Source organism: Labeo rohita, chromosome 17 (assembly GCF_022985175.1).
Source record: "Labeo rohita strain BAU-BD-2019 chromosome 17, IGBB_LRoh.1.0, whole genome shotgun sequence".
Classification (NCBI taxonomy): Eukaryota; Metazoa; Chordata; class Actinopteri; order Cypriniformes; family Cyprinidae; genus Labeo; species Labeo rohita.
This window is the reverse complement of record NC_066885.1, coordinates 29,925,910-29,988,286: the sequence shown is the minus strand read 5'-3', so window position 1 is coordinate 29,988,286 and position 62,377 is coordinate 29,925,910. Positions and strand designations below refer to the sequence as shown.

Here is a 62,377-nt window from a genome sequence, read left to right as displayed (position 1 = left end):
TGAAGTTAGCTACAATATAGCCTATAAATTGTCATCTGGAACAAAGACTATTTAAGGGGATAGTTCAGCCCAAAATTAAAATGTTGTCATTGTTTACTCACCCTAATGTTGTTCTAAACCTGTATGATTTTTTCTTTCTTTCTTTCTTTCTTTCAAAAGAAGATATTTTGAAGAAATATATCTGGTAGCCATTGACTTTCATAACCAACATTTCTCAGAATCTCTTTTTTTGGTGTGTGATAAACAGAAAAAAGAAACTACTACAGGTGTGGAGGGTGAGTAAATGATGGCACAATGTTCTTTTTTTTTTTTTTTTGGGTGAACTACCTCTTCAACCATTTTTTAAATCTGGTTCTGAGGTAAAAAAATTGACACCTTTTGTCTCCACTCCATACATCACCGAGCAACCGATGCCAAGGTTACACAGGAAGTAGCACCCCAAACACATCCGTGCCTTTATTAACCCAGACATAGATTAGTCACTGGAACACTTCTGATTGTATTGCTTCCGCTCTCCATGTCTCCTAGTTCTGACCTTGTATAAGCATTACTTCTCTTAAAGAAAGTCTTGAAGACGTACAAATCATTTACATGCAGTTCACTGAAGTGTGTAATAAACTCTTTTAATTTCATACAGTACGTCATTAATACTGATGGTACGGAATAACTGCTTTAAGTACCAAGCTAACAAAGAATAAGCTAAAATTTTCTGTCCTAGGAGTTAAATACAAACGTGAGCTACTGGGATGTTACTGCACAAGTGTGTTAGTGGTGCTTGTTAATGCACTCATATCATGTCAGGGATATGAGATGTAACAGATGTAAATGATAGCTCATATCATGCAGCTTGCTGTAAAGTGCTGTGCTGCTTGAAAAAGCAATTGGACCTGTGATTTTCACCAGATGGATAATAAAAAGAACAAGAGTATCCACAAGAACGCTGCATAACTGATGTGTCTCTATAAGCCAAAACTTGGAAATGAGTTTTTAACACTGGTTTCATCATCCTAAAAATCAATGAGTTTTTAATTAAATGTCTGAAATAAGGTCTGTGGTTAACACAAGAGTTATTCTAACATGACTTTCGGGATTTTTTATTTTATTTTTTAAATCAAGGCTGAAAGAGTTATTGGAAGCTTAAAACTGATGATGTTGAAGTCACCGTACATGGCAAAAGATCTTTTACCATACCACTTATCTACAACTTAAACTATCTACTCTTGATAATGGCTTAATATTGGTTAAATAATACAGCATATAATATTCAATCACTATGTAAGACTATTTGTGCTTTAAGTTCTTTGGAACTATCCAAGTTTTGTACTGAATCATTCTAGAACTTGCTCTGAATCATTTTATTAGAAGGACAATTTAATGTCATCCAAAAAAATATCTCCAATTTCCCAACAGTTTCTCTTTGGCTAAACAGGACTCTATTATGTGGCACGCACATAGACATCACAGTTGCACATAATTTTTAACCACTTAAGCTGACTTTGCTTTACTCGAAACAAGCAGTATGCTGATATGCACACCCACACGTTCTCCAAGAGGATATGGTCATTTCCTGTCACCAGCAATGTCATCACACTTTACCAAAATTTAACAGAAGTCATATAACTATGTATATCACATCATGGCAACATCTGCATGTGCAAGTCATGATTTGTGCTATAAATATCACTGACATTTGATTTTGGTGTTAAAATGGAAAAAGTTACCTAATGTTTTGCTGTCTTTGAATCACATGCCATTCCATATGACAGTGTGTTTAAAGTTAATGGATCAGCGGCTTTTTTTTTTTCTTACATCAACAGGAACAATGTTGCCAAAAATATCTTTTTTTAAAGTGACTCATGTCTGCTTTAAATTCACACATTTGCATGTGTTTTGAAAAGAAACATAGATAGGTGCTATGAAGTACTTGTATGATAGAGATTTGCTTCCTTTGTTCTCTAAAGATCTCTCCTGGACTGGCATTTTTAGCAGTGGTAGTTTTATGTAAGTATGTCCTTTTTTAGAGTGCTTGGGGAAGAAAATAGCCATCTGGCATTCTAAAAGCGGACTCATGGACGCACAGTGCCCACGCTTTCCGCCAGTGGGTCAGTGGGTGAGAGAGGGAGGCAGACCACAGGGGAGGAAGAGATGGGCTGAACTGGTCCAGCGAGCGGTGGGCGGTGTGGGCTGTGTGCACCTGGAAAGTCAACGCCGTTCAGGACAAGTAGGCTGAGAGCGTTTGTGTACTGCAACTAGGGTGTGAAGGTCACAACGCTCCACATGTCATCAGTTTTTTTTAGTTATGTTTGGCACAAAGGGAGCCCAAAGAAAAACACTGACGTGGAATGCAACAGATTTGTTTGATGTTGTTGCCATTTATTGGGCATGATGACTAATAAGCAGGCTAAAAGTGAAATGTTCTTATCAAATGGGAAATTAGTAATGCAATGTTTTTTTTTCCTTAAAATAAATATTACTTACTAAACTATTACTAAACTTACTAATAAATGTTACTTGAAATTATATATATATATACACACACATACATATATATATATATATACACACACACACAAACAACAGATGTTTACTGACTCTATATACAATACATACATACTATATACAACATGTATACAAATATACACCTACTGTTATTCATGCTGGAGCGTTTCATCAGTGGTCGCTCATAAGGCGCCCTCTATTGTTGACAAACTGCGGAACTGAGATCATCAAAGAAAATTTCTTTTATGACATTTTTATAAAGGAGTTTACTTCTTTCCGAGTTTCTCAGTTCATTTGGAGAAATTTTAACACCATTTTTATGCAAGTAAAAAAGAGTAGCTACAGTTCATGCCAAGTGACCACATGGATCACTTGGTGTTTTCACTGAATAGACCCTAAAATGTTTAGGGTCTAGGTTTATTAGAATTCTTCCTCACTTAAGAAAATAATAATCTCTAATACTAAAATGGAACATGTTCCAACATCTAAAACCCAGGTCTGCACACATGAAAAGTGACAAATGCAAATACTGTACGGTCATTCTAACTCAAAACAAGTTTTTCCAATACATATCTAATTTCAAAAAGAACTAATTTCTGTTTCAAACTGCTTCATAGGATTCATCAATAGTTCTTTTGACTAACAACATGACAACAAGCCACGTGCAACGCATTCATTTTTAATAAAACAGTGCTCTCTAGTGGTCATATTGTGACTTTCTTCTTCATGTGGCACTGACACAGTAGCACTGAGTATAGAAGCCTTATAACGTAACATTAACATGGCATTGCATGGAATGAATGAATGAATTAATGAATTAATAAATGCAAACCAATTAAAAAGCATAAGAAGTGATTAAAAATTGTTAAAAAATTCGAAATAAAAATTATTATTATTATGATTATTATTATCATCTTTACTTTATTTACATTTAAATATCATTTCCAAAAGCACTGTAGCTTATTATACCTTTTTAATGGGTATGAATTTACTTTTAATGACTTTCACCTTACATTTCATCTCAACCACTTCAGTCTTCAGGGTGTCATCTTCTTACTGTACCTAGATTTTGTCTATCTTCAATGCCTGGCGGGTCATTTCTGTCATGGCTTCTTAGCTAAGGAACTCTTTACCCCTGGCACTTTTTTGAAATAAGTACAACTTAAAGCCTACTTGTTTACCCAATACTACCAGTCATAATTATGCTTCTTTAGACACTTTCCAACTCCTGTACTAACAGCTGAAATGCTTTCTCCAAGTATTGTTGTTATGTGTATCTGTTTGTTTGTTTGTTTGTTTGTTTATACTATCCATTTTCTATGTTGTATACTCAATTCTATGTTATGTTTCTCTGTTTTTGTACTCACTTGTATCATGTAATGCAACTGCAATCACTTGTTTCTGGTTCACTTATTTGACTATCTGAACTGACTGTGATTATGTGAAAAGACACACACATTTCCCATTGTGTTACTGCTTTTGTAAAGCGCCCTTGAGCCTGGGAAAGGCACTATATAAATTAAACATTATTATTATTATTATTATTATTAAATTAAAACTAAATAATAAAACAAATACGTATTTTAGTACCACCTTTGTTGCCTCAAAACTGTATATCATTAACATGTATTTATTTCTTGGTTTTTTTTTTTTCCTGGAAAAATCCACCAATGCCAATACAAATTCCTTGTAAGAGTAACTTGGCCAATGAACACGAATTTAGATTTAGATCTGAATTTTGATTCTCATTTGTCTTATTAATTCATATCTGTGTGTGTTGTAGGTGGAGTAAAAGCAGCTGTCAATTAATTACGAAAGGTGATGCAATGTGAAATTGCAAGTTTTATACGGGCAATACCGTCAATGACGTTTGTGTGTGTGTGTAACAACTGATAACAATATAAATGACACTAAATCTTCGTGCACTTTAGAGATAATTTTGCTTCTAACAACACATTAGAATTGCTTCACATTAAGAAAATTATTCTTAAAAACTTTGTAAAATACGATATATGTATGATTTGACAACAGACCCTGAAAACTCGTCATACGCCTTTAAGATGTTACTGTCCCACCTCCTTTTAGAACGCAATGACATCATCCGTTTAAGCAACCAATGGAAGACCACGACGAGCATGAGCTAGAGAGAGTAGTATGTGTAGTGCGCATACGTATGTGTGTATGTGTGAGTGTGTGCGTGTATGAGTGCGATTGAGATTCTATAGAGACTTTTTTTTTTTTTTTAAATTATACACACTTCAGCTTCATCGTCCATCTGTCGCTTGGAGTAAGATTAAGATTGATTTTACCCATCTGGATTTTAACAACGTTTTTGAGGAAGAATGTGACTGTCGCTGATCAATTCAACACAATACAGGAATTAAATAGTTACATTTAATTAAATTACCTTCATCAGAGTAATGGATGTTTAGACCAAGTTATGAGACTTTTCTTATTTTAACTTTAAACAGATCTGTTCCCTTCTGCACGGGGATCTGCTGTTGTTTTGGCACTGGGAACTCATGATCGTTGTTTATTTGTGTTTCAGCATGAGTTTGTTTGCATGGAGCTGAACATCTCTGAATAGACTCATTGACTGTTCTTAGAAAGAGCTGATCAATCCAGAGTTTATATGTCAGATATGTATCTGTAATTTAAAGAAGTGATCTTAAACAAAGCTGAGAACAATCAAGGAGAGACAGAATGCTGAAGACCCTTACTAAAAAACTCAGAAGACACTCTCTAAACGAGATCCATCCTTTTCAACTAAAGGTAAGTCAGTATATAACTATACTACATAAAACATGCATGTATTAAAAGATATATAACTTGCCTTTACGAACAGTAATACTAAATACTTCTAGGCCCAGATGCATTTAGTATGCAGAACAATGTAGCATTCAAATAAAAGTACATTACATATATAAAAAAATTACAATGTTATACCTTACAGTGTTAATGTTACATAAAGAAGTACTGAATACTAATGAAATAATGAACTGTTTGTAATCACACGTTGATCTTACGTTTGTCCTAATTTATAATAACATACAGTATTTTACAGTATGTGACAATATCTACACTGTAATGTGATGAAAGTGTTACCATGAAGCACTTAGTCTTGTGACTGCCTTATTGTCCCACATTGGAATACAGAAGCTTTCTATTTACCATGTTCATGTCTCAGTGTATTACAATATGTTTGTTTAAGCTCAAGGTGGATTTGTTACATGGAATAGTTTTAAAACCTACCCGCTCATTCAGATTCCTGTGTATATTTACTCAAATGATCACACACACATACACTTGAAACTGGAAGTGCACAAACAACATGAAAAGATGCTCTCAGAGACTACCCAAAAACTATATGTGAATGAAACACCTTTTTTTCGAAGAAATAAACTAAAGAACCAGATGACCTTGTGAGTTAAAAGTATTAGCAGAAGAAAACATGATGGCATCTGGCTTACGCCATCTTGAAGAACTGTCTTAAAGTAATACAACACCTTTCTGGAATCCATAAATACTTGACATACTGAACCCAGCGCTGGTTCTCTGTTAATGCCACAAAGTTATGAAGTCATAAATTGCTCATAAATGCACCATCTAAACCTTTCGTAGAGGCATTTGTGAGTATGCGGTTTGTTTAAGCACATGGTGTGATGTTCCACAAAGATGTAGCCTAAAGCTTGTATGAACTTAAGCTTATTTAATCAAGGAAGAGTCCACTTCTTGGTCCATTCCATGGGTCACCACATGGTAGTTTTCACATTTTCTCTATTACACTTTTAGTTGATTGATCTGTCCAATTTGTTCCAGTTTCATTATTTGTCATTAGAGGTTTACTCTACATACATGTTTGAGCTATTTCCTGGTGGATGAGTTGTTATCTCTTCAAAGGGAGGTAATGTACTGTAGCAATAGCAGGATGGAAATCTACTGTAAAATGAGTAATGAATAAAATCGGAGAGGCCACCATTTAGGACAAAAGAAAAAGTGGGGATTTATGTTTAATGTAGTAGACATGTTGTTACAAATCTGTATTATCTTTTTAGTTAAATGATCCCAGAATTTTCATTTTTGTGTGAGCTATCCCTTTAACAGAAACTGCTAATGTTATTGTGCAAGATTCGTTAGTCCAGCTTATTCCAGAGACAAAAATAGCTATAGTTATGCCTCTGAAATGTCTTTCCTTTTGGCTGATGTAAAATAGGCCACATGGGCTTGTTATTGAGAAATACCTGTTTAGGTTTAGTTTTAGTCTTCTAAATTATATTAGCAAAATCTCACAGAGATAATACCAGAAGACTAGCCATAATAAATTTCTCACATCATTTTTCTAGCTTTATCATTAGCAAAATATTCCACCATTCACTGGTGCGTTCAGGTCACACTCAAAATCGCCATTCCATGTATGGCGTCATACAAAATTTTTTGACAAAATACAGCAGTTGCGAGTACATTTTCTGTCATATTTCTCTGAATGTAACATGAAGATTGTATAAAGAGAGTGTCAAAATGTCACCATGTGAGTACAATCATAGATATCTGTAAGTAAGGTACGCATCACATGACTAAACACATCTGTTTTCAAAAATGGCCTTTTCAAATGTATCCACTTGGGTGAGTGCCTTCAGAGAGCTCAGGACAAAAAAAATGCCATCTCAGTGTGGAGGGAAGACCAAAAAGTAAAGAAAAAGATGCATTTTCAAATGTAGTAATGTAATCCTTAATTGACTGCGCTCTGGTATATAATTCCCACCTTTCATGATCTAATCCGTTTCTAATAGATAAAACAAGTCCCGTCATGCATCTCATCTCATTTCTTGTTTAATATATTTTTTTCACTTGGAAATGACATATTATGGAAGTAAAACTGGTTGTGAATTGCATTTCATGTTGATTTTAAGTTTGTTTGTGTTAAGGATTTGTAGGTGAAAGACAGTGTATGAACGGCAAAGTCTTTGTTTGTTGTACCACTCTGTGACCAGCTTTGAAACCAAGCATTTAAATACTGGTTGATTCTCAAGCTCTAGCCCCAGTTGGGATAAAAGAAAAAAACATTTTTACAAGGCCTCAACATGTTAAAAGATGATGGGAAGATGCTTTGAGTAGACGTTTTGACTAGTCCGTGCCAAAGACTGTTATTCCTGTACCAATGGACACATGTCCTGATCTCAGCTTGACCCTGTGGCTTACACAAATAAATACAATTACAGTGGTTGGAGTGTGGCCTTCTGCCAGAAACGTCTTTGGCACTGCTGGGTTGCTGACAGAAGCTGTGTGTATAAGTGTCTGTATTGGTCATGTTTGAGTAGATCTTGTAGACCACTGAGAAGATTTGGAATAAAATTGGAGGATCTTCATGGCAGTGTTCCCGGATACAAGCCAGAAGAAAAAAATTATAAGCAAAGGCCTTTTCACAAGAATTGTCCTCTGAATGTCACATTATGTTTTCAGTATTTGAAATTTGAGCATTGTGTTGCAACTTTTGACCTGCGCACAACTCGCTGTCCGCTGTAACACTTTAGTACGATTCTCTGATCAGTTTGAACTGTTTATCAGATTGGGGAATGCTAATACAAGTTAAATGGAAGGGCCTTATGAAATGAAAAATCCAGAAGCAGAATTCAAATGTAAGTTAGGGCACATTAACAATAAACCAACACTGTACAAGGAGGACATGAACAGATCTCTACTAACCCAGAAGCTAGAGTCGCCCAGAAGTCTCCTTCATGCATGAACAAACGCACACAGAGCTGCAGTCATGGCCCCCGAGGGCTGGTGTTTTTGTTTGAGTCTTGAAACACTGTTTATTGTGTGTCTTCCTGTGTTTGAGTGTGTCCTGTGTCATAGCCTTTCACTTGATCCCCTTTTGATTGGTTTGTTCTTGTACACTTGTGTAAAAATTGAAAAAGGCAGCTGTGAGTGTGGCTGCGTGTGTGTGTGTGTGTTTTTTTTTTTTTTTTTACTCATGTGATTTTAAATTGACCACAGAGGACTTGGCCTAAACACTCCCATGGTTTTCAGACTGCTTCATGTTACAAAAGTGCCTTTGCAAGTCTTGCAAGACTCTGTTGGAAAGTACAGCACTTTATCAGATTCATGTAGTCATTCATTTGCAATCTACAAAACGTTAGAGTGCCAACCTACATAAACTTTGTTTTATGTTTACACACAAGCCAAAAGGTCACTTACTTTGTCAGTTTTGGAGGCCTAAGGTAAGATGTCATGAAATATATAAGGACAGTTGGCTGGATTCACTTACTCACCTACATCCTACTGCCAAACCATGCACAGTTTGTCAAATGTTTGCATTTCTAGAAGCCAGGAGGGAAAAGACTGGAAATTCTAGCATAATGTAATTTACATGTTGGCCAAGCACTTAATCTAGCAGCCAAACTAAAGAAAGTTGGATACTTGTAATGGTTTTAGTCAGCATGAGAGAGAAAAAAAAAGAAGTATTTGGCAATACTAAGAAGTAAATGTGACGTTATGGATATATGCTGTAATAGCATTTTTAGCTTCCTGCTGGAGTAATTTCCATTTACTCAGTATGTAGTATGGTTAGCCAAAGGCAGAAATGCGAATGTACTTTGGCTTCTTGGGCTGCAGTAGATTTTATAGGCCTTTGACATAATTGGCAGCTTATGTCTGCTATTGAAGCACGCATGTCACTGCAATTAAAAAAAACATTATCAGACATTTCTTCGAGCAATTGTGTTATTGCCTCACCATTGATTCCTGCTGTTATTTGTCTAATTGCAGCAAAACTTATTTCAACATTGATAGTTCTGCTATTGCACTGGGTGAAAATGTGAAACATGCAGGGTTGTGGCTGGTAGTGATTAGACACTTTCTGCTGGACATTGTTAGCAAGTTGGTCAGAATTCAGCTGTGGTTGGTCATAAATACTGAGAATGCTGAGACTTGTGAAACCCTCAATGTTATAGCAGAAAGCACATGAAACATACACAAAAAGCTGTTTGTTATATATTTTTTTAAGGTTGTGGTTGAAAATTAAACATGAAAAGATCTTATTAATGTGCTCACCCAAAAATGAAAATTCTGTCATTGTATACTTACCCTCATGTCATTCAAATGAAAGTTTATGGCTTTCTTTCTTCTGTGGAACATATAAGATATATTGAGAAGTGTCTCAGTGTATTTTAGTAGTACACTGGAAGTATATTGGAAGCCTCCAATATTGTTTGGTTCCCAGCATTCTTCAAAATATTTTTTCATAAAAAAAATAATTTATACAGGTTTGAAATGACATGGAGGTGAGCTTATTTTTTTCTGTTGAGAAATTTTTTACTGTTATAAAAGAAGTCAAAAACAGATATTAGCATAATACTTCAAATGTATATCAAAGGTGCATGGGTTTGATTTATTTATTTATTTTTGCATATATCACCCTTCAACTCCTTGCAAAATTAAAAAGTACAAGTTTGTGACAGCGCTTTTACTTTTTATGAAGGATGGTCATAAAGTTATGTTAATGTACTGAAATAATATGTATCTGATTCTATGTTGCTTTACAAGACTTGTATGTCTGTATGCATATAAGTGTTTAATTTTAAAGAATGCGGAAGGAGCAGGGTGGTATGTTATAGTGGTTACACTTAGTCATTTGCTGTCTGTGGAACACACATGATGTACACACGCAGATGTGTGCACAAACACACAGACTGGCCTTGATTACAGGACCAATCACCATCTTAAACTGTTTAGCAGATGGCATAGCTAGAACTCATGGCTGTGACACGCATGTTGACGCCCAGTATGCAACTCTCACCTACCGCCCACTACATAGCATACTGCTTTGACATCACAGACATCATTTAAACTCTCAAAAGGGACTCTCTCTGAGGACTGTGAAGGAAGGCATGCCAAGACTTTTTTGTTCTATTCATTCAGCCATCAACTTTAAGAGGTTTTTATAGTTTTAACTTTTGTGGTATATAGTGAGAGAATTGGGCCCTGTTCCAAGTGGCGCATTTGATATAACCTTGTGAAGCCCAAGCAGCCGTAGGGTGTCTGATTTGTCATTTGGTTATTCAGAAGGGTGATCAGAAGTGCCGTCTTTTATGCTGCACTGCATTCTTTTCTAATGCATGCACGGTTGCGGACTTCATGGTGGACCACCTACTAGTCCGCAAGTGCAATTTAGGGTAAGTTCTGGTCTCCATGGGTTGTGGACTCTACTTATAGTCCTTCTTATGTTATGATGTTATTCAGTGTAACACTTGCATATTCTGGATGAAATCTAATTTAGTTATTTGGAGCAATTTCTGGTTATGCATTAATATTTTGTCACATCACTTCATGGTGTCCTTGCCAGGATATCAGTAAAGAGTAAACACCCCCCTTTCCTGCCATTGGTTAACAAATAGATAGTCCTACCCCTGATTCATTTCATTGCTTGAGTTAATATTGCTGTGTTAAACTAGTCCAACCCGATCTCACAGGTAAGCTATTTTACGAGGTGACAATTTCATATCAGTTTGTACAATTTCGTGAAAATAACCATAACCCTAAACATTTTAACAAAAAGTAAGCATGAAGGTCCAACCCCAATCCCACATCTAAATATAACTGTCAATGGGGAATGTACAAATATGAATTCATAAAGATTAACCAACAAGTTGACAAAACTTAAAACAGGCCACTGCAAAATCAGGACCTGTTGATGTGTTCCAGGACACATGATGGATGGAAATTGCAGCTTTATTACATTATTGCACTGGTATGTGTATTGTTTTTTCTGTTTTAGGAAATATGCCCAGGTGCCCTTATAATGGCGTTAAGACTTTTTTATGTGATTGACCTTTGAGCATTATCACACTAACAACTCATTTGTGTGCCAACAGCTTTCTGAGCTGATACCATATTCACACACACCCTCTCTAAATCTTGTAATCCATGACTGTCATCACTGACCCTAATCTACCCCACACATTCAAATGAGAATAGCCAATGCTAATCCAGAAGGCCATGACAGCAGTGGCACCTCCCTGCCTCTCTCATTCCCAGAGTGCTTTGCAGGATGGTACTGTAGACCCTGAGGCTACAGGGCAGCTGATTATGTTACACACAATATACAAACACATTGACAACCCTACAATTTATGAGCTCAAACAGGGCTGGAGGATACAGAGAGTAAACCATAAACTATGCAAACAGCTCTGCCTGCAAGAGCAGTGCATTGTGGTCAGCATCAAACCCTCATGCAAATGCTGTTTTGTTGCATATGTTAATCCAAATGGGTTGTGCTAGTTTATGCTGTAAGAAACGTCTGGGAACAGTTTAAAGGGGTCATATGATTTCATGTTTCCCTGTGTCTTTGGAATGTTACAAGCTGTTTGTGCATATATAAAATCTGTAAAGTTGCAAAGATTAAAGTCTCAAACCCAAAGAGATATTCTTTATAAAAGTTGATGAAAGATGAAATGAAACATGCTGTTGAAATCATTTTAGCGCCACTATTAAAGGCTCCAACTGACCAGCAGAGCATTAATGCTAAAACAGAGATTTCGCTTTCCTTGGACATGACAACCTATTTTCACAAATACAGTACATGACTTGGCCGGAAGGACAGACGCAAGTAATGGCATGTGCTCAGTAGAGCTCTCTCATTGGCTGTCTGTTTAGGCTTGTTAAGTGCAAACCTACTGAACCTTTGTACAAATCAGCATGATACACATTATGTTATGTATTTAATACACATGCACGAAATGTAAAACGAGAAGGGCATTACCTTACGAAAAAGAAAACACGCAAATATTGCGGTTGCTGTGGTTGGTGCATTCCTGCGGTATTGCGATATTGCGGTTATCGCGACAGCCCTAACTTCATAATGAGGAGAATGATGTATTCCCGGAGGTGAAGGAAAGGTATAATCCATGTGTAAGCAAATCAGTTCAGGTCCACTGCTTAAGACATGCAAATGCAGAGGGAACGGCCTGGGCTGTAAACCACCAACTGTGTGATTCACACATGGGTACAGCTCCCCTGCAGAAAGGCATTCATTTTGTTAATAAACAGTGCTGTCTATGTTGGTTTGATTTAACATTATACTTACGTCTTAACATGTACATTAGAAAGAACTGCTACAAATGGGTGCTTTCTGACCTCATGTCACCCCAAACAAAGATGTGGGCCTGCACTGTAGTGCTCTTATCATATACAGTTACAAAGAAAATCATTCAAGCACTGTCACATTCCTGTGTTTTTCACCTGCCCTAAATTTGTATGTCAGTTATTCAGATAAATAACCAGTCACTGGATGAATGTGCTGCCTGTTGAATTTTTAAGCTATGCCACTGAAGCAAAGTTAAATAGTGACAGTGATGGAGAACTGAATAGTCTCTCTTTTTCAACTTTATACTTTCAGCATGCTGTACTTGCATATATTTAGATACTAGTATAGTACTTAATTGATAGTTATAGCTCTAAAATCATATTACAGCTAATAACACAGCTGCTGGTATTACTTGCAACTTCTTTTAAATGTGTAAATATACATGACCAAAAATCAGTTGAACGGTAACACTTTATTTTAAGGACAAATTTTCACTGTTAACTAGTTACTTATTAGAATGCCTATTACTAGCATAGTACTGTATGTATGTACTAGTATGCCTTATTCTGCATTATTATATTTTAGATCTCTTAACCCCGTACCTAAACTTAACAGCTAATTTACTAACCAATTATAAGCAACAAATAAGGATTGTGTTCTGTAAAAACTGAGTAAAAAGATAATATGTGTTCACTATTTTGAAGTGTTACCAGTTGAACTCTAATTTTAATGCACCAAGTTAAATTGCTTAACTACCATAAACATCAAACTGTACTCTTATCCTACTGTTAGAACATTAGTGGATACTTGGTGGTAGTCATGTAATGAATGAGAGACATTCATTGAAACCTACTTCCTTTGTAACTGAATTTCAAAAGCACACTGGAAAAGCTTTTAAAGGTATTTAAAAACATACTGTGGCAGTGTGAGGCAGTATGGTGGCTATCTCATGTATCTTCAGTCTTCAAAGCCAGTGGTATGTGAGCACTGGCCTTCTTTGAACTACATTTTTTTAAACTAAGAGAAGATACTGCCTAAACAACTATTTGAGAAAAACAGGCTGTACTTTCATTTCAGTCCAAAACCATAGTGAATAGCTTGATGGGTAATTTGACCCTGATGCTGATGATTTTGACAATAGCTCTGTTAACATATCTTTACTTAAACATCTGCATCCCATAATCTCCTGTGAAGATGTTGTCAACCCGTCTGGGGGCAGTTCCCTAGGAAACAGGCCTCATGCAGTGCTGCAGTTTTTAGTTCAGTCACTCAGCTGTGTGTATGCATGTAGGGTTTGTATGTTTGTATGTAGGGTTCCATTACTAGCAAAAATAATATGTCAGATCACCATTTACCTTAAAAGACACTATCTGTTAGACCTTAATCTGCCTCAGCCTGAGTATACACAGAGCCTGTTTTTCCTGTTGTGTACTACTGGAACTGCTTTTTCCTTTTTGAGCAGTGTTTTGTGTCTGTACCCATGAGATCCTATCAGAGCTTTTCAGTATAGGCAAAGAACCAGAAGTCAACATAGTATCAGTAGTGTTTTCTCTCTCTAAATCAAAGCAAGGTGAAACAAGGCTGAATGTATAAGAACACTCCCAGGATCTATTGATTGGCTGTCATCATTAAGCCAAGGTCACTTGCCAGCATCTTGTAGCAGTGGTATTGTGTCACCCTCTGCCTACTTGAGAGAGCTACGACACAAGGAGACAAGTGTGTACAGTAGGCGGTTCCTAGTCATATTTGCTTTATTGGCATGGTACAATGGCTTACATAACCGAACCATTAATAAACGCTTGGTCATTATCATAACGTAAACTCATACAGAGTCATTTTATGTCATAGCATTTATGATTTTTCATTTTTCTAGTTGGCATTTTTGTTCCAGTTGTTGTTCTTTTGTTGTGGCAATACAACCTTGCAGTAGGAGGAGGAATCTGCAGGGATATGGAGATATTATACTGATTTGTTTGTCATGATACAATAATATTACCCTTTTTAAATGTATTATTATTCAAAACTTTGATACTGTATATTGCGATCCTTTACTCACTTGTTTCTCATTTCGCTTCTGCTTTCATTGTAGAGCCATAAGAATAGTTTTAGTTTTGACAATAGGCACCTCGGTGTTAGCAAGAAATGCTTAAGGGAATAGTGTACGTTGGTTCAGCTCTTTTATCATGGCATGCTGTATGGGTTGTGAACTGTACAGGTGACGCAAGTTGTAGACTCACAATGTGTCCTAACCAGTTTATTTGTGGTAGAATAGAAATCATTGGTGTACAATGAGTAACCTATGTTTTGCCTTTTCATAGACTTGTTGTGAGAATGATGGTCAAGAAAGAAAAAATCAAGAAAGAATGAAATACTGAACCTTACCTTTAGACACAGTATCTTGAGGGGGGAAAAAACACATATATGCTGGGGTTTCACCTGAAAGTATAGGTGGTTATCTTTTTTGGCTTCCATTACCAAAAAAATTACAAATTCACTAACTTCAGTGATAGATTTCAAAATGATAACTGACATTATCATTTGCCTTAGTAAATGACTGCGCTTCAGTAACCGTATATCGCAAAGAAACATGTCTGAGCAGTTGTCTTTGCAGTACACCAGCCATGGGTTTCCTGAACTAATTCACCAACTAAGCAATTTTGAAAATACATTGTTTACTGCAGATGAATATTGTTGTATCTTCTCTCATCTCAGTGTGTAATGCTGCTCTGTACATACAGAATTTGGTTCTGTACAAACAGAATTTTCAGGCATGATATTTATACCACCAAACTTGTTCCAGGAAAGTTCTGGTTGTCACAAAACCTTTCTGCTAGTGGAATTGACTTGTGTATTCTGTACACACATGGAACAATAAGGGCATTCACTCTGTATTTATTTGTACAGTTATCACCCATAAAACTTGTGTAACACTCTCGAATACAGTGTGTAATGGGCAGTAGTTTCTACGTATGTAATACTAAATGAAAACCTTGAGTATAGCTTCTTACAGCTGAAGACGCTGTCTGGCAGGGGTTTTAGTGGTGAGGAATGGTAATTTGTGGTGACTTTGAGATTCGAGACAGACTGGATTTCAGTGAGTGGAAATGGCTCTTCTGGGGGCTCTGAGCTGCTGTGAGATCCTAGTGCATGTGAGAAAGAGTGACACATTTGAGTCATTCAGTTTCTCACTGTTTGCTTAGTGAAAGGCGAAAGAGATGAGAAGAGAAGTGGGGTGTGTGTGTGTGTACTTGAGAACAGATGGCAGCTGGTTAGCTGGGCTTGGACAAGGTAATTACCGTGCACTGTGTTACTTAACTCTTTACTGGTGCAATCTGTTGGGTTTTCTCTCTGTTCCATTCTCTTATTCGTTGATAATCTTGTCTAAATTAACTTGTAGTGGGAGTCAGCTAAGCTGTCATAGCATTTGGTGTTGTGATATTGGGTGTGCCTCTTGTTTTTACTTCTCTTAACCTCATGCTCCGTTTCTTCTTTTCACACTTTCGGATCTTTATTCAGACAAGGCAAATAAACAAGGAAATGTACACGCTGAAGTTAAATTGAAATACGTTTAATTTGGCAAGTGAGCACATCTTTTCCATTTTATCACACATTCTAATCTAATCACACCATCTCAGTTGAGGTGTAGATCTGTGAATTGTTAGTGCTGTTTTTTAAGGCAGGAAACACTGTAACTATTGCTCATAATGGGTATTAAACTTTGATGTATCACACATTGTTTGCGCAATGTGTGGGATGATTTATGTAGATTATTGAGGTGTTCTATTACTTTTTTTTAACAATTAGACTTCAGGGTTTCAGCAGGCGGTGTCAAAATGAGCCAAAAAAACAAAAACAGAAAAACATAGACTTGCATATCTTGAAAACAGATTCTTATAAAGACTTTGGGGTGGGCTTTTATGACTGGGCCACTCTGAGCAAGCAACTGAAGCATAACATGCTAAAAACACTCAGAATACCTTAGCAACCACATCTTCCACATCACCCTCGCACATTAAGGGCAACTTTTGCATGGGTAATCTTCACACAGATTTTCTTTTGAAATTGTGAAAGGGTTTCTGAGCAAATTGATAATCCCTTTGTTCAGGTTGGATTGTTTGCAAGAAACATTCAGCACCGCATGTGTTTGTCCCATTCTTATTAGAAGGGCAATATTAGAAGGTTTCCAAAGAAGTTGCTCAAGTGTTAGTCATTTGTCTGATAGCAAATAATAAGCAATACTCATGCTGCTATAAGCAATGCTACTAAACTGGAATACAGATGCATGAAAAACGCCTTCCCTCTTTAATTGTGTGAGCTGTGGGACGTGACTGTCTGAGTATTTTTGTTTGCATCATGGTGATTCAGGTTTGTCTGACTTTTGCTTTGCTTTTGAAACAGATTTCCTACCATGGCAGTGAGGAAGGGGGAGAGAGTGAAGACTCAGAAGGCGAAAACCAAGAGTTGGCACAGATTGACAGAGGTGTGTATGTTTTGCCACATGCACATACATTACATAGATAATACATTTACATAAGTTACTTTTATGTTTCTAAAAGCAAGATTTTGAAGCAAGCTTGAAAGCAAGTTATTGAAGTGTTGTCATCATTAAAGGAATACTCCACCCAAAAATGAACGATGTTTCCATACAGTCGCAGTTGTGGTTGAGTAAATAATGAGAGAATTTTAATTTGGTGTTAATTTGGAATTTTTTTGGTGGACTATCATGTCAATATGCATATCAGTCAAACAGACTTGAACAGAAGGTGAGTGCAGTTATTTAGCATCAAAACTTGTTTTTCTTTGTTAAACATCAAAAAAAAATTAAAATAAAAATAAAATAAACAAAATTAAAACCCCTTTTACATCTATAGTAGTGGGGTTCCTTAAAATGAAGTGTACAGACATGGTGTTAGTCTTAGAAGAAAAGTAATGGTTAGAGTAGAGCCGTATTATGATAATTAATCAAAGAAATAATCAAGAGATGAAACAACTATCAAAATAGTTATTAGTTAAGCCCAATAGTCTGTCACATAAATAAAATTTGATATTCTAGGTTAAAAACCCCAAGCAGTAAACTTTATCTGGAGTCTATATAAAGACGACTTGTGCATTTTAATCATACTTAATCATACTGGTAAGACATGGCAAGTTGAGGTGATATGAGCAACACTAGTGGAGTCAAGCAGAGTTGAGCTTAATTCAAATGAGCAGTGGTTCAATATGACATCTGCAAAAAGGAGAGAAGACAGTCGAGCTAAGATGATCCACCTCATGATGCAGTTTGATACTGCAGTTCAGTATTACGAGTAACCTCTAGCAATTTCTCAGTGTGACAACCCCTTATGGAACTAGCTATTAAATGTCACTGTGCTCTTTAACAAGTTGCGTAAACCCAAGATGCTTAATGGAATTTTCCCTGTATTAAGTGTATTTTAAGTTCAGATTTTGCTAAATGACCTCATTCTGCTATATTACACCCCCTGCAGAGCGCCGGCGGAACTGTGCCTTGACCCCTCTAGCCACTAGCCAGCAGCACAATCAGGGCATTCTTTCTCCCGCCCACTTACGCCGTCTCCGTTTACTCCTGGACCCAATTTTGGACCATCACAGTTCTGAAGAGGAGCTGGAGCGCATTGCAGGAGCCACAGCAACCGAAGGGGGCCGAAAGTGGCACAGACATGGTGACATGAGCAGCGCCTCTAGTGACGAGGAGGTGAAGGACCTGTGTGGGCCAAATGAGTCGGCGGCTGGACCCCGCTTGAGCGCCACCTCTCCTAGCCCCGTTCTCTTCAGCTCCTCCCCTCCTCGAGCTCTCAAGCCTTCCCACACCCCAGCCCGCCTCCCTGTCAGGCCCATCATTCTCAGCCACTTTGAACAACCTTCAATGCCTTACTGGCGGCACCGGCCCGCTTACACAGGTGAACCCGGTCGCCCAAGCTTGGACCTGGAGAAAATGCAGCAGGTAAGAGACAATCATTTTCCCTGAACTTCTTACTCATCCAACAAGAAACTTTGTGATTTTGCAAGAGGTGACATCACCATCTTTTGCTGGTCCTTGAACATCATATTCTATAAACAACTGTAGTCTTAACCCTATGCTCAACCTTCCCTTAAAATCAGAAGAAAGTACAAAAGTTGATAAGATTGTGGAAGAAACTAATCCTAAAATTAGTCACCAAGAAATTTGTCCTCTTAGTTTAAAGTCATGTGATACTCACATATTTTAGCAAAAAGGCTCAAGAAATGGATATGGAAAACTGAAAAGTTGGGAAAAGAGTAGAGTATGAGCGTGGGAAGAGGGTCAAATTCACTCAACAAAGAGAAGTGATAAGAATGTGTGAGAAATATTACTAATGATGTTAAACATAAGCAATTTGTGAAGCAGGATGCAAGTACAGTCCACTGTGCTTACATCACACGTTTACATCACATTTCACAACTTGCTGATGTTTACTCATAGGACCCGAAGTGATGGTTTATAATTAAAAAATTGTAAATATTTGTATTTTTCTCATACAAAAAATTACAAAAAGATATTTAGACATTAAGTCATAATTTAGAATGTTGGATTATCATTGCATTACAAACAACGTAGTAGATTAAGTGCCATTTTCTTTTACAAATACAGTTCAGGTCAAAAATCAAGAGAGTCATTAAAAATGTTAATTATTTGACCAAAATAAGAGGGATCATACACATACACAATGCATGTTGTTATTTATTTAGTACTGAACTGTATAAGATATTTCACATTTACATATAGTTCACAAGAGAAAATAATAGTTGAATTTATAAAAATTACCCAGTTCAAAAGTTTACATCCACTTGATTCTTAATACTGTGTTCTTACCTAAATGATGCACAGCTGTGTTTTTTTGTTTAGTGATAGTTGTTGAGTCCCTTGTTTGTCCTGAACAGTTATACTGCCTGCTGTTCTTCAGAAAAGTCCTTCAGGTCCCACAAATTCTTTGATTTTCCTGCATTTTTGTGTATTTGAACCCTTTCCAACAATGACTGTATGATTTTGAGAACCATCTTTTCACACTGAGGACAACTGAGGGACTCATATGCAACTATTACAGAAGGTTCAAACGCTCACTAATGCTCCAGAAGGAAAAAGCATGCATTAAGAGCCAGGGGGTAAAAACTTTTGAACAGAATGGAGATGTGTACATTTTTTGTTTTGTTTTGTTTTGCCTAAATATCATATTTTTTCATTTGGTTCTGCCCTTCAGAGGCTGCAGAAGATAGTTACATGTTTCCCAGAAGATAAAAAAAAGTTAAATTTACCCTGATCTTCAAATTCAAAAAGTTTTCACCCCCTGGCTCTTAATGCATCATGTTTCCTTATGGAGCATCAGTGGATCGTTTGAACCTTCATTTTTGGGATGGGTTCAAACACAAAAAATGCTGTAAAACCAAATTTGTGGGACCTGAAGGATTTTTCTGAAGACCAGCAGGCAATTTAACTGTTGACAAACAAGGGACTCATGAACAACTATCACTAAACAAAAACAAACAAACAAACAAACAAAAATCATTCAGGTAAGAACACAGTATTATGAATCAAGGGGATGTAAACCTTTGAACCGGGTCATTTTTATACATTTAACTATTATTTTTTCATGTGGACTATATGTAAAACATATCTTTTATGTGAAATATCTTATTCAGGTCAGTAAACAATAAACAATAACATGCATTTTGTATAATCCCTTTTATTTTGGTAAAATAATAAACATTTTTAATGATTCTGAAAGGGGGATGAAAACTTTTGACCTTAACTGTAACTTATTAAGCAGAACATATTGCAAAAGGTTAGATTTTAAATTACAAAATAACTTCTTCTTTAATACTTTATTTCCAAAGACCATATTGGATTACATTCTGGTGTAAAATCTCATCAGAATACTATGCTTCAGACCAGTAGCCTACGTTAACTCAGTGGCTGAGTTTGAAAACAATGCAAGGCAAATGCACACAACTATACTTACTCAAACTGCTCCATGTGCTCCAGGGCTTTGTGCCCGCCACCTCCAGAGAGAAAGAGAGGATGACAGATGTCAGCCCCCCTCCCTCACTTTAAACAAAAGCCCAATAGAGTGAATCTGTGAGTGAATGAAACAGCAAAGTAGGACAAGTAAACCTAGTAGTTTTGTCTTCAGGTGTTCAAATATACAGGCCAGATTGTGCAGAGTGGAAAAAGGGATACATAGAGACAGAACAAGCAAAAAGGTGAGAACAGAGAGAGGAGCAGTATGAAGATGGCTGTGAGAACCATATGACTCCTGGAGTGCACTGTGTGTGTGTGTGCTTGGTCAAGTGGAATGGGAGGTGTTGATGGAAAACAATATGGGAGACTATTCAAGTTAGCTACTACAAGTTCATTTTACACAAATTTAAAAAAAAAAAAAAAAAAAAAAAAAAACACACACACACACAAATAGTAAGTCAGTATTATTGGCTGAAGTTGTAAACGTGGTATAATCCACGTCCAGCCTCACTGTACTACGTATTGCACGTTTAATTATACGTGACAGCTGTTATGTTAATATGCTGTGCTACGTTTGGCCAAGAGTCGTGGTAGCTTTTCATTATTAATCCTTACCAAGTAATCCATTCCTGCACATATGCAGTTACTTACATCTCAAATGTAGGGGTCCAGCTATTGTTTGAGTGAAATGAATGGTTTGTCTGACAGATGTCTAAATGTTGCCCTCCATGGTTGAGTGAGCTTGACAAACATTATCTCCTTTTTTGGGAACTTTGAAATGAGGCCGAGCTCATTTCAAACTCCACTTGGGCTTTAACCATGGCTGCCTTCCAGTCACGCAAATCTGGACAAATTTGACAATTCCTGGGTTGTTTTTTTTACTGGGATTTTCCCTCGTAGAACAAAGACACTGCTTGAAATATGCATTAATCTTTTTATAGTTTTTTTTCTTGTAGATTTATTATTACCAGTACATACAAGCTTTGAAGAATGCTGGTTGTTTTTACTGTAATGAAAAACCCTGTTTGTATTTTTAATATGTTTTTAAATGGTCTCTAAAGAAACAGAGGATTATTTCCATCATAATTAATAGTGGGTTGTCATGTAATTGTGTATGACATTCTTTAATTTTGTGGAAAAGAAAAAAAAAATGCAGTATATATGCTGATTTTGTTTTCTGCAAAACAAAACCATTAAGAGTAAATGAAATTTGAAGTTCAAGATAATCAGTGACTTATTTTTTTTTTTCTTTTCCTATTTATAAAAAGGAATATTATGCATCTTTTGGACTTTTATGAACTTTTATGTCTTTTGTCCATTGACAGTGCGTATGCATTGATGTGTGCGTAATGCGTGCGTAACAGTTTTCACGCAAAGTGTGGGATCTACCAACTTGTACTTATACGTAGGAATGTGTGTAAATGTAAGCACAACCCTGAGCATGCTTACACAGAGAATCTAGTGGTAGAATGGTGATACTACAAGTCAAGTCACCTTTATTTATATAGCGCTTTTAACAATAAAGATTGTGACAAAGCGGCTTTACAGTATTAGAAAAAATAGTGCAACAATAATGCAAAAGGGCAACAGTAAACACTAAATTTTTTAGTCCGCTGACATTCAGGGCTGTAGAGGTCATCTCTAGGTGCTGATCCAGCATCTGGTCTGGGTACAGACTGGATCCGGGGGATTCTACAAAAAGAATGTGCCGCTGCATGTTTCCTGTGTCCTTTAATTGCAAATACTCAGTTAATAGTTTCATAGTTCAAGCTAGACATTTGCACTATTGGTGTGAAAAGCTACAAAAGACACACTGCAAAAAAGGCTTATCTTCTTTTTAGTCAAAATATCTAAACATTCTTAAATCAAGATGCAAAAGCAAAAAGACATAAGATATTTAGTCTTGTTTCCTGGGGGGGAAAAGTTAATTTATTTGCCAGTGGGGTAAGTAAAATCCTCTTAAAACAAGGTTATTCTTCTTACCCCACTGGCAGATCATCTTAATTATTTTAAGCAAAATGCACTTAATTTAGATGTTTTTCCACTGGGAAGCAAGACTAAATATCTTAGTCTTTTTGCTTATCTAGTAAATGCATCTTGATTTAAGAATTTTTAAGCATTTTGACTAGAAACAAGACTAAAATACTAAGATAAGTCTTTTTTTTTTTTTGCCATGCAGCTGGGAAGTCATTTGAAATGTAGCTATAGTGTCATGGCTGATTTCGCTTTGCTGGAAGATTCGGCAAACCATGCGCAGAGAACGCATTTTCAAAGCCCGCGCTGATCTGTTTAGTGAAAGCACAGAATGGCTTCTCAGTCGGTATCGTTTTCTTTGCCATGATTTTGGTGAGGACATTATACATTCATGTGATTTACAAAGTGAGGTGTTGTCATCAAATATGGTTTATTGGGGGTGTTTCTGAATGAAACTGACCATGAACGTGAACGAGCATGGTGCTTAAGAACATGTGGGATTTATCAACAATGATTACTTACTGGTTTGTGTAAGAACTGCGTACGCACGTTTGATAAATATGGATTTTTTTTTGTACTTACACGCATTATAATTTTTATTCATAGGACAAAATATAGAACCTTTTCTACGCATTGTTGCTAAACTCCGAACATTCTGCTGAACATCCCCTTTTTTGTTACAAAAGAATGTCACATGGCTTGAAATGAGGGTAAATAATGTAGAAAATTTAAATCATTGCAATTTTTTAATCATAAAGGTTTTGTAGTCTTTGAGGAGCACAGTGTCCTAAGTACACTGTTTTTAAAATTAACTGTAAAAACACAGAGGTAACCTCTGAGCTTGAGTCACCAGGCCTCAATTTAGCACTGACAGTAGAGTTCTGGGTAAGGAAAGCAAACAGATTTCCATGGTTGTCCTGAGGGGGCGGCCCACAGGATGTTTTGCTCTGTTACATAAAAGACTCATTAGTTTTGGTAGCCACAGTGGCCCAGAGCTTCCAGGGCTCTTCCAGAACAGCTCAAGGGCAAAAAAGCAGTAAATGTTTATAGTGACAATATGAAAACTTGTTCCTTAACGTGTGCTTTTGTGTGCAGTTTGGCTTTGCGTAGACTTATGGAAGGTTTATGTCATTTCTTTTAACCACAATTTCTCCTTTTTGCTTTTTGTTTCAGAAAATGCTTCTCAAAAAGAACTGTGGAGGGAAAACAAGAACTATCAAGATTCGGGTAAGCGAAAAAAAAAAAAAAAAGTATTCGGACGCTTAATCCACACTTAAAAATGTATGAATATCATTGCATTAAATAACAAAAAACTATTTAACAAAGTATCATTTGTTATAAAGAATAATTGAATTATTTGTTATAAAGAATAATTGAAAAAAAAATTTTGGACACTATCTGGTTCTCAAACCTTGTAGAACATGTTAATAGTTCATGTGATGAAATTATTTAGAAGAGTTTTTCTAATTCTAGTCTTGGATCAGGTTTATCTGTAGCATGATTTCCTTGAATGAGAGTGGTTGGACTGCTTTGTAAAACACTGACATGTGAGCATGCCCTGTTTCGGTGGTACACTGGAGTCTGGCCAAAGTGCACCCGCTGACCCTCATAGCAATGGCCGTGGACCCCGGGTGCTTCTTTGGCACTCGTCACACTGGTCCAGAAGGCCCGAGCTAAATGATGCCAGTGTGTGACGTCATTATGAGCTCGGCACCTTTTGGACTGTAGAACAGTGACTCCTGCTTGCCTCCTCCTGTCATGCATGGCACAGGAACTGGAACACTCTTGGGCAACCCTGGCTGCAGCCCAGACTGCTGGAGTCAGAGAAATGAATTAGAAACACAATCTGTGTCACCTCTTAGGGGCCCCTTACAAAAATAAATAATTTAAAAATAAATAAATAAAAAGATGGCAATACTCTGTAAGTTGCATACTTTGAAATACGTTTTGGTAACAGTTAAGTACCACAGCATTCTCGTATTTACAGAATGTTGCAGTGCTAAAATGTTATCATTAAAAAAGCTTATTTTTTTATCTTCTTGAAATGCATATTTGCCCCCTGTAGAATGTTCTATTTGCAAAATAATAGTTGCATATTTTTCTTTCTATCTACTGAACTTCCAGAAACCTCCATTTCATCTGCAGGAGATTGGATGACCATTTTTATTAGATTAATGGAAAGAGGTGAGGCGAGGAGCTAGGGATGAAAAGGGAGAGGGAGAAGGAAGTGTGTGTAAGGGTGAAGTCATTTTCCATTTATAGAGTGCCGGCTGTTGCAGGATCTACAGTCATAGAGAGAAAGATGTTCATCGCTTCACTCCTCCGCTTTGTTGTTGTTTTCAACTTTCTTTCACTCTTCCCACTCTCTTTTCCTTGGCCTTTTGTCCTTGATTGTTGACTCTATATTCTATATGACACGCTCAAAATAATCCTTCTTGGGTGGTCATATCTTCTGTTTCTTTCAGTCTCTCTATTTATTTTCCTTCTCAACCACTTGAATAAAGCTTATGATAGTTTAATGTTTTCAGATGTATTATTTTAATATTATTTTCAAATATAAATATAATTTTAGATGCTTTTTAGCATTGGTAAATTAATAATTTGAGAATTCAACATGAGTCAGTTATTTACATCTTTTTTTTTTTTTTTTTTAAAAGTCTCTAATGTACAAATAGCACTGCAATCTGCCATGTATTCCACAAAAATGTGTTTACACCAGTGGTATGCAGTGTACAAGCAATCAACACCATGATATACTTGTATGGTTATAATGCCATTCTTTGCTGCAAGATGTGGTGGGATAGGTTCCAGCACTCCCTGTGACCCTATCTACGATTATAGGGTATAGAAGATAGATGGATATTAACATACTTGTTATAAGTCATCAATATCTGATACTGTGGATACTGTATTGTTTACAGCACATTTTGAACAATATTTAATCATTAGTAAATCTTTAAAAAATGTGGAATGATGGTCACATCTCAGTTAAAAAGAAAGGTGCACCTACATAAGAGACTGATTAAGAAAAAAAAGACTGACTTGCAGATCCTTTCATGCACATTTCGATTTATTTATTCCATCCATTGATCTATTCAAGCCAGTTTGCAGACTTGTGAAAATTATATCCTTCATATTATATTCTTTATCCTTTATTTACAGTGGGTAAAATAAGTTTTGAACACGTCACCATTTTTTCTGGTAAATAAATTGCTGTTGACATGAAATTTTTACCAGATGTCGATAACAACCCAAGCAATCCATACATACAAATAAAACAAAACAAATAAAATTCAGTTATGTGTAATAAAATGGAATGACAAAGTACTGAACTGCTGAAATTTATTTAATACTTTGTACAAAAGCCTTTGTTGGTAATGACAGCTTCAAGATGCCTCCTGTATGGAGAAACTAGTTGTAGCATTGCTCAGGTGCGATTTTGTCCCATTCTTCCACCAACTTCTTTAGTTCTTTAGTTATTTTCTATTGGTCAGGTGATTGGCTGGGCCATTCTAGCAGCTTTATTTTCTTTTTCTGAAACCAATTGAGAGTTTCCCTGGCTGTGTTTGGGATCATTGTCTTGCTACAATGTCCACCCTTGTTTCATCTTCATCATCCTGGTACTGTAGGTGTTGGGACTGACCCAGCTAATATTAATTTTCACTGACAAGGGGCAGGATTGCTTTCTAATTACTAATAGATTTCAGCTGGTGTCTTGGCTTTTCATGCCTTTTTGCACCTCCCTTTCTTCAATACTATAATAATGTGTTCAGTACTTTTTTCCTGTGTCATTCCATTTTATTAGACATAACTTAGTTTATAAACTTACTCGTTTTGTTTTGTATGGATTACTTGGGTTGTTACCGATATCTGGTGAACATTTCAAGTCAACAGCACCTTTGGAAAAAACCCCTGCATACTTCTGTACTAATGCAGACAAAAGAATGCTTTAGGAGTGGTATGTCTGAATCTGTGGTATTTATGAAATAGTACATGAGAAATACTTGGATGGTTTACTTGTATACATCCACTGGATATTTTACTATCCAGTGAGACCACGGGAGAGAAGTTGTTAAAAGCAGTGAAATAACTCAACTGGCATTGAAGATCAAATGACAGTGCCAACATGGCTGATGTGGATTGATTGAATTGCATTCATACAACACACATGCATACTGTATAGAACAATAGCTATGACAGAAGTTCTATGTCAAATTTAGTACCTCTTTAGACAGTATGTGATTTTGGACGCCGCTCTTGTATTTACAACTTTACATTTGTTACACTATATAATAACAAATTTCAGGTAGGATATTTTTCCACCATTCAAGTCATATTTATTTATATAGTGCTTTATACAATATTACAAAGTGCCATGTTTAAAAAAAAAAAAAAATCTTAAGATTACGAAATTGTAATATTTCTAGAATAAAGTAAAAATTACGAGAATAAAGTGGAAATATTTTGCATGCATATGGCCCAAATTGAGAGCACTGGGAGATATTCCAAAGTCTTAGCTTTTAAAATTTGTCAGTTTTATAGTGAAATACAAACAATACGTCTTACACGCTTTTTAGTGTGGCGTGACAGATCGCTGTATTCACTTCAGTTTAAGCGGCATGCGAGTCAGTCGTCTTTCCAATTACAATGAGACATTTGTTTAATTAAATTAGGCTATGATGTTTTGTTCCATGCCTTCTGATGTTCATTAACTTTCATATTTTGCTATAAACATATGCAATATAACGAATGTTATATATAACTTCAACCTTTAGAACATTTTATTGTCATTTTTAATTAAATACATGTGAGGAATGAAAGTTTGGACGCAACAGATATTTTTGCGGAGTAGGTGCTGGAATTTTCACAAAGAAAACAGTGTCATTTAATGAATTGATTCACATGAATACAGTGATCTGTCACACCACGTTGAAGAGCTTGAAAAACACATTGTTGTAAGGCACATTGTTTGTATTTTGCTATAAAACTGATTTGGAACTGTTTTATATTACAAGTAACGAATTCAATCGAAGACATTAAATGTTATTTACAAGCATACTGTCCCAGCGAGTATGACAAAAGGTATGATTTCTGCTAGTAATCCCACATATATTTGTAGTATATTTAAGGGTTAAAAAAGAGAGCTGGCACCCCCCAAAGGAATATCGAATGGGTGTGTGAACTGAATAAAAAGTTGTTATTGTTCAGTCTGTTAATAAATATCATATTCTTGATATTAAGGCATTTCTGCGAGTCTTTAAAATGAACTCTTCCTCATCCCAGTAAGATTGTGCAGCCGCTCGGATGCAATAATATTCAGATAAATTCCGGTGCCTGGCAACTTCTCCCGGTGCTCTCAATCCGGGCCTTTGCATGCGCAATGTAGGCTATACTCTCAAAATATTGTAACTTTAATTTCTACGACTTAAACTCTCGAACATTTTGACTTTATTCTCGTAGTATTTCGACTTTATTCTTGTACTACTTCAACTTTATTCTCATACTATTTCGACTTTATTCTTGTAATATTCCGACTTTATTCTCGTAGTATTCCGACTTTGTTCTTGTAGTATTCCGACTTTGTTCTCGTAATAGTTCGACTTTATTCTCGTATTATTCGGCTTTATTCTCGTAATATTTTGACTTTATTTTCGTAGTATTTCGACTTTATTCTTGTAATTTCAACATTATTCTGTAAGTATTCCAACTTTATTCTCTAAATATTCTGACTTAATCTTATAATATATAAGATTTTATATCAAGATTGATAAGATTGACGTAATCTTATATATATATATATATATATATTTTTTTTTTTTTTTTTTACGTTGCACTAAACGCCATCGTACAATACAAATTGTTTCAAAGCAACTTAAACAGAATCTTCAGTTGCAATTAACTGTGAAATATACTAGCTATTTCTAAGTGAAAAAATGTTTCTACATCATTTTTTTTAGTGTATACAGAAAAAATCTACAGAAGGCAATGATGTTAGTGCAAAGTGACATTATTCAGCTGTATTCCCATCTGATAGTGTGGTTACAATGATAATAATCCTGATTATTAACTGTCTTTTATTCCCCTAAACCTAATTCAAACTTTTTTTGTTTTATTTCATTTTAATTTCTCATTTTTAAAAATTTGTTAAAATATATGTCAACAGTTTTTGTCTTTTAGTTTTAATATAAAAACTAAACTTATAATAATACTTCTTTCCCACTCTGTCTTTCCTTTCTGTCCTTTCCCAACTGCACATGTAGTGGTTGGGCCCCTTGTTTTATCTCAGAGCCCCTGTCTCTGTTCTGGCCATGCTCCAGGTGAGAGCTAGAGATGGAGAGGGAAGTGGCTATCTGGGGGCCTGTTAGGGAAGAGGGGAAATCATCATGGGGGTTTAAGGTCTGGGACATGACCAGAGAGTATGAGGGCTGAGAAACAAGAAAGAGAGATGGATAAAAGGCATTGGTGGATGAAGCCAGAGAAGACAAAGTCTCATCGCCTGGATGAGTTTTGGTCCAAATTTGTTGACAAGACAGATGTTTGGGGTTGAGGGGTTAATTCTTTCCCATGTATAAGCGGTATAGTGTGTAGTGTCATGTTTTAAAAGCAATGTGCTTTTGTAATGTTTTTATGTGGTCTTAAAATGTACCCGGAACGTCTAACCTATTTGTTCTAGTTAGTTTATAATAATTAGTCTTTCTACAGTTGCAGGTATTTGTCAGTTTAGGCCTGCAGAGCTATTTAAAGCTTAAAAATAAATAACTGTATTTGATAGTTTCCATCATTTGCTGTTAGGAATGCATGGATGAAACCAGTTTAAAATGATTAAACATAGAACATTGCTTCCTGAAGGGAGATTCATGGAAAACAGCTGCTTGTAGAAAGTAAATGGAATTATGTAGCACTGCAATGAAACCCTAAGGCCTCCTCTTTTTATTTTGATGAAGTGTTGATCTGGCCCCTTGATGGATTTGAAAACCTCAAACATAGTGGCTATTTGACAGGAAAAGAGCTTAACCTTGTGGTACATGCCAGTATATCTTTGTGCGTTGCGCAGTTTAAACCAGGCTAGATTTAGCTGGCCATATGTGAAACATATTAACTTCTTCTTTCATTCCCCAAGACAGGAACTCCTCCTTTTTCTCTGGGTTTTTCAGGTTTTTGCACATTTGGTTTTACTAAGGTTTTGGTCATGTAAGACGGTGATGATACACTAGAGGAAAATTTTAGACAAAGTTCACCATGTTACTGTAGTACATGCAAGTTAAAGTTGGATGGAGTTCAACATACAAAAATTAGAAAGTATTTTAAGTTACTTACTGACTGACTTAATATTAATACACTATTTGATTACTTATTTGTACGATTAGTCAAATGTAAACTTATAAACATCTGTTAGATCCAGATTTAGCATGTTAATATTGAAACAAAAGGAGTACAGAAGATCTAGAATGTCACTGTCTTTAATAACGATATAATAAATATAAATAAATAATGAAACATGCATAAATTAATGAATAAAGATGCAGATAACTTTTTAGAAATCATATGCCACTAATAAAAATAATAATACAATAAATTAATAAATCTCCTAGAAGTCATTGGGATAGATCTGTTAAACAACTACATAGATAGCACAACTCTGTCACAAATGGGTTTTGCAATCCAGCAATTCTTTGTGATGGCCATAAACTCAGATAAAAGAACGGGGTCAGTTAAATGGCTGTGGATATTCTTAAAGTCACGGATGCCAGAGACATCTAGCATTCAAGCATAAAGATCTGTAACCAAACAAGTGATGATGGTTGGGCTGATAATTAGGCAAATTGATTAGACTGCTTATGCATAATTATTCCATAGCAAATTGTGCTAGTAGTGTTTCTGTCATAAGTGTCAATCACAAATAACTACATCCTCAGTATTTAATTTTGTGTTTTATTTTCTCACAAATTTAATACACTGCACTGTAATGGAAGTTGAGGTGGCCACTCAGGATAAATGTGAAGTGATCATGCATAGAGTCAGTTGGCCTTCCTGAAAATGCCACCCTCAGCTCAGACCACTCTTCTGAATCATAAACTGGCAAATACCCTTAAAGTATTACTTGATGGACACTCACTAATAATCTAGTTTTTTCCCACTTCAGCTTGCAGTCACCTTCATACCCTCTTTTTGTTTGTTGTGGTTCCCTCACAGAACCTGAGTGGTGGTCGTCATGCACCCCGATACTCCTACGATCCATCCATCTTCGCTTTCCGCCCTCTGAGCAATGCTCCGCCCTGCAGCCCCCTGCTCCCTGCTGAGGAACCTCCATGTGCTTGAGGGAAAGGACTGGAAACTCTCAGAGACAAAACATCACAAATTTGTGGACCAAAAATTCCCAACATAAAGACAATGTATCTTTGCATTGCCTTTTATTTTGCAGGATATTAGTGTGAACAAAGGCCCTGTGATAAGGCCTGTTGACAAAACAGGAAGTGTGATCAGAGCCAGAATGTAGGAGAGGAATGAGGAGACGGCAACCTTTTGCCTTTAGCCGTCTCATCCTCTCTATCTCTCAGGAAACCCACTTAGAACTATTATAATGACAAGGCCATGACCACTGCGCTATCTATAAAACCACAACCAAATGGTTTGGTTTCTCTGATGTGAGGAGGGATTGGTCAATGGATAGCATAGATAATGTCTTACAATTGGGCCACATGGTAATGTTGAGACCAATCGGATTGTGATTAAAATGTAAGACCATATTTTGGCTGCATTTCGTTTAGACAGTTAAATGTCATAAGACAATCAGTTTGATGCCAGAATAGGCCTTAATGAATCTTTGATAAAGTCAAGTTTTTCAATTTATAAACAGTGTAAACCGGAAAGCTAACAATCAGATATAATTACAACACAGGCCAGATATTCCAAGTCATTGTTCAAATTCAGATGTTATGTAAGTCTGACCATAACAATGTATCAGTAATGAGAGCTGATTATCTGATCTGTACTCCAAAGTAATGAAATCTTAAGCAAAGAATGAGGAAAAAAAATACTATTCTAGAATCTTTCAACATCATATATTAAACATGCGCCTTACTATGTAGCATACTCAGTACTATGTACCTAAATACAATGACTTTTACCATCAATATCTAGTTTAGTAAATGTTGTGACACTGTTTGAACACACCAAGGATGAAATCATTACACACAGTGGCTGAATGGAATACTAGCATACTGCATACTGCAAAATACATATTATATTGTGTACTATTGAAAAAAATACATATAACATGAAACAGGATACATTATACTTACAGCAAATGTTTGAAAAAGTATGTTGTTTATATTGGGGTGGAAGTTGGTTTCATTCATTCATTTCTGGGGAAAAAAAATCTAGTTTATTAATCACACTGGAAATAGAAGGTCAAGTCAAAACAATGTGTATTGTGAGATGCAGTATTTTCCAGAAAATGTGCATAATGTTCACGCTATACAAACATACAGCAGAAATAGTAAGATGAGTACGCTAGTATACTTTTCCATCCTTCAGATGTGTAGAAAATTAAGTACAGAACTTGACATGTGATTTAAAATATGGACAGCAGGAATCCTATCCATGCAGTATATTTCAGAACCAGTCCTTCTGAGGATTTTGATTGTGGATGTAATGTACGTAGCAGCATACTTCAATACTTTTTACTGAATGTAAACTGCAGTTGTAACCCGTGTAAGGGTCGATAAGCTAGGCCAACCAGAGGGTGAACAATAAGGACAATTACTCGTAGTTGTTGTTTCACCTAGGTGTTATGTGTATCTATGTGAAACAAAGACAATATTTTTGAAATATAGCTATAGGGGCATATAGTACAGTACATGCTTGCAACATGTGAAACTTTGTCCTTTTCTGTCTCTATGCCTCAAATGAGGGGAATAAATGTTTCTTCCCAGTTTGTCTTGTTACTTCACTTCAAATATACAAATATATATATATATATATATATATATATATATATATATATGTGTGTAAAATTATTTATACTAAATATTTTTATCTCTTATTATAAAAAATCAATGACAAATAAATTTGCATTGCTGTTGTAAGTTACAAATGTACTGTAAATAAATAGAAAAAGTGATTATAAAATACATTTTTATTATAAACAAAGTTATAATACTAATATTCATGTCTTAAGTTCATCGCTTTTAAAGTTCAATCTATCATGCTTTTAACTTTTCAAATCATAGCACTTCCTTTTTTTTATTTATTTATTTTTTTAATTTTTTATTTTTTTTGGCATAATTACGGGTGAAATGCTCTAAACTTCTGCTCACAAAAAGGTTGGAAATTATGTGAATGTGTAAAGTGAACCTACTGCACTTTATGTTCCCGATTGCATGATAAACTCAGCAAAATCAAAAGATGGAGTTTGCATTTACCGCAAACCGAGCAGCTCTGAGATGCTATACTGGTGTATAAATATATATTTAATATAAAATTACACCCTTTGATTTGATAATCACTCTGGGCTCTTATTTATACACCATTTATTTATTTATATGAACTAATTAGCTTTTCACCAACTCGTGGACCCCCTTTTGAAAACCTTGCCTCAGTGGATGTTGCATCTAAATGTTCGTGTCTCATTTTACACTGATTACATAAACATGCTTCACAAAAGCCACTTTCCACTCTCATTAGAGTTATTTCTTCAATAAGACGTTTGTGTGAAGGTTGTGTTATTTTTTACTGTGTATGTGCGTGTGTCGGGCGATATGTGAGTCTGCCAACATTGCAGGTTCCATATCCACCCTAAAGGAGCATTCTCTTTCCAGCGTGGGCTGATTCCACAGGCCTATCTGTGCCAGATCCCAAACAGAGCAATAAGCTGTGTGTTTGTGTTCAGGGAACTAGAGAGTGACGTCAGTACCCGGCTATGATGAGGGGCAGAAGGAAGTAAGCCAGGAATGAAGACATCAAGATGGGTGTGTGTAGCCTGATTAGAAGATACTCTAGAATAATATGGTTCAGTCAGATGCCTTTTAAATCCAGTTTCCTGTAGGATAAGCAGTATGTACACACTCAGTTTAGAATCTGGAATGGATACAGGTCATTGCAAAGGGTACATTTGTAAAACCCCATGCAGTTGTGCTGCAAATAGCATTTGTTAAACCTATTCAGTATAATTCATAGTTTTAAATGTTTTGTCAGCTTAAAAATTGGTATGTTGTATTTGTTGACCACATTGAACTTTTTATCTCTCACAACTTCCTGTCAAAAATTAAATGTGGCCCTACCTAGACTTTACGGTCTATGGAGTGAGACACTGCACGGGATGATAAACATTAAAAGACAGTTTCAAAAGTATAGCGACAATCCTTAAACATCCTTATATATAGCGTGATAAAATTGCTGATAACATTGTCTTGCCATGCAGCAAAATATGTTGTAAACAGCACAGCTTAGGAAAATTTATTGTTTTACATTGTATTTTGTTTAAATCTTCAAATACACATACAATACATTATATATATACAGTCATGGCCAAAAATATCGGCACCCTTGCAATTCTGTCAGAAAATGCATCTCTCGTTCTCTCTCCTTGTTGCATTTGCAAGTGTTTTGGTACTCACATGTTTATTTATTTTATTTATTTGTTTTTTTGTTTGCATTGGAACAACACACACAAAAAAAAAAGTGCACTGGACAAAATGATGGGCAGCCTTAATATTTGGTAGCACCTCTTTTGGAAAAAATAACTGAAATCAATCGCTTCCTGTAACCATGAATTAGTTTCTTACACCTCACTACTGGAATTTTGGACCACTCTTCTATTGCAAACTGCTCCAGGTTATTTAGATTTGAAGGATGCCTTCTCCCAACTGTTGTTTTGAGATCTCTCCACAGGTGTTTTATGGGATTCAGATATGGACTCATTGCTGGCCATTTCAGAACTCTCCAGCGCTTTGTTTGTAACCATTTCTGAGTGCTTTTTGAAGTGTGTTTCAGGTCATTGTCCTGCTGGAAGACCTATGACCTCTGGTGGAGATGCAGCTTTCTGACACTGGCCACTATGTTGCACCCCAAAATTCTTTGGTAATCATCAGATTTCATGATACTGTTCACACAGTCAAGGCATCCAGTGCCAGAAGCAGCAAAGCAACCCCAAAACATCTTTGAACCTCCACCATGTTTGACTGTAGGGACTGTGCTCTTTTTCTTGAAGGCCTATTCATTTCTTTTTCTGTAAACAGTACCATGATGTCCTTTAACAAAAAGCTCTACTTCTGTCTCATCTGTCCACAGTACGTTCTCCCAGAAGAATTGTGGTTTTGTCCAATAAATTTTGGTAAACTCCTGTCGTTGCTTTCGTATGCCTTTGTGTCAGCAGTGGTGTCCTCCTGGGCCTCCTGCCGTAGCGTCCCTTTTCATTCAGATGGGAATGGATAGTGCGAGCTGACACTGTTGTACCCTGTGTCTGCAGATCAGCTTGAATTTGTTTGGAAGTTGATCGGGGTTCTTTATCCACCATTCAAACAATTCTTCGCTGTAATTTTTTTTTGCTCTTCCATCCACATCCAGGGAGGTTAGCTATGGTGCCATGGGCTGTGTTCTCTCAAATCCACAGACACTTCTTTCTTTTCTCCACGCTCAGTGTGACACACAACACAAAGGTTGAGTCAACTTTTCTCCATTTTAACTGGTTGCAAGTGTGATTACTATATTGCCCACACCTGTTACTTGCCACAGGTCTGTCTAAATACAAATTACAGGAGCATCACATGCTTGAAAAGCAATTATTTCTTACAATTTTGACAAGGTGCCAATAATTTTATCCAGCCCATTTTTGAGTTCTGTGTGAAATTTTACCAAGTTTGGCTTTTCTTCTCTGTTTTTTTTTTTTTTTTTTTTTTTTTTGTGTGTGTGTGTTTTTGCAAACAAAAACAATAAGCGTGTGAATACCAAAACATTTGCAATTAGAATAATTTTCTGTGTTGCATTTTCTGACAGAATTGCAAGGGTGCCGATATTATATATAGTCCGTGCATAATTCTTATGCAAGTTGATATTCAGGTCAAATATTTTTTAACCAATTCCAAGCCTCATCAATCTTAATAACTTACTATTCATTTTGTATTTAATCATTTATATGATTAAATACATATACACTGACTATATAAATAGTCCATAATTCTTATGCAAGTTGATATTCTGGTCATACATTTTTTACCAATTCCAAACCTCATCAATCTTAATAGCTACTATTAATTTTGTATTTAATCATTTACAAGTGATATAAAATTGTTAATTAGTGCTGTGTAAAAAAAAAAGCCTTATACTCAGGTATGCATAATTATTACAAGTTTTCCTTTATGGGTAAAATGCACCAAAGAAGAGATTTAAAGGGGTCATCGGATGCCCATGTTCCACAAGTTGATACAAATCTTAAAGGGGTGCTATTATGCTTTTCAATTTTTTAAGTTTAGTCAGTGTGTGGTGTGTATCTTTGGCCATCTGCAAAGTTACAAAACTCAAAGTCCACTCCAAAAGGAGATAATTCCTTTTTAAAAAAAATCCCTTTTCAAGAACTATAACAACGGCTCCTTTGGACTACAAAGTTTGTTTTCCGCAAGCAACGCGTTGTTCTTTGACAATGTTAGGCTGTTTTTAGCCTTATGCTGGAGCTGGTTTCGGGCAATGAAACTAAGTACGTAAATAATTAAATACATTAGCATGATAATATAATGTGTATTGGTGATCTCACAGGCTGATGATAGGACCCAATACTACTGTAGCGTATTATTTACTCACCCTCCATGCATCCTAAGTGTATATGACTTCCTTCTTTCAGACGAATGCAATCGGAGTTTTAGAATGGCATAGACGGGTATTTCTCCTCATCAGTCCAAAACATGTCCAATAATATGCATCTATCCATAATAAAAAGTGCCTCACGCGGCTCCGGGGGGTTAATAAAGGCCTCCTGTAGCGAATCAATGCGTTTTTGTAGGAAAAATATCCATATTTAAAACATAAGAATCACTTTAATCTAGTTTGTGCTAACAGCTGTACACGAAACTTGCTTCTTTGACAAGGGGTGTGGCAGTACTGAAATATCGTCTAAGCTTTTCGCCAATCGCAACACAGTGGGACAGCTAACCAATCACAACACATTTCGTTTTTCGGAAAATGGGCCTTCATTAAACCTGGACCTAATCAAGCCTTATGTACCAGGCTGGGAGAAATGTATTGTAATAATGTAAATTATGTTAAAAATAATGCGTTTTTCGAACCACTAAGCATGAAAACATGTTCTAGTACACCCTCAGAACAAAATCAAGACATTGTAAAAGAGCATATTAGGACCCCTTTAATGAAAAGTCTGTAACATACTTTGGTTCAAATTTCTCAATGATAGTGTAAAACAACACGCTTATTACCTTGTCAAAAACAGCTCTGTTCACAGTGACCCGTTTCGCTGCATGTCCCTTTAAATGCTAATAAACTCTGCTCACCTCACCGCTCTCTTCCGTGGGGAGGGGGAGAGTGAGACTGTTAGCTTTAGCCACATTCATCACAGAACTTGCTAACTAACACATGATTAGGAAAGTCGATTTACAAAGATTCATAAAATAAATAAATAAAATATACTCAATTCTTCTGGAGGTGAAGTTAGATCACAAATGATTCGCATGTTCACAGACGCATTTAGGTAGATGGGGGGGCGCATTCTCTTCAAAAACAAAAGTAATCCACTGCGTCTTCGGTGGCTCAGATGTTAAGAGTAAATGACGACTGCCGCGTTCATTATTACATCTAACAACAAAACACCTCAATCGCTTATAGGAGACATTCTTGTCTCTGACGTCAAAACAACTGCGGACTGTTTACAGCTTACTCAAGGCGGGTCTGTGATAAAACACCAGTGTCAATCAACAACTGTGGGAGGGGCCTGTACAGAACTACATTAGTCTGCCAAGAATCTGTGAACGGCTTGATTAGAGGGCTTATGATTTTTATCATTATAGGTGGTTGTGTACACACACTGTGTAAAGAAAAATTATTAAAGTCAATAAAAAAAAAATTCAAAACTAATGCAATACAGAAATTTCAATATTAAATCATAACCACTGAACAGCAAAATGCTCACTGGGTCAGAAAAAAGGCACATTAGCTGTAAAAGAATTAAGAATTAAGGTGAAGAATTAGGTGTGAAACCACCAGGAACTCTTTAGTTTCCAGGGCTACTATTTTTTATAGAACTGCAGCCTACCTGTAGCTTCCAGAAGTACAAGGTGCCAGGTTTTCACAGACTTTGCTAAGATAAACAAAAACAAAAAACAAACAAACAAACAAAAAACTAAAATATAACCCACATTTAATAAGAATAACATGCTGATTTGTTGTGAAATACATGAAGACTGATTTGTATAGGCTTTATAGACAAATAGGTTGAGAGTGACTCTGCACGCATGCTCTTGCACCACTCTTTCAAGAATTTATCTTCGAGAATCTGACAGTAAGTTTTGGGAGCTCAGTTTTAGTCCATCTCCAACCCTAAAAGGTCTGTCTTGCTTATTGTTGTAGCAGCTCACACCATGACCCCTTCACCACCACCACTCTTGTCCAAATTGAACTGGTGCTGATCTGTTCATAAAACCTTTTCAAACAATCAGTCTTCATGTGTTTCATAATCATGAGCATGTGATTAATAGTAAGTGGGGGTCATGTTTCAGGATTCTTTATCTTAGGAAAGTTTCTGAGAACCTGACACCTTGCACTTCTGGAGACTCCAGGTAGGTTGCAGTTCTGGAAAATAATGGCACTGAAGACTAAAGGGTTCCTGGTGGTTTCAAACCTAAAGCTTTACCGTAATTCTTTTAATTCTTCACCATAAGTCTTTTGCTGTTAACATGCATCTTTTCTTCTCCACCTGTTTTTTTATACTTTTGACTTTTCAGTGTTAAATCTCTTTATTTTTACCCATAAAAGAAAACCACTTATTACATCTGAGTATAAGGATTTTTTCACTTCCAGCCCTTATTAGCAATTATGTATGAATTATAAATGATTACATATGAAATTAATAGTAGTTATTAAGATTGATGTAGTTTGGAATTGGAAAAATGTGGTAAGAAACAAAAAATATATGACCAGAATATCAATTTAAATAATAATTATACATGTACTGTATATATTGCTATCAGTGTTGGGGAAAGTTACTTTTAAAAGTAATGCATTACAATTTTGCGTTACTCCCTGAAAAAGTAACTAATTACGTTACTTAGTTACGTTTTATGGAAAGTAATGTGTTACGTTACTTGCATTACTTTTTAAATCTGGGCAGGACTTGCTTCTTTGTTTTTAATATAAAACAATTCTAATGTTAAAGCACTTTTACACCAAAAGTGAAATGAATTCACCTCGGGCTGAAAGAAAAGTACATTTATGCAGGAGATCACTCTTCAGCTATAAGAAAATGAAGCACAAATATTAGTTTATCTAAAGTAATTTTTGCTTATATGGTTGAATTGCATCATCGAAGGACAGCAGCAAAGGCATTAGTTAATAAAATGATGCTGAATGCTGAATCTGTTTTTTGTGAGTGAGATGACTTAATGCATGTTCACATTTAGTCTAGAATAAATTAACATCATGTTTACTCCCAATTTTCCAACAGGAGACTTGTCAATCAATAAATGGGGGAAAAAGGTAACTGGCGTTACTTATTTAAAAAAGAAACTCACATATTTTCATAGAAACTCAAAAGTAATGCGTTACTTTACTAGTTACTTGAAAAAGGTAATATTATTACGTAACTCATGTTCCTTGTAATGCATTACCCCTAACACTGATTGCCCTATGGGTAATACCTTCAGGACTTGTACATCTCTGGAGTGAAGAAACGGGCAGGAAACATCATCAAAGACCCTCTCACCCTGGACACAACCTGTTTGCACTTCTCCCCTTAGGCAGACACTACAGATCCCCGAGGACTAAAACATCTAGGCATAAAAACTGTTTTTTTCCCAAATGCCATCTCCAGCTTAAACAGCTAAAACAATAATTACCTGTTCTACAATTCATTCTGTTTTTTTTTCTCCATTCTAATTTTTGTCTCTTTCTGTAGTATTATGTAAATACATATGCACATCTCTTATTTATACAGCTGTATAGTAAATAATGCACAAATCTGTACATAAATCTTCTGTTCCAGATTCATACACATTATTATTTATTTTAAACTTATTTTATTTAAATGTTTTCTCTGTTCTCATGTCAGATATGTATACATGTATGCATGTATGTATGTACCAGGAGCACCTTAAAAACACACACACACACACCAAATTCCTTGTGTTTGCACACACCTGGCGAATAAAGCTAATTCTAATTCTGATTCTTCTGATTCTGATATCCGTGCAAGGACTATAAGGTTATGTAACATAACTATTCACAAAGCACAGTTAACATGGTGCAAGCTCCACACATATGAATTACGTTGATGACTGGACGTTCACCCAGTTGTCTAACCACAATCTCTCTCACTATACATATTCAAAACTAATTTTTTTACAACATAATTTTGTACAGAAGCATTATAAGTGTATTAACAAACTGCATTTCTGCTCTACACCTTCCAGAATGCTTTGACACAGAATTTTATTGAAAACATACTACTGTAAACACATTTCTTATTTGTTTTTACACAAATGTATTTATTTATTTTGTCCTTACCTTAACCTTTCTTGTATCTTTAACATTCATTTAAAAGATCTCGATAATGTAAAAACGTGATAAGTTCATTTAAGCAAGTATTTTTTGGTGGGCTTGGTATTTCATAATTTTGCCAGAGTTAAACTGAGTATACCCAGAGACATGCCTGAACAAGCCTTGAATGTTGCCATGAACATACCTAAACATGCTTTATAAAATGCATACATACATACATACATACATACATACATACATACATGGATGGAACAGCTTTGTTAACAATATTACAATATTATTAACAATACAAATGTTATTCTTAAATTTACTTTTCAAAAAATCAGTAGTTTTCACAGGAAAACAAACAAACGAGCAAATAAACACATACCACAATTTGTATTATTAAAAAGCACTATATAAATAAAGGTGACATGTCCTGAAAAGGAACATTTTTAGAACTATTCTAAAATGCCTTGTACTTAAAAATATAAACTATCAAACAGACAACAGAAGGCATGTAGATTGTGTACAACAGGTTTTTCAGAAAGCATTTGATAATTTTGAAATCTTAGAGACCATAGAAATTAGCTCAAATATGATAAAGTTTTATAGGGTTATAACTTAAAAGACCCCAAGCACTCAACTCAAGACCCCATGTTGGTAAGACACAGTGTGTGTTTATTTTACAAAATATAAGTAACAAAATACACAATTTGTATGTGACTAATCATGCTCTCCAAACAATGGAGAATTCAAAAGCACTAAAAAGGTTGGATAAACAGACACCAGTGCGTAGTAGCTAATGTGGGGGGCCTAATCCATCCTTGGACACACCAACACACACACGCTCACACATCACCAACACTGAGTCACTCTTCATTAATATCAAGAGAAGATACACACATAAATAATGTACACGGAGCTCACTCTCACTCCCTTTCTTGCAAACACACACACACAGACTGATTCATTAACAGCTTGCTCCTAATCCTAGAATGCCAAGCAAGTGTCCAGATGGCTGGTAAAGCCGCCTCTCTCTGAGGAGGCATCGTTAGCAGTCAACAGAACCGCATCCAACAGGAGCTCTAGCCATACGGAGCATGGCCACTCAGCCAAACTGAGGAGGGAGTCCGCTGTTGTTCCGAGAATGACCCAGAACAGCGGATTGAGTGGTCAATGAGCTCGCTAAGCCTTTTAAAATGATCCCAGAACAGCAAACTGTGGGTAGAGATTTGTCAACAACAGAAGTGCTTAAACATAAATGGACTGACATTACACTGGCATGATGCATTTGAAGAAAATTACAACGTCCAATGGAAAAGTTGAATTCGAGTTGAATAAGCAGCAAAACAGAAACTCGAGAATATTAAGAAATTCTAGTTTGGCCCTAAAAACAACCCTGAAAATAGAATAATTTTTCCCCAACCTTTAGCCACCTCCACCACAAAACCATCCTTGGCCTCAGACCAGGTGTGAAAAAAAAAATTCCGTAATGACAACAGGGCAAAGAAAGTGAAAGTCAGTCCTAGGACTAAACCAAATTATTATTAATTAAACATCTGTCAAAAAGTTCACTGTTTGGAAATTAAGTTTAAAGATGTAAATATGTAAAATATGTATCTGTCCACTCCCAAGGACTAAGATGAATGATTCCATTTTAAAGAGGATGGTCTTTCCTTGCTGTATTCAGTATCCGTACTTGTCATTCAGATGTGTCCGACCATCGCCGGTCTGACCTGTTCAGAACAGACATAGAGTATAAAATGATCTCTTTGTTTTCTGTTTAAAATTTCTGGTTAACACCATCATGGAATGGCAATTACAAAGCATTTATTTGACTTCTATAATGTGATGGATTTTCAAGTAAAAAGACAAAATTTAAGCAAACTAATGTGGGATAATTATTTATTTTTACACATCAGGAACATTTCTCAAAGAAAATGGAAGAAATGTTAATTTTTATGTATAGATTTGTATATACAAATAGATAAACCAGCAATGAATTTCAAAGACAATATGTAAAGGGGACAGATCATACTGAAAATGTACATTTTCTAAAAAAAAAAAAAAAAAAAAAAAATAGGGTGTCCTAACTTTTTCACATGACTGTACATACATACATACATACATACATACGGCTGCATTTATTTAATCATATGCGCCAGAGAAACAAGCAAGCTGTCATCTTTAAAATTCTGTCTTTAAAATTCCGTTTTGCGGTAGCTCTGTAGAATCACTTTTAAAGAGAATTTAACTGGTGAAGTGGATTTGCATATTGTAGAGTTAACGAAAGTTATATGCATTCTAATGTTTGAGGCTGATGTCATAAATATCTGTAGACTGGGAATTTTTAAAACCTTTATTCATACATTTTTTACGACCTTTCCTTTACGCTGTTGAAATACAAACTGGACAATAGGCAAAGGGTAAAATACTAACATTTTTACAAATATTACCATCTTTTATTTAATATATTTTAAAATGTAATTTTTTCCCAAGATGGCAAAGATAATTTTCAGCAGCCGTAACTGCAGTTTTCAGTGTCACGTTATCCATTAGAAATCATGCGGTAACACTTCAAAATAACTTTTATTATAAATCATTAAGAAACATTATATATCATGATTAATTGATCATTAGTTAATACATACTCAAATACCTAGAAATGTAAGATAAAGTGCTTATTAACGTTTACTAATACATTTAGAAAACATTACTTAATGGTTGACAAATAATTATTTAATGTAAATAAAAATGCTTACAGATGTAAAAATGCTTACAGATGTCAAAAAGTTATTCATATGATCATGCACTTCTTGATTTTAACAGATGTTATACAATGACTAAAAGCATTTGTTAGTGCACAACACTTGCTGCAACTGAGGTGTGAAATGGGTAAGGTTAGCGACAAGTTTGATGGTATGGGTAGGTTTAGGAGTTGGTAAAGGGGTCAGAAATGTAGAAGGTTTAGTCTGATTCCTACAAGGGAACATGGTTCAGTCTGTTTAGATTACATTGTTTTGATAAATGAAAAATAATTTGTTTTCTCCCGTTAATGTATGTTTCAAGGAATATCTTGTTTAATGATATAATACAAAATGTTCTCACCCAAATTACAATGTGTTTTATGTATTCAGCAAGCATTTAGCTAAACTTAACTTATGATTGTTACACAAACGTTGTTATAGCAGCTCAAAGTCCAGTGTTCATAAAGATACTAAATGATGAGTAAACATTTAAAACAATGTACAGTTTCAACTTAAGATTGAGTACTGCAAAATTTATGAATAAATGATTAATAAATTATTTGTAAATGTTATGTGTAAGTGAATTCAGGTAATTTGGGACAATATTTGCTATTGAGATGACTGCTCATATTTTAATATATAAACATTTACAAATGATGAATAGTTTCTACTTTAGATTGGGTACTGCAAAAACATGAACAAATAATTAATAAATGATTTGTTAACATATGCAAATTGTAGATTTTTATGACCTTTACAGACTAGTTAATGAATATGTTAACATGAATAGTTTGTGAAACACTTAAAATTAGTATTTAAGCTATTTTTTCACAACATTTGTAAAAGTAAAAAAGAACTTTAGGTAATATATGAACTGTAGTTTAATGACATTTTTTAGCATTCAAAAGTGTAAAAAAAAAAGCTTTTAATCATTGTATAATTACTGTTAAAATCATTTGTAGATTTTTTAAAAAAAAATCATGATAGTATGAATTGAAGCATTAACTGATGATCTGTTAAGCATTATATAATGTTTGTTAATGATTTGTTAATGAAGCTTTTAATCATTGTAAACCATCTGTCACAATCATTTGAAGATTTTTCAAAAGTGCATGGTCATATGAATTGAAAGTTTCTTATGAAGTTTCATATGAATCTGTTAATCATTATTGCAAAGTTTCATAAGTTCAGTAGTAAACATTAACAAGCACATTATCTCATATTTCTAGCTATGTGAATATACGTTAACCAATGATCTGTTAAGCATTATATATTGTTTATTAGAGATTTATTAATGAAAGTTATTTTAAAATGTTACTATAAACAAAAGTCTTACTGACCCCAAACTTCTGAACAGTAGTCTACATTAGGCCTTTCAAAGCAGATTAAAGAACACATTTTTATGTGTGCAAATAAAAGATATTTCAGGTCAACTTTAAGTCTTTATCTTTTGATCAAGTCATAGATAGCCATATGGCTAATACAGTGTAATAATAAGGGGCCATTTGTTTTTTGCTTTATGTTAGCTTAACATGATTACAACTTAAGCACCATACCAACAAAAATGGATTCTGGCAAAGACTCTATTTTTCCTTTTAAGAAACAGAGAACCTTATCTTGTAATAACACCCTGACTTTAAACTAAATTCCCTGGCCTGGAATTAATGAGTTTTCCCATAATGATGCTTCTCCAATTCTCATTAATGTAAGAACTGCGTTTGAAGTGTCCTAAGATCAAAAGCCAACACTCACTGAAAATAATGTTTGGTATTCCATGAATGCCTGTAAACTGAGATTAAAGCCTGCAGTGGCAAGAATACTTGATTTCTGATGCATGTTTTTAAACTGCATAAGTAGTTGTTTAGGGTTTCGTTTAACAGTACAGGTAGGACTTAATTATATCACAGCCATCAGGAGTGAAAAGGGGCAGCTACTTACCTGATGGAGGAACCCAAACGCAGTAGTCAGGGTCATCTTCTGGGTACTGCTTAGACATGGTCACAGGAGGCTAGAAATAAGGGTAGAAATGTACATGAAATCAGGGCACATGAAAACTAATTCTAGAACCTTACTGTAAGTTACAGATCAATACAGTTGTCCCAAAAAGTATTTACACGCTTATTGATCACACAAGTGTTTCAGCTAGCAGACTGACCTTGTTATTATTACAATAATATTTCACAAAAGAACTGTTTTGTATTTTGTATCTAAAATATGTTCTAGCTAGCAGAGCAACCAGAAAGTTTTTTAGACAACCAGAAAATGTCAAAATACTTTATGTCCTCTTTTTATAATAGCATATCAGTAGTAAGTTAATACCTAACAAGTGTTGTGAAATGTTACATTTGAAAAGCATTCTTGTGTAAACTTTCTTTAAAATAAATGCAACTTCTTTATATTTTGGGGCTGCTGTAGGTCAGAACCTCAAATGGCTTATTTAGCACTTTTGTTACATAATCTTTGGTTACATATCTTATGCCTTGAGCAGAGTTGTTTACATGGATAATAATTTACTACTACAATACTTACCCTGCTTGGGCCAAAAACTTTCTTCTTTGTATTTGTCTTTGGACTCTGGACATTTGTGGCACTGTTGTCAATTTCTTCTGTTGGGATATGAATCATAATAAAAAAAAACAAAAAAAACAAAGGCCATCAGACATTTGCCACTGCCATTACTCACTTTAAGGTTAAAAAACAGTCAATGGACTAATGGAAGAAACATGTTTTAAAACAGTCACACTACAAATTACAATGGAATTATGACAGAGTATGTGAAACCATACACAGTATATGTGATTCTACCTTTTGGAGTAGAGGAGTTTTTGTCTTGAAGATTTGGAGACTTGTATTTCTCTTTTTCATTAGATGTGACTATCTTAGCAGGCTGGTCCTCACAGGCTCCTTTAGCTAGACACACAGACATATTTCAGAAAATATTTGATAGCTATATTTAAAGGCGAATATATGGAAGTATACTCTGTGTAACACAACGCTGCTCTCTTGTGGTCAGAAACAGAATTACACTATTCTGGGAATATTGTGTTACAAGCAATTTTAAAAATCCCAACAAAGATTTTCCCACCACAGCACTTTTAGTGCTGTAGGTAGTTAATTTTGTAAATGTCTAACCATTAGGGTGGTGCGCCTTAGTTTCAGCTCTGTCTGCACTGGAGTGCTCTGAGCTGGCCGTCTCTGCAGACTGAACCTCCATTTCACCATCTGTGACCGCATCCTCTGACTTCTTGTTTTTTGCCTCCTCATCCTCCTCCTCCTCTTCTTCCTCTTCCTCACCATCAGGGGGCATTTCTTTCATGTCAAAGAGCTCAGGAGGCAGATTGGCTCGCTTTGGGGGTAACGTCTGCTCATTTAGGTAGAGAGAGAAACTCATTACAGTGCCTAAGAATGACCTATATATTATTCCAATATAAATTAAAAAAAAAAAAACTCACTCCTATAGTTCCAGTCTTCAGTTTGAATTTACTCCCTCCTTTCATGGCTCCAAACAAAGGCAGAGATAACTTCTTAGGTTTCTCAGTATCCAGGAACTGAGATCTGTATTTAAAAACAAAAACATACATTTAAACAAAATTTAGGTCCATATGAAATAAGTCCATTTTTTTTCTTTTTTTTTTTTTTTAAATCAAATTCTGTGTTTCAGTTTTTCATTTTTCTGGATTCCGTTTCCATTTTCATTTAATTACATTTTAATAATGAACATTAGGTAATCAGTCGAATTTATACAACTATAACAATTTAAGAATTTATTAAAATCAGTGATCTGTGAAATGTCTTTTCTTTTTACAGAAACGCTGGTAATTTAATTAATGCATAAAACATTAAAAATTACATTCAAATCAAATAAAATTTAAACAATCCCATTCATTTTCTGGCAAACAAAGCGCAGAGGTTTACTGGATACAATAAACATGGACAAGAAAAAAAAAAAATTATGTGATATTTCTTAAACAAGTATGAACAGTTAATGCCCCACCTGAAGATCATCTTAGGTAATAAATCTTCAATTTATTAATTTAAGTGGTTACAATTTACAATAAGGTGTCATTTGTTAGCATTAGTTAATGTTTTAACCAACATGAATGAACAATGAACAATACATTTATTACACTCTTTATTAATCTTTGTTAATGTTAGTTAATAAAAATACAGTCATTCATTGTTTGTTCATATTAGTTCAGGGTACATTAACTAATGTTTAACAAACCCAACTTGTGATTTTAATTATGCATTAGTAAATGCTGAAATTAACATTAACTAAGATTAATAAATGCTGTTGAAGTACTGTTCATTCTTAGTGCATGTTAACTAATGTTGTTAACTAACGTTAACTAATGAACCTTATTGTAAAGTGTTTTCTTGCAAATTTGTTTTCTGCATTGCAGAAATCATAGGGCCCTATAAAACACCTTCCACATAAACAACAAATGACTGACTGAGCTAAACTCTCTGAGAGAATATATCTGAACATATTCTCAAAAAAAGCACTTTTATTTGTATCATGAACCCACTGCCCTGCAGATTTATGCAGAAAAAGAATCCAAATTTGATTCAAACTGCACAACTAGGTCTGTGAAATCATGTAGTGTACATTATCAACTGTGCGCATGTTTTTAAACTTTTAGAAAATCCATTTCTAAATTGTCTAAAATGAAAGCATGTTATATTTAAATGACAAGCTCACGTGTTGGGCTGTAATGAGGGCAGCTGGGTGGGTTTGGCCATGTCTGCTAGCTTGCGCAGTCTCTGACTTTCCTTCTTCAACTCAGCTACATGTAAATGTAGCTTTTTCCTCTCCACCCCATCCAGAGCAGTCTCATTCCGTACGGCGCTCATGAAAGCATCCAGAGGGTCCTCTGTGGAAGAACTGGAGGCTCCTGAAGGAGGCCAACAAACAGGACGCGTAACCTTACACATGATGAATTATGGAGAGAAATATGAAAAAGGACACAGACTTTCAGCACCTTACCTTTCCCAGAAGAACTGAGCCTTTTCTCAGTGTCAGCCAGCTCTTTTTCAACCTCAGCCAGTTTGGCTAGCTAAGAAAGAATACATATTACATCAATACCAGGTACGGTACACAAAGGGGCATGGATAATCACAAAGGAAATACAGTGTACCCAGAAAGTATTCATAAAGTTTCATTTTTTCCACATTTTGTTATGTTACAGCTTATTCCAAAACGGAATAAATTCATTACTTTCCTCAAAATTCTACAAACAATACCCCATAATAACAACATGAAAGAAGTTTGTTTGAAATTTACTAAAAAAAAAAAACAAAAAAAAAAAAAAAACAAAACAAAAAAAAAAAAACATTCAAAACTGAGCTCAGGTGCACTGATCATCCTTGAGATGCTTTTACAACTCGACTGGAGTCCATCTGTGGTAAATACAGTTGATTGGACATGATATGGAACGGCACACACCTGTCTATATAAGGTCGCTCAGTTAACAGTGCATGTCAGAGCACAAACCAAGCCATGAAGTCCAAGGAAATGTCTGTAGACCTCCGAGACGGGATTGTATCAAGGCACAGATCTGGGGAAGGGTACAGAAAAAATTCTGCAGCTTTGAAGGTCCCAATGAGCACAGTGGCCTCCATTATCTCTAAATGAAAGAAGTTTGGAACCACCAGGACTCTTCCTAGAGAGTGTCACCTGGCCAAACTAAGCGATCGGGGGAGAAGGGCCTTAGTCAGGGAGGTGTCAAGAACCCGATGGTCACTCTGAAAGAGCTGCAGCGTTTCTCTGTGGGGAGAGGAGAACCTTCCAGAAGAACAACCATCTCTGCAGCACTCCACCAATCAGGGCTGTATGGTAGAGTGGCCAGACGGAAGCCATTCCTCAGTGAATAGCACATGACAGCCTGCCTGGAGTTTGCCAAAAGGCACCTGACCATGAGAAACAAATTTTTTTGTCTGATGAAACAAAGATTGAACTCTTTGGCCTGAATGCCAAGTGTCATGTCTGGAGGAAACCAGGCACTGCTCATCACCAATACCATCCCTACAGTGAAGCACGGTGGTAGCAGCATCATGCTGTGGGGACGTTTTTCAGCAGCAGGAACTGGGAGACCAGTCAGGATCGAGGGAAAGATGAATGCAGCAATGTACAGAGACATCCTTGATGAAAACCTGCTCCACAGAGCGTTCATCTTCCAACAGGACAATGACCCTATGCACACAGCCAAGATAACAAAGAAGTGGCTAGCATGGATAGCAGTGGATAACAAAGGAGGCTCAGCAAGAGCCCAAACTTAAACCTGATTGAACATCTCTGGAGAGATCTGAAAATGGCTGTGCACAGATGCTTCCCATCCATCTTGATAGAGCTTGAAAGGTCCTGCAAAGAAGAATGGGAGAAACTGCCCAAAAATAGGTGTACCAAACTTGCATCGTCATATTCAAAAAGACTTGAGGCTTGAGGTGCCAAAGGTGCTTCAACAAAGTATTGAGCAAAGGTGGTGAATACTTATGTATCCCCCCATTTTTTATTTTTATTTTAATTTATAATACATTTAAGATTACAAAAAACTTCTTTAAATGAAAAGTCCACTTCTAGAACAAAAAGTGACAGATAATGTACTCAACCCTTGTCATCCAAGATGTTCATGTCTTTCTTTCTTCAGCCGTAAGGAAATTATGTTTTTTGAGGCAAACATTTCAGGATTTTTTCTCCATATATTGGACTGATATGGTGCCACGATTTTGAACTTCCAAAATGCAGTTTAAATGCGGCTTCAAATGATCCCAAATGCGGATGTAAACGATCCCAGCCGAGGAAGAAGGGTCTTATCTAGCGAAGCGATCGGTTATTTTCATAAATAACTTGTTTTTTTCTGGTTCATGAAAGTTAGGGTATGTCAAAAACTCCCATCGCACGTTCTCCCTCAACTTCAAAATCGTCTTATATCTGTGTTTTACCTTTTTTGTTAAGGGTGTTTGATCTTCTTTGCATGTTCCCTTTGCAAAGACTGGATTGGTACTTCTGCAGTGATGTAGGATAATTTTGAAAGGATTTTTTAAGTTGAGGGAGAAAATACGATTGGAGTTTTGACATACCATAACTGTCTTAAACCATAATACACAGAGTTCAGGGAGAGCAAGACAAGACGAGTGTTTGAGATTAAAAAGTATTTAAATTGTATTTTTTTAATGAAAATAACCGATCATTTTCCTAGATAAGACCCTTCTTCCTGGGCTGGGATCGTTTACAACCGCATTTGGGATTGTTTGAAGCCGCATTTAAACTGCATTCTGAAAGTTCAAAATAGGGGCACCATATCAGTCCATTATATGAAGAAAAATCCTGGAATGTTTCCCTCAAAAAACAATTTCTTTACAGCTGACGAAAGAAAAACATGAACATCTTGGATGACGGGGGGTGAGTACATTATCTGTAAATTTCTGTTCTGGAAGTGGACTACTTCTTTAACATTGTTATTACAGGGTACTGTTTGTAGAATTTTGAGGAAAATAATTAATTGAATCCATTTTGGAATAAGACTGTAACAAAAAAAAAAAAAAAAAATGGAAAAAGTGAAATGCTGTGAATACTTTCCAGATGCACTGTTCTTGCAGGGTTCTTACAGTGATTCATACGTATCAGGACGCTCCTGAATCTTTCCAGCCTTCTTCATGCGTTCAGTCCGCTTCTTCTCCACCGCACCTGTCCGGTCAAGGAACGTGTCATCATCACTGTCATAAAAATCTTCATCTTCCCAGTTTTTCTTCTTTCGTTTGCGGGACACTGTAAAGAGAAAAAAAAAACAATGTCACCCAAAATATAACATTAAAGAAGACATCGGATGACCACAAGCTGGTATGATTCTTTAGGGTCTTCATAAAATGTCTGTAACATACTTTCAGTAAAATTCCTCAATGGTCAGGTAAAACAACACACTTTTTACCTAACGCCTTGGACTTTGTATATAGCTTGGAGGTGGTCTTCAGATAGATAGCTTTCTACATAGAAACCAGCTGCAAATTGAAACTGGATAACAGATTCGGACTCAGACAACCCATAACAAACTGGCTGCGTGTTTTCTTTTCAGCTTTTCTGAGCTGACAGATATGCCAGAAACCTAACTAAATGCATAAAAAAAGTGACAATTTCATCCGATGTTCCCTTTTTTCATTTTTATGTTATATTTTGTAAACAAAATAAGCAAAAAAAAGTTTTTAAAAAGTGTTCAACTGATCTGACAGCTCCAGTCGAAAATCTGTCACTAAAGCTTTTGGTATTGACTGTTTGACATATACCTACCTGCCTCCTGTCTCAGAAGACCACGGGCCTCCAGGATGCGGCAAGCCTCTAAGCAGCACTGGACAGCCGCTTCTTTCTTCTTCCCTGGGTGTGTCACTTCAGCCACCAGCTGCCTGCCCATAGCATCATCCACTGGCAACCTAAAATACACACCATTTTTAAATTTTAGCTTTTATATTAACGTCACCAAAATCACCTGTATCCTTTTTTATAAGTAATTTCCACAATTGTATAGCCATTTAAGATCAACCAATCTGTGTATTTCAGTAAATCATTTTTTCCACCACTCATTCCAACTTTGGTGGCTGGTGCTATAAAACCAAAGGCGGCGCAAATGTGGTTTGGCTGCAAAATAGAAATGAAGTGCTTACTTAATTCTGCAAAGCCAGGTACCATGGCCTTTTTCTTCATATTCAAACTCTAGTTCTTCTCCTAAAATGAAAATGAAAATTAAAGTCACATGATTTCATGGATGTATGTGGTAAAGAAATCCAGATTTCATGATTATTTTACCTTCTCTGTCATAAAAGCCCTGTAATGCCTTTTTAGGATCTTTTAAGTATGCTGCTTCCTGATCCTCCTGAAATTCTGTGGCAAACGGATTCTCCTCATTCTCATCCTCTTCGGGCACTACTTCTTCAGCTAAAAAAGACAAATTGTTAATTCCCTAAGAACAGGTAGTTACAATAAATTGTGTAATAAATTATCTGTTGTCTTTGTTACCCATTCCCCAAGAGCAGCCAGTATCTTCTGAGGAGCTTTTCCTTGTAGCACTGGCCTCACTGTCCTCTTTCTCTTCCTCCTCATCTGAGCCATCACCCATCATCCTCTTCTCCAGCTCTTCTCTCTGCTTTCTAGCACGCTCTCTGAGCTCTGTCACCGTTAGTTCAGATTCTGCTTCTTCGTCAAACTCTGGACCCTGGGAACAGAGGGAAACTGGTATAATCAGAGCTAGCTCAAGCAATAGTACTGAAGAGCATGAGATAGTTGCCTATGAGTATCTTAGTGTCTTGTCTCCTCAGTGTGAAAAGATGGATCTCAAAATCATACAGTCATTGCTGGAAACGGTTCAAATACACAAAAATGCTGCTAAACCAAAGAATTTGCGGGACCTGAAGAATTTTTCTGGAAAGCAGCAGGCAGATTAACTAAACAAAAAACAGCGGTGGATCATTTTGGTACCAACACAGAATTAAGAATTAAGTGCATGTAAACTTCTGAACAGCATATTTTTTTATAAATTTAACTATTATTTTCTCTTGTGGACTATATTTAAGCGTATTTTATGGGAAAACCTTATTCAGGTCAGTACTAAATAAAAAAAATAACATGCATTTTGTATGATCCCTCTTATTTAGGTAAAATAACATTTTGCAGATTCTGGAAGGTGTATGTAAACTTTTGACTTCAACTGTTTATACTCTTAATAAATACATACCTGCAAAATAAAGAGTCTTGTGCTTCCTCCGAACTTCAGAACATGTCCCACTCGTAGCCTTATGTATGTTTTAGGAGGTATTTTATTTTTATTTACAAAAGTCCCATGAGTGCTACCCAGATCATAGGCATAGAAGCCCTTCTCCTCTCCTACGACTCCATCCTGCCCAGCTCTGCCCCGGTACTGCACTACGGCGTGATAGCGGGATATGGATGGATGCTCCAGAGACACATCACACACCGGCAACCGACCCACCACAAAATAACTTCTCTGGGTCAGCGGGACCGTATCTAGGATCGCCCCGTTTTTCAGCAGCTCAAACGAGTAGCTGATGTCAGGAACAGATCCCCACGGGGGCTCGGTGTACGGGAGCGGAGGAAATTTACCCGCCGGGGGTAGCTTGGCAGCGATCTTGGGTCGGATGTCTTTTGGTTTGGACTGGACCTTCTGTGCCTCTGATCTCTCGGATGATGGATGATGATCGGACGGATCTGTTAGAGTGTCTGTGGGTTTTGCAGGTAGTTGCTGGTGTTTGGTATCAATATCTGTGTCTTTATTCTCTGATCTGCTGCTGCTGCTTAATTCCTCTGCGAGTTTCTTGCTTGAGTTTAACCCTCCTGATTTCTTCACAGGGAGAGTTGGAGCCACAAAAATATCCGGTTTCTTAAAAGGATCGTCTGTGTTTTCATTAGTGCTCGTGACGTCCTGTTTAGTATCACCGGTCTGGTCGATCTTAAGACTCGAGCTTTTCTCTGTTTCCATTTCAGTGTGATTATTTTCTGTCTGTCCGCTGCATTCAGACTCCATCATGTGTGTTCACTACACGATATGGTGTGTTTGGTGTAACACTTTAATGATTCCGATCCTGTAGTTTAGAATTTGTGATGTAGGTTGATTTTATTTAGTTTATATTAATAAATGTATGTAAATATTTTAATATGAATGCTTAGTAATTATTTGCAATATATGTAGTGGTTTTAACATGGTAAAGTCCTAATCTCATATCTCTACTGTCTAGGAACTATTTATATTTTCCACGGAAACATTTTAGTGTTGTACCTCACAACGGCTCGTCGTTTATACGTCGTTGTCGAAGTGATACATATTGCTTTAATTTGCTATTATTTGCTTTTATGATCATCTGCTCAAGAAAGGTAAAATAAGCGATTGGTTATAATAATTATGATGGTAATTATGCTTTATAAGTACCACATTAAACAATGGCCATTTTCATTGCAGTGCATCTAATGTTATGCAGTGTGAAAGTAAAACAAGTTTGTAAAAATGTGCATATTATAGTGTATCAGTAAACTTCTACGAAGAAGTGTGATCTTAAGTAACTGAAACGGAATCTCATGTCTAAGTCTTTTTAAATCTAAAGAAATTTTAGTTTGCAGAAAGAAAATGAATAATATTTTAGGGCCATTATATTTTTTGGTTGTTGTACTTTTAAGTTTGTTTGTAGTTGTGTTTTTTTCATTTATTTCATTAGATTGCCATTGCCATTTTTGTAATGTACTTATTTGTTTTATTTATTTATTTATTTATGTATGTATTTATTTATTTACCATTTTAATCAGTGTAAAGGCAGTGCAACACTACAATGATGAATAAATAACTGTTATTTGTTTTTTAAAAATAAATAATTTAAATATATGATTTTATATAATCTAGAAGCTTACGTTCTGCAATAAGTAAATAAATAAAATTCTTTTGATATTTGTAGTAACCATTCATAACCACTATATGTGCATCTGCTGATAGTTTTTCAAAGAAATTCCAATGTCATCAGTGGTTTCTGTGGGTTTCAGATTGTACCACTGTCAAAAGAAGCACTGACTGACAGCACTGTGTAAAGATGATGCGTTATTGGGGCGAGCTTCCAGTGGCTTCGGCTCCCTCGGGCCGCAGTTCTTTTGACCTGCTGCAGCGTGAGTTCCGCCAGGTGGAGATGCAGGACCCTCCCCTGCACCAACCTTCTGCACAGCGTCCACGTCCTACTACCATGCTGGATATCCCCTCTGAGCCTTGCAGCCTCACAATCCATACTGTGCAGCTGAGTCAGCATGCTCGTCGTCTCCGGGGCCTTATTGCTGCCGCCCAGCAAGGCCAGCAACCCCTGTCCACATTATTAGATGCCCAGGGTGCTTTCAAACCTGAGGATGGGGAAGCTCTACCTCCGCGGCCTGCCACACCAACGGTACCTGATGATCTGCTTCCAATGGATAGTAAAGCTCCTCGACAGCCATTTCAACTACGCCATAGTGACCCAGAGAGCGACTTCTACAAGTATGTCCATAGATAATTACAGCTGAGGTTAAAAGTTTACATACAACTTGCAGAATCTGCAAAATATTTATTTTTTTTCCAAAATAAGAGGGATCATACCAAGTGCATGTTATTTTTTTATTTAGTACTGACCTGAATAAGATATTTCACGTAAAAGACATCTACATATAGTCCGCAAGAGAAAATAATATCTGAATTTGTAAAAATGACCTTGTTTAAAAGATTACATACACTTCATTCTTAATATAGTACTGTGTTGTTACCTGAATGATCCACAGTTGTTTTTTTTCTTTTTTTTAGTGATAGTTGTTCATGAGTCCCTTGTTGGTCCAGAACAGTTAAACTGTCCACTGCTGTTCAGAAAAATCCTTTAGGTCCCACAAATTCTTTGGTTTTCCAGCATCTTTTGTGTATTTGAACCCTTTCCAACAATGACTGTATGATTTTGAGATCCATCTTTTCACACTAAAGACAACTGAAGGACTCATATGCAACTATTACAGAAGGATCAAATGCTCACTGGTGCTTCAGAAGGAAACACAATGCATTAAAAGCCAGGGGGTGAAAACTTTTGAAAATTGAAGTTCAGGGTAAATGTAATTTATTTTGTTTTCTGGGAAATGTAAACATGTAAGTATCTTCTGTAGCTTCTGAAGGGCAGTGCTAAATGAAAATGGGGAAAAAAAAAAAAAAAGTTACTAATATACTAAAAAATACTAAAAAAACAAAAAGAATTTGTGGGACCTTAAGGATTTTTCTGAAGAACAGCGGACAGTTTAACTGTTCAGGATAAACTAGGGACTCATGAACCACTATCACTTAACAAAAAAACAGAGCTGTGGATCATTCATGTACAAATGAACAAACAAAAAAACAAAAAAACAGAGCTGTGGATCATTCATGTAACAACACAGTATTAAGAATCAAGCATATGTAAACTTTTGAATGGGTCATTTTTATAAATTTATTTTCTCCTGACTACATGTAAACGTCTGTTATGTGAAATATCTTATTTAGGTCAGCACTAAATAAAAAAATAGCATGCATTTTAAGAGCATCCCTCTTAGTTTGGTAAAATAATTAACATTTTGCATATTTTGCAAGGTGTATGTACACTTTTGACCTCAACTGTATGTATGTCAGTCATTGTTTGTCTTATCTATTCATTTATTCAAAAACACATAAAAATTCCAATTATACATACAGTGACTTTAATCCACCTCTTCTAGGCTAAGAATACCATGGTAAGAACACCATACTTGCTTAACGTGTGATAACAAACCTCATTGGTTCTTATGAAAGCTCAAACATGCTGCATAAAACACAAGAATGAATACACGAGAATGAAGTTCATTAGTTATCACTCGTCAAGCAAGCATGCTTGAGCTTCCTTTTGCCTTATCTGATGTGTGTGTTGATTAATGTTTGTATGTGAATAAAAGCCTAAATTAAATTTTTAAATGAACGATCTGAAGCATCATAGCAGCCTCTCTCTCTCTCTCTCTCTCTCTCTCTCTCTCTCTCTCTCTCTCTATATATATATATATATAGAGAGAGAGAGAGAGAGAGAGACAGATTTTTTGAGTACAATACAAAGTACATTTCTTAGAACATGTTAAATGTTTTAAAATAGATTTTTTTTCCTTTTTTGGTTTTCACACCCTTATATATAATTGGCCATTGTCTTTTTGTCTGTAAGGCGTATATTAACCTCAAACTTGCCTTGATGAATCTGTTTTCTAGAAACCATCATATTATTAAAAAAAAAGGTAAAAAAAAAAACATAAAAAAAGAAACATATACTATTGGTAAGCCACAATGCCTTTGCATCCTCTTTTGAGTTTATGAAGACAAGTCCATACTTGTGATTAATATATGTATTTTTAATTTCTTTTCATCTCTTTCCTTTTAGAGGTAAAGGTGAGCCAGTCACTGAGTTGAGTTGGCCATCCTGCCGTCAGCTTCTTTACCAGTCAGTCGCCACGGTGCTCGCTCATGTTGGATTTGAGTCTGCAAATGAGAGTGTTCTGGAGACTTTGACCGACCTGGTCCACGAACATTACTTGCGGATCACCAAATTGCTGCGAGTAGCTGTTGACAGGGAGGCCTGCCAGGGCTCTACACCCTTCCCTGATGTGGTGGAACAGGTATTCCACGAGGTGGGCATTGGCAGTGTCCTAGCTCTGCAGCGCTTCTGGCAGGTCCGCATTAAAGATTACCACAGCTACATGCTGCAGGTGAGATATCTCCAATGTTATGCCAGCTTCAATACCCACAGAACTGTATGTGTAGCTTTTGTTTTACATTGTGATTGCTTTGGCATTGACTGACTAGTGTCATCTTTGTCCGTAGGTCAGTAAGGAGCTCTCTGAAGAGTATGAGAGACTTGTGAATCCAGAAAAGGCTTTGGAGGATTCCAAACCCTTGAAGGTTAAAGAGGAACCGGGGAGTGGCATTCCGTTCCCTTTGAGCGAGGAGCCAGAAGCGGCTCTGGCATCAGGTGACCAGGCCCTTCCCATTGATGTGCTGGGCTCATCCAATGAAAGACTGGCTGGAGGATTGGAGGAAGGACATTCCCCTCACACATCAGGTACCTCATTCAGTTCTGAAGGATCCTTATTAGTTCTCAATCAAGCTGAAATGTTCAAAAGAAAAGTAATTTAAAACATAATATGCAATTCATTCATTTATTTGTTTAATTCTTATAATAATAATAATAAGAAGAAGAATTGTTATTAGGATAACTAATAACTCTAACTTTATGAGATGAGTAGCAGACATACTTGAAATAAAGTTGTCCATTTCAGTATAGATCGATTCTCATCAATATCCAAAAAAGGAGGGGGAAATAGCCAAGTAGCTCTCAAGAAAAGACCTATTTATACAGAGTGAGGGAAAAATAGTAAACATCATAATATAAATAAGGTAACACTTTAGTTTAGGGACCAGTTCTCACTATTAACTAGTTGCTTATTAGCATGCCTATTATTAACCTATTGGCTGTTTATTAGTACTTCTGAAGTACAGTATGTATTCTGCATGACCATATGCTACATCCCTAATCCTACCTAATACCTAATATTAACAACTACCTTACTAACTATTAGTATGCAGCAAATTAGTAGTTCACTGAGGCAAAAGTCATAAGTAATGGTTTATTAATAGCAAGAAATTGGCCTTAAAATAAAGTGTAACCATAAATAACATTGACAACATAAAAATTAAATAATTGACTTGAGTGTATGTATTTTTGTATTGTTTATATTTAGATCTTATTAAAGTCAAAATGATTATAATATTATCTGAACAAAATTTTCAGTCAAGTTAGTAATATAAACTTGAATAGAAACATTTTATTTATAATTTATAAATTAAATTTTCACAGTAATTTCATTATTTGCATTATATATATTTTGGGCACACTTTAGTTTAGGGACTCAGTTCTTACTATTAACTAACTATTTATTGTGACTTTTGCCTTGGTAAACTCATAAATAACAGTTAGTAAGGTAGTTGTTATGTTTAGGTAGTTGTTACGTTTATTGGGTGGGATTAATGAATGTAGAATATGGTCAGAATGCAGCATAATGATGCAGAATAAGACTGATATGTGCATCATAAGTACAAATAAACAGCCAATATGCTATCAATAATAACCAAGAAGTTAATAGTAACAACTGGTCCCGGTATATGTTTATTTATTTATTTATTGCATTATTTTTTTTTTTTTCTACCAAATTTTACTTGTGGCCTCATGGAGGCACCAGTTTGAAAAACCTCATTCTAAATTTTTGAGACTACACTGTAAAAAATAAAAAACACAATTTGTTGAGTCAGCTTTAAAATTTTAAGTTGAGTCAACTCAAATAAGTTTAGTCAACTTGAAATGTTAAGTTGTACTAAGTAACAACTTAGATATTTGTGTTTGCTAAACTTAACAGATGGGTAAGTAACCCAGCTGCCTTAAAATTTGAAGTTGAATCAACTCAAATATCTAAGCTGTCACTTAGTATAATTTAACATTTCAAGCTGAATAAACTTTTTTTGAGTTGACTCAACTTAAAATTTTAAGGCAGCCAGGTAACAAATTATTTTAAGTTGACTCAACAAACTGTTTTTTTACAATGTACTGTAGATCACAAAATAATAAGTTTCAAGACAACAAGGGTGTTTGAACTCACACCCTTGCTCTGTACTTGCAACTTCTTAACTTTTCGATGAGAATTATTGAATGCAAAACATCAAACACAAGGCATACAGCTGTGAGTTATGCCTTTTTTCTACTGCAGCCTTTTTTAAAGTGGTCATCTGTCTGTTCTGCCAGACACTCGGGAATGAGCAGCACACCATAAAGAATCAACAACAGACTTTAGAAAAATTTTGTTCTTTGATCTGTTCACAACTCCTCCTAAATCAACATGTGAATTCTGCATAATAACAGAAACATCGCTCACTGCACGCAATTTGATGTCCGACAGTGATTGTTTTTGAAATTTACTGTTAAAGGCAGTGAATTTGTTACACAAGTAGCTGTTTTGGTGAGGAGTTAAGACAAAACATTTTTTTTCCCCCAAAAGTTTACCGTATAAGCACAGCATGCTGTCTGCAATGTCTGCATTCTACTTATTAATGATCAGCGGTAACTGTGTTCAGTGCATAGACATACAGAGTTATTTTGGGCTAAAGCATAAAGCCATCATCTCAAATTTGCATATGAAAGTAGTTTTTTTTCCCTTTCCTAATGTAGTTCCTGAATAATAATTAAATTATGTTTTTGCAACTAGCATGCAGCAGTCCGCTGCAGGCCTTCTCATTATTACCAGTGTGTCACTCTTTAATGATATTCCTGTCTACAGTATATTGAGCTTCAATTTATTGTGTTTATCCTTGACTAGACTCATTTAAAGAAGTCCACTTCCAGAACAACAATTCACAAATAATTTACTCACCCCCTTGTCATCCAGGATTTTCATGTCTTCAGTCTTTCATGTCACTTGTGAAGAAGCACAAAAGCTTGTGTAGCACAGGCTCTGGGATGCACGTTCACGACACTACGTACTATTCAATCACGTCGAAAGACGGTTGGTTGTCTTAAGTGAAGGCAACAATATTGATGATTATTAATAAATTGGATCTGTGCATTAGGTCTTAAAGTGACAGCAAATGAAAAAAAGGACAAAACTACTGATTGAAAAAGAATCAGTGTTTAATTAATACAGTGAAGACTATGTAGTGTTTTAATTGACTTTTGATTATACTTTTAAGGGCTTTTTCTTTTGTATCTTTATTCTGTTTTTTTTATTTGTTCTTTTTTATCATTTGTTTCTTTATTTTCATTTTCTTTCTAAATGTTTAATTGTCTTTCATAATTGCTTTAGATCTTTTTACTTGCGTTAGTTAGGCTAGTATTCGTTTTTTAATGTCATTATCATAAAATAAAAATACAGGATCCTTTTACAGTAAGGTTCTATATGTTAACTTTAGTCAACTACATTAACATGAACAATGAAATATTTAAATACTTAAAAAGCATTTGTTTATCTTAGTTAAAGTTAATTCCAGTATTTACTAATATAGTATTAAAAGTGTATCCGTTATTATTATTATTATTATTAAATTATTAAATGGTCCATTAATTAACTAACAATGAACAGGTCTATTTTTATTAACGAATGTTAACAAAGATTATTAAAAACTGATTCACATTGCACTAACATTGCACCCTGTACAAGTAATCCATTCTAGGGCTGCATAATAAATTGTATTTTAATCATGATTCTGCTTCTCTTGTTTAAGCATAATTGTCTGTGATATTTGCTTTACATGATATTACTTACATATTTACACTACATTTGTGATATCTTGGATTAGTAACAAGCTGTCATGCTTGGGGTTGCTAGGTGTCAACAGTTTCAATCCCTCAGTCAGCTTTTCTCTTAAACTGATGCATTTTCTGCCCAGTGTTTTAGTTAATCTTTCTAATCTGCTTTGATATAAAATTGGTGATGTTCATAAAACAACAGCAAACATGCAGATTTAACAATCACCATTATGATATTTTGCTTGAACAAAAGTATAATACAGCCAGTCTGTTTCATTTGAAGTGGTCGGCTGTGCTTGTTCATTAAGGTAAAGAGCTAGGATTTGCATAATGGCCAGAACTGAAGACAACCATAATTCAGAAACTGTATTATATATATATATATATATATATTATTATTATTATTATTATTATTATTATTATTATTTTATTTTTGTCTACAATAGGAGCAGCAGGGAATGGCTCCCCCTTGTGGCATTTAGCCCAGGTAAAGATGGAACCTCAGGACAGTGAGGAGGGCCAGGTTTCAGGTCATGGAGTTCTGGGCAGCGACGTCTTTGAAGAAGGCCCCATGTCCACCATGAGTGAGGCTGGCATTCCTACATCTCCTGGTGGTTCAGAAGGAAGTTACATGTCCCATTCACCAGATTCTCTCATGGGCACCTCGCCTTTCACTCAGCGGCCAAAGAAACGGATGAGAAAAGTATAGTGGTTTTGTCTTCTAAAGAAAGAGACTGAAAGCACTTCCACACTCATTGTGATGCATAGTATTACCTTCTGTTGAGACTAGATGTCTTACCTTTGAATGGAAGTTTTTAGTGAAGTTAAATGAAACCGACAAATAAAGTGCGAGTTTGAATGCTCTCCGAGCAAATGGCAGACGGTCACTGTTTTACTCAATTATTGAGCAGGACAATTACTTGTTTGCTGTGGTAAAATTAGCATCTGTTTATTGTAACGAAACAATGGAGGGAGCACAACATGCGGAGTAATTACAGCCTGATGTCTGCTTCAAAACACACAGGGACATCAATCAAGGAGTAATGGCAAATTAATTACAGCATGCATAAATCTGCATGTTAAATAAGCAGGCCATTTCATTACCTGTACACTCCCAAGCGTCACAGTGCGGAGGTATTGTCTCGTAGCCACCTGTGCCAAAACTGTTTTCCTAAACACACTGGTTGAGTGTAAATTTAGCTTCTCACCCTCACCAGGTTGCAATGCATTTCTGAGACTTGATCATAAGGAACCGAGACTAGATATTTATCATGCAGCATTCTTAAATGATTTGGTATGGCCTTCCAGTGGCCGCTTCAAAAACTATATATATCAGTTAGATAAAAAAAAGGCCTTCTGTAAACCTTGACTTCACACCACAAGCTAAAACATTAATAAAATACATTTTAATTTGCAAATTAATATTTAAATTAGTTCTATTTGTAGCTGCACTGTGACATTGTTGTTCCTGTAAAATGCCTGGGTATTCACTTTTAAGTTTACTTGTAATTCTCATTGTTTTTGATATTTCTCATTAGATTTTCATTA

General features: G+C 35.7%; 3 protein-coding genes across 5 annotated transcripts in view; 2 read left to right on the top strand and 1 right to left on the bottom strand.

The window, feature by feature from the left end:
* Positions 1–4,668: 4,668 nt before the first annotated feature.
* Positions 4,669–32,487, top strand: si:dkey-16j16.4 (uncharacterized). Of its 2 annotated transcripts, XM_051133389.1 has the most exons (6): positions 4,669–4,786; positions 5,048–5,271; positions 16,982–17,063; positions 18,070–18,545; positions 23,724–23,777; positions 30,744–32,487. In XM_051133389.1, the coding sequence occupies exons 2-6, from the start codon at positions 5,203–5,205 to the stop codon at positions 30,867–30,869; spliced, it is 807 nt and encodes a 268-aa protein (XP_050989346.1). In that variant the 5' UTR covers positions 4,669–4,786; positions 5,048–5,202; the 3' UTR covers positions 30,870–32,487. The 2 variants fall into 2 exon arrangements, with proteins under 2 accessions (XP_050989346.1, XP_050989345.1); XM_051133388.1 differs by having other exon boundaries at positions 4,669–5,271.
* A 7,700-nt stretch (positions 32,488–40,187) lies between these two features.
* On the bottom strand, positions 40,188–53,543 carry slc4a1ap (solute carrier family 4 member 1 adaptor protein). The gene is made up of 14 exons (XM_051133955.1): positions 52,720–53,543; positions 52,005–52,200; positions 51,795–51,923; positions 51,653–51,713; positions 51,282–51,421; positions 50,606–50,765; positions 47,985–48,055; positions 47,700–47,892; positions 46,450–46,552; positions 46,130–46,358; positions 45,803–45,907; positions 45,527–45,603; positions 44,936–45,005; positions 40,188–41,986 (listed from the first exon to the last, which is right to left on the bottom strand). Exons 1-14 carry the CDS (start codon positions 53,527–53,529, stop codon positions 41,937–41,939), a joined length of 2,394 nt encoding a protein of 797 aa, XP_050989912.1. The 5' UTR covers positions 53,530–53,543; the 3' UTR covers positions 40,188–41,936.
* A 223-nt stretch (positions 53,544–53,766) lies between these two features.
* Positions 53,767–62,377, top strand: part of supt7l (SPT7 like, STAGA complex subunit gamma) — a 10,299-nt gene continuing 1,688 nt past the window's right edge. The window contains exons 1-5 of one of the 2 annotated variants that reach the window (XM_051134224.1): positions 53,767–53,873; positions 54,531–55,008; positions 56,921–57,245; positions 57,361–57,598; positions 61,276–62,377. The exon at positions 61,276–62,377 is cut by the window's right edge and continues 1,688 nt beyond it. In XM_051134224.1, the coding sequence (XP_050990181.1) occupies positions 54,578–55,008; positions 56,921–57,245; positions 57,361–57,598; positions 61,276–61,538 (1,257 nt within the window). In that variant the 5' untranslated portion in view covers positions 53,767–53,873; positions 54,531–54,577 and the 3' untranslated portion in view covers positions 61,539–62,377. Of the gene's footprint in view, positions 53,908–54,530; positions 55,009–56,920; positions 57,246–57,360; positions 57,599–61,275 lie in introns of both variants that reach the window. The other variant, XM_051134223.1, reaches the window with a different exon arrangement.

Bases quoted from the DNA above. Each gene is read 5' to 3' on its own strand.
- si:dkey-16j16.4 (XM_051133389.1), top strand. From the start codon at position 5,203: ATGCTGAAGACCCTTACTAAAAAACTCAGAAGACACTCTCTAAACGAG. The intron at 18,546-23,723 runs GTAAGAGACAAT...TTTTTGTTTCAG, and splicing joins ACCTGGAGAAAATGCAGCAG to AAAATGCTTCTCAAAAAGAA. The intron at 23,778-30,743 runs GTAAGCGAAAAA...GTTCCCTCACAG, and splicing joins CAAGAACTATCAAGATTCGG to AACCTGAGTGGTGGTCGTCA.
- slc4a1ap (XM_051133955.1), bottom strand. From the start codon at position 53,529: ATGATGGAGTCTGAATGCAGCGGACAGACAGAAAATAATCACACTGAA. The intron at 48,056-50,605 runs GTAAGAACCCTG...TATTCTTTCTTA, and splicing joins CCTGATACGTATGAATCACT to GCTAGCCAAACTGGCTGAGG. The intron at 46,359-46,449 runs GTGAGTTTTTTT...CTAAATGAGCAG, and splicing joins TGAAGACTGGAACTATAGGA to ACGTTACCCCCAAAGCGAGC.